The following is a 67,470-nucleotide window of genomic DNA, read 5'->3' on the forward strand; positions in this document are numbered from 1 at the left end:
GGCTGGCCGAGTGTGGGCGCTTTGGGTGCCGAGCGTCCCCAAAAGGGGGCTGGCCGAGGGCGGCGCCATGGGCGTCGCGGATTCCCAAGGCGGGGCTAGCCGAGGGGCGGCGCCTCGGGCGCCGGGGGTCCCCAAGGAGGGGTTTTCACTGGGCAACACCTCGGGCGCCGGGGATCCCAAAGAGGGGATCCGAGGGGCGACACCTCGGGCGCCGGGGGTCCCCAAGGGGGGTTGCCGAGGGCCGAGCCCTCAGGCCCTGGTTTTCCCCAAGGGGGAGTTTGCCGATGGCGAGACCTCGGTCGTCGGGGGTCCCCAAGGCGGGGCTGGCCGATGGGCGGCGCCTCGGGCGCCTCGGGTCGCCATGGGCGGGGATGGCCGAGGGGCGGCGCCTCGGGCGCCGGAAGTCGCCAAGGCGGGGCTGGCCGAAGGGCGGAGCCTCGGGCGCCGAGGGTCCCCAAGGCGGGGCTGGCCGAGGGGCGGAGCCTCGGGCGCCAGGGGTCCCCAAGGCGGGCCTGGCCGAGGGGGCGGAGCCTCGGGCGCCGAGGGTCCCCGAAGGTTGGCTGCCGTGGGGCGACGACTCGGGCGCCGGGGGACCCCAAGCGGGGCTGGCCGAGGGGCGGAGCCTCGAGCGCCGAGGGTCCCCAAGGCGGGCCTGGGCGAGGGGCGGAGCCTCGGGTGCCAAGGGTCCCCAAGGCGGGCCTGGCCGAGGGGCGGAGCCTCGGGAGCCGAGGGTCCCCAAGGCGGGGCTGGCCGAGGGGCGGAGCGCCTCGGGCGCCTGGGGTCCCCGAGGCGGGGCTGGCCGAGGGGCGGAGCCTCGATTGCCGGGGGTCCCCAAGGCGGGGCTGGCCGAGGGGCGGAGCCTCGGGCGCCGAAGGTCCCCAGGGCAGGCCTGGCCGAGGGGCGGAGCCTCGGGCGCCGGGGGTCCCCAAGGCGGGCCTGGCCGATGGGTGGCGGTCCCGGGCGCCGGGGTTCCCCAAGGCGGGGGCTGGCCTAGGGGCGGAGCCTCGAATGCCGGGGGTCCCCAAGGCGGGGCTGGCCGTTGGGCGGCGCCTCGGGCGCCGGGATTTTCCAAGACGGGGCTGCCGAGGGGCGGCGCCTCGGGCGCCTCGGGTCCCCAAGGCGGGGCTGGCCGAGGGGCGGAGCTTCGGGCGCCGGGGTTCCCCAAGGCGGGGCTGGCTTAGGGGCGGCGCCTCGGGCGCCGGTGGTCCCCAAAGGGGGTTGCCGAGGGGCGAGATTTTGGGCACCGGGGGTCCCCAAGAGGGGGTTGCCGAGGAGCGACGCCAAAGGCCCCGGGGGGCCCAAAAGGGGGGGTTGCCGAGCGGCGACGCCTCCGGCGCTGGGGGTCCCCAAGGCGGGCCTGGCCGTGGGGCAACGCCTCGGGCGCCGGGGATCCCCAAGGAGGGGTTTTCGCTGGGCAACACCTCGGGCGCCGGGGATCCCAAAGAGGGGATCCGAGGGGCGACACCTCGGGCGCCGGGGGTCCCCAAGGGGGGTTGCCGAGGGCCGAGCCCTCAGGCCCTGGTTTTCCCCAAGGGGGAGTTTGCCGATGGGCGAGACCTCGGTCGTCGGGGGTCCCCAAGGCGGGGCTGGCCGATGGGCGGCGCCTCGGGCGCCTCGGGTCGCCATGGGCGGGGATGGCCGAGGGGCGGCGCCTCGGGCGCCGGAAGTCGCCAAGGCGGGGCTGGCCGAAGGGCGGAGCCTCGGGCGCCGAGGGTCCCCAAGGCGAGGCTGGCCGAGAGGCGGAGCCTCGGGCGCCAGGGGTCCCCAAGGCGGGCCTGGCCGAGGGGCGGAGCCTCGGGCGCCGAGGGTCCCCGAAGGTTGGTTGCCGTGGGGCGACGACTCGGGCGTCAAAGGTCCCCAATATGCGCCAGCCATGGGGCAAAGCCTCGGGCGCCGGGGGTCCCCAAGGGGGGGTTCCGAGGGGCGGAGCCTCGGGCGCCGTAGGTCCCTAAGGGGGGGTTGCCGAGGGGAGGCGCCTCGGGCGCCAGGGGTCCCCGAAGGGGGGGTTGCCGAGGGACGACATTTCGGGCAGCGGGTTCCCCAAGAAGGATTCCCGAGGGACGACATTTTGGGCACTGGTGCACCCCAAGGGGGAGTTGCCGAGGGTCGACGCCTCGGGCGCCGGGGGTCCCCAAAAGGGGGTTGCCGAGGGGCGAAGACTCGGGCGCCGGGGGACCCCAAGGCGGGGCTGGCCGAGGGGCGGCGCCTCGAGCGCCGAGGGTCCCCAAGACGGGGCTGGCCGAGGGGCGGAGCCTCGGGCGCCGAGGGTCCCCAAGGCGGGGCTGGGCGAGGGGCGGAGCCTCGGGCGCCACGGGTCCCCAAGGCGGGCCTGGCCGAGGGGCGGAGCCTCGGGAGCCGAAGGTCCCCAAGGCGGGGCTGACCGAGGGGCGGAGCCTCGGGCGCCTGGGGTCCCCAAGGCGGGGCTGGCCGAGGGGCGGAGCCTCGAATGCCGGGGGTCCCCAAGGCGGGGCTGGCCGAGGGGCGGAGCCTCGGGCGCCGAAGGTCCCCAGGGCAGGCCTGGCCGAGGGGCGGAGCCTCGGGCGCCGGGGGTCCCCAAGGCGGGCCTGGCCGATGGGTGGCGTCCCGGGCGCCGGGGTTCCCCAAGGCGGGGCTGGCCGAGGGGCGGAGCCTCGAATGCCGGGGGACCCCAAGGCGGGGCTGGCCGTTGGGCGGCGCCTCGGGCGTCGGGAGTCCCAAAGACGGGGCTGCCGAGGGGCGGCGCCTCGGGTCCCCAAGGCGGGGCTGGCCGAGGGGCGGAGCCTCGGGCGCCGGGGGTCCCCAAGGCGGGGCTGGCTTAGGGGCGGCGCCTCGGGCGCCGGTGGTCCCCAAAGGGAGGTTGCCGAGGGGCGAGATTTTGGGCACCGGGGGTCCCCAAGAGGGGGTTGCCGAGGAGCGACGCCACAGGCCCCGGGGGGCCCAGAAGGGGGGGTTGCCGAGCGGCGACGCCTCCAGCGCTGGGGGTCCCTGAGGCGTTGTTGCCGTGGGGCGACGCCTCGGGCGCCGGCGGTCCCAAAAGGGGGGGCTGGCCGAGTGTGGGCGCTTTGGGTGCCGAGCGTCCCCAAAAAGGGGCTGGCCGAGGGGCGGCGCCATGGGCGTCGCGGATTCCCAAGGCGGGGCTAGCCGAGGGGCGGCGCCTCGGGCGCCGGGGGTCCCCAAGGAGGGGTTTTCGCTGGGCAACACCTCGGGCGCCGGGGATCCCAAAGAGGGGGTCCGAGGGGCGACACCTCGGGCGCCGGGGGTCCCCAAGGGGGGTTGCCGAGGGCCGAGCCCTCAGGCCCTGGTTTTCCCCAAGGGGGAGTTTGCCGATGGGCGAGACCTCGGTCGTCGGGGGTCCCCAAGGCGGGGCTGGCCGATGGGCGGCGCCTCGGGCGCCTCGGGTCGCCATGGGCGGGGATGGCCGAGGGGCGGCGCCTCGGGCGCCGGAAGTCGCCAAGGCGGGGCTGGCCGAAGGACGGAGCCTCGGGCGCCGAGAGTCCCCAAGGCGAGCCTGGCCGAGGGGCGGAGCCTCGGGCGCCGAGGGTCCCCAAGGCGGGGCTGGCCGAGGGGCGGCGCCTCGGGCGCCGGGGGTCCCCAAGGAGGGGTTTCCGCTGGGCAACACCTCGGGAGCCGGGGATCCCAAAGAGGGGGTCCGAGGGGCGACACCTCGGGCGCCGGGGGTCCCCAAGGGGGGTTCCCGACGGACGACATTTTGGGCACCGGGGGTCCCCAAGGGGGGTTCCCGAGGGACGACATTTTGGGCGCCGGGGGTCCCCAAGGGGGGTTCCCGAGGGCCGACATTTTGGGCATTGGGGGTCCCCAAGGGGGGTTCCCGAGGGACGACATTTTGGGCACCGGGGGTCCCCAAGGGGGGTTCCCGACGGACGACATTTTGGGCACCGGGGGTCCCCAAGGGGGGTTCCCGACGGACGACATTTTGGGCACCGGGGGTCCCCAAGGGGGGTTCCCGAGGGCCGACATTTTGGGCACCGGGGGTCCCCAAGGGGGGTTCCCGAGGGCCGACATTTTGGGCGCCGGGGGTCCCCAAGGGGGGTTCCCGACGGACGACATTTTGGGCACCGGGGGTCCCCAAGGGGGGTTCCCGAGGGTCGACATTTTGGGAACCGGGGGTCCCCAAGGGGGGTTCCCGAGGGCCGACATTTTGGGCGCCGGGGGTCCCCAAGGGGGGTTCCCGAGGGTCGACATTTTGGGCACCGGAGGTCCCCAAGGGGGATTCCGGAAGGACGAAATTTTGGGCACCGGGATTCTCCAAGGGGGGTTCCCGAGGGGCAACATTTTTGGCACCGGGGTCCTCAAGGGAGGTTTCCGAGAGACGAACTTTTGGGCACCGGGGGTCCCCAAGTCGGGCTCCCGAGGGCCGACATTTTGAGCACCGGGGGTCCCTAAGGGAGGTTCCCAAGGGACGACGCTTTGGGCACCCGGGTCCCCAAAGGGGGGTTCCCGAGGGCCCACATTTTTGGCACCGGGGCTCCCCAATAGGTGTTTTCGGGAGGGCGACATTTCGGGCACGCAGGTGGGGTCCCCGGGTGGGGCTCCCGAGGGGCGACATTTCGGGCACCGGGCGCCGGGAGGTCCCCGGTGGGGGCTCCCAAGGGGCCTGCATTTCAGGCAACGGGGGCGGGGGTTCCCGGCGGGCGCTCCCAGAGGGCGGCATCTTGGGCACCGTGAGGTGGGGTCCCCGGTGGGAACTCCGGGAGGCGACATGTCAGGCACCGGGGTGAGGGAGTCCCTGGGGTCCCCAAGGCGGAATTGCCGAGGGGCGACGCCTCGGCAACCGGGACTCCCCAGGGCGGGGCTGGCCGAGGGGCGGCGCCTCGGGCGCCGTGGGTCCACAAGGCGGGCCTGGCCGAGGGGCGGAGCCTCGGGCGCCATGGGTCCCCAAGTCAAAGCTGGCCGAGAGGCGGCGCCTCGGGCGCCGGCGGTACCCAAGGGGGGGTTGCCGAGGGGCGAGCCCTTGGGCGCCGAGGGTCCCCGAAGCGTGGTTGCCGTGGGGCGACGACTCGGGCGTCAAAGGTCCCAAATGTGCGCCAGCCATGGGGCAAAGCCTCGGGCGCCGGGGGTCCCCAAGGGGGGGTTCCGAGGGGCGGAGCCTCGGGCGCCGTAGGTCCCTAAGGGGGGGTTGCCGAGGGGAGGCGCCTCGGGCGCCAGGGGTCCCCGAAGGGGGGGTTGCCGAGGGACGACATTTCGGGCAGCGGGTTCCCCAAGAAGGATTCCCGAGGGACGATATTTTGGGCACTGGTGCACCCCAAGGGGGAGTTGCCGAGGGTCGACGCCTCGGGCGCCGGGGGTCCCCAAAAGGGGGTTGCCGAGGGGCGAAGACTCGGGCGCCGGGGGACCCCAAGGCGGGGCTGGCCGAGGGGCGGCGCCTCGAGCGCCGAGGGTCCCCGAAGGTTGGTTGCCGTGGGGCGACGACTCGGGCGTCAAAGGTCCCCAATGTGCGCCAGCCATGGGGCAAAGCCTCGGGTGCCGGGGGTCCCCAAGGGGGGGGTTCCGAGGGGCGGAGCCTCGGGCGCCGTAGGTCCCTAAGGGGGGGTTGCCGAGGGGAGGCGCCTCGGGCGCCAGGGGTCCCCGAAGGGGGGGTTGCCGAGGGACGACATTTCGGGCAGCGGGTTCCCCAAGAAGGATTCCCGAAGGACGACATTTTGGGCACTGGTGCACCCCAAGGGGGAGTTGCCGAGGGTCGACGCCTCGGGCGCCGGGGGTCCCCAAAAGGGGGTTGCCGAGGGGCGAAGACTCGGGCGCCGGGGGACCCCAAGGCGGGGCTGGCCGAGGGGCGGAGCCTCGAGCGCCGAGAGTCCCCAAGGCGGGCCTGGGCGAGGGGCGGAGCCTCGGGTGCCAAGGGTCCCCAAGGCGGGCCTGGCCGAGGGGCGGAGCCTCGGGAGCCGAGGGTCCCCAAGGCGGGGCTGGCCGAGGGGCGGAGCCTCGGGCGCCTGGGGTCCCCGAGGCGGGGCTGGCCGAGGGGCGGAGCCTCGAATGCCGGGGGTCCCCAAGGCGGGGCTGGCCGAGGGGCGGAGCCTCGGGCGCCGAAGGTCCCCAGGGCAGGCCTGGCCGAGGGGCGGAGCCTCGGGCGCCGGGGGTCCCCAAGGCGGGCCTGGCCGATGGGTGGCGTCCCGGGCGCCGGGGTTCCCCAAGGCGGGGCTGGCCGAGGGGCGGAGCCTCGAATGCCGGGGGTCCCCAAGGCGGGGCTGGCCGTTGGGCGGCGCCTCGGGCGCCGGGATTTTCCAAGACGGGGCTGCCGAGGGGCGGCGCCTCGGGCGCCTCGGGTCCCCAAGGCGGGGCTGGCCGAGGGGCGGAGCCTCGGGCGCCGGGGGTCCCCAAGGCGGGGCTGGCTTAGGGGCGGCGCCTCGGGCGCCGGTGGTCCCCAAAGGGAGGTTGCCGAGGGGCGAGATTTTGGGCACCGGGGGTCCCCAAGAGGGGGTTGCCGAGGAGCGACGCCACAGGCCCCGGGGGGCCCAAAAGGGGGGGTTGCCGAGCGGCGACGCCTCCGGCGCTGGGGGTCCCTGAGGCGTTGTTGCCGTGGGGCAACGCCTCGGGCGCCGGGGATCCCAAAAGGGGGGGCTGGCCGAGTGTGGGCGCTTTGGGTGCCGAGCGTCCCCAAAAGGGGGCTGGCCGAGGGGCGGCGCCATGGGCGTCGCGGATTCCCAAGGCGGGGCTAGCCGAGGGGCGGCGCCTCGGGCGCCGGGGGTCCCTAAGGAGGGGTTTTTGCTGGGCAACACCTCGGGCGCCGGGGATCCCAAAGAGGGGATCCGAGGGGCGACACCTCGGGCGCTGGGGGTCCCCAAGGGGGGTTGCCGAGGGCCGAGCCCTCAGGCCCTGGTTTTCCCCAAGGGGGAGTTTGCCGATGGGCGAGACCTCGGTCGTCGGGGGTCCCCAAGGCGGGGCTGGCCGATGGGCGGCGCCTCGGGCGCCTCGGGTCGCCATGGGCGGGGATGGCCGAGGGGCGGCGCCTCGGGCGCCGGAAGTCGCCAAGGCGGGGCTGGCCGAAGGGCGGAGCCTCGGGCGCCGAGGGTCCCCAAGGCGGGGCTGGCCGAGGGGCGGAGCCTCGGGCGCCAGGGGTCCCCAAGGCGGGCCTGGCCGAGGGGCGGAGCCTCGGGCGCCGAGGGTCCCCGAAGGTTGGTTGCCGTGGGGCGACGACTCGGGCGTCAAAGGTCCCCAATGTGCGCCAGCCATGGGGCAAAGCCTCGGGTGCCGGGGGTCCCCAAGGGGGAATTCCGAGGGGCGGAGCCTCGGGCGCCGTAGGTCCCTAAGGGGGGGTTGCCGAGGGGAGGCGCCTCGGGCGCCAGGGGTCCCCGAAGGGGGGGTTGCCGAGGGACGACATTTCGGGCAGCGGGTTTCCCAAGAAGGATTCCCGAGGGACGACATTTTGGGCACTGGTGCACCCCAAGGGGGAGTTGCCGAGGGTCGACGCCTCGGGCGCCGGGGGTCCCCAAAAGGGGGTTGCCGAGGGGCGAAGACTCGGGCGCCGGGGAACCCCAAGGCGGGGCTGGCCGAGGGGCGGAGCCTCGAGCGCCGAGGGTCCCCAAGGCGGGCCTGGGCGAGGGGCGGAGCCTCGGGTGCCAAGGGTCCCCAAGGCGGGCCTGGCCGAGGGGCGGAGCCTCGGGAGCCGAGGGTCCCCAAGGCGGGGCTGGCCGAGGGGCGGAGCCTCGGGCGCCTGGGGTCCCCGAGGCGGGGCTGGCCGAGGGGCGGAGCCTCGAATGCAGGGGGTCCCCAAGGCGGGGCTGGCCGAGGGGCGGAGCCTCGGGCGCCGAAGGTCCCCAGGGCAGGCCTGGCCGAGGGGCGGAGCCTCGGGCGCCGGGGGTCCCCAAGGCGGGCCTGGCCGATGGGTGGCGTCCCGGGCGCCGGGGTTCCCCAAGGCGGGGCTGGCCGAGGGGCGGAGCCTCGAATGCCGGGGGTCCCCAAGGCGGGGCTGGCCGTTGGGCGGCGCCTCGGGCGCCGGGATTTTCCAAGACGGGGCTGCCGAGGGGCGGCGCCTCGGGCGCCTCGGGTCCCCAAGGCGGGGCTGGCCGAGGGGCGGAGCCTCGGGCGCCGGGGGTCCCCAAGGCGGGCCTGGCTTAGGGGCGGCGCCTCGGGCGCCGGTGGTCCCCAAAGGGAGGTTGCCGAGGGGCGAGATTTTGGGCACCGGGGGTCCCCAAGAGGGGGTTGCCGAGGAGCGACGCCACAGGCCCCGGGGGGCCCAAAAGGGGGGGTTGCCGAGCGGTGACGCCTCCGGCACTGGGGGTCCCTGAGGCGTTGTTGCCGTGGGGCAACGCCTCGGGCGCCGGGGATCCCAAAAGGGGGGGCTGGCCGAGTGTGGGCGCTTTGGGTGCCGAGCGTCCCCAAAAGGGGGCTGGCCGAGGGGCGGCGCCATGGGCGTCGCGGATTCCCAAGGCGGGGCTAGCCGAGGGGCGGCGCCTCGGGCGCCGGGGGTCCCCAAGGAGGGGTTTTCGCTGGGCAACACCTCGGGCGCCGGGGATCCCAAAGAGGGGATCCGAGGGGCGACACCTCGGGCGCCGGGGGTCCCCAAGGGGGGTTGCCGAGGGCCGAGCCCTCAGGCCCTGGTTTTCCCCAAGGGGGAGTTTGCCGATGGGCGAGACCTCGGTCGTCGGGGGTCCCCAAGGCGGGGCTGGCCGATGGGCGGCGCCTCGGGTCGCCATGGGCGGGGATGGCCGAGGGGCGGCGCCTCGGGCGCCGGATATCCCCAAGGCGGGGCTGACCGAAGGGCGGAGCCTCGGGTCCCCAAGGCGGGGCTGGCCGAAGGGCGGAGCCTCGGGCGCCGAGGGTCCCCAAGGCGGGCCTGGCCGAGGGGCGGAGCCTCGGGCGCCGAAGTCCCTAAGACGGGCCTGGCCGAGGGGCGGAGCCTTGGGCGACTGGGGTCCCCAAGGCGGGCATGGCCGAGGGGCGGAGCCTCGGGCGTTGAGGGTCCCCAAGGCGGGCCTAGCCGAGGGGCGGAGCCTCGGGCGCCGGGGGTCCCCAAGGCGGGGCTGGCCGAGGGGCGGAGCCTCGGGCGCCTGGGGTCCCCGAAGCGGGGCTGGCCGATGGGCGGCGCTTTGGGCGCCGTGGGTCCACAAGGCGGGCCTGGCCGAGGGGCGGAGCCTCGGGCGCCATGGGTCCCCAAGTCGAAGCTGGCCGAGAAGCGGCGCCTCGGGCGCCGGCGGTACCCAAGGGGGGGTTGCCGAGGGGCGAGCTCTTGGGCGCCGAGGGTCCCCGAAGCGTGGTTGCCGTGGGGCGACGACTCGGGCGTCAAAGGTCCCAAATGTGCGCCAGCCATGGGGCAAAGCCTCGGGCGCCGGGGGTCCCCAAGGGGGGGTTCCGAGGGGCGGAGCCTCGGGCGCCGTAGGTCCCTAAGGGGGGTTGCCGAGGGGAGGCGCCTCGGGCGCCAGGGGTCCCCGAAGGGGGGGTTGCCGAGGGACGGCATTTCGGGCAGCGGGTTCCCCAAGAAGGATTCCCGAGGGACGACATTTTGGGCACTGATGCACCCCAAGGGGGAGTTGCCGAGGGTCGACGCCTCGGGCGCCGGGGGTCCCCAAAAGGGGGTTGCCGAGGGGCGACGCCTTGGGTCCCCAAGGGGGGGTTGCCGAGGGGCGACGCCTCGGGTGCCGAGGGTCCCCAAGGGGGGGTTTCTGAGGGGCGACGCCTCGGATCTCGATGGGGGGTTTGCCAAAGGGCGACATATCGGGCTCTGGAGGCCCCCAACGAAGGGTTGCCGAGGGGTGATATTAAGGTCGCCTAGGGTCCCCAAGGCGGGGCTAGCCAAGGGGCGGCGCCTCGGGTCTCCAAGGAGGGGGTACTGAGGGGCGACCCTTCGTGCCCCGAGGGTCCCCAAAGAGGGGGGGTGCCGAGAGGCGTCACCTCGGGAGCGAGGGTTCCCCAAGGGGGAGTTTCCGAGGGGCGACGTCTAGGGCGCCGGGGGTCCAAAAGGGGGGGTTGCCAAGGGAAGACGCCTCGGGCGCCGGGCTTCCCCAAATGGTGGTTGCCGAGGGCCGAGCCCTCGGGCGCCGGGGCTCCCCAAGGGGCGGTTGCTGAGGGGTGTCATTTCGGTCGTCGTTGGAACCCAAGAGGGCGTTGCCGAGGGCCGTCACCTCGGGCGCCGGAATTCACTGGGTTGAGGCTGCCGAGAGGCGACACCTCGGGCGCCGGGGCTCCCAAATGGGGGGTGGCCGAGGGGCGATGCCTTGGGCTCCAGGGTTCCCCAAGTGGGGGCTGTCGAGGGGCGACACCTTTGGCGCCGGGGGTCTCTAAGGGGGGGCTTGCCGAGGGGCGACACTTTGGGTGCCGTGGGTCCCCAAAGGGGGGGTTGCTGAGGATCGACACCTCAGTCTCCGAGGGTCCCCAAGGGGGGATTTTCGAGGGGCGACGCCTCTAACGCCGGGGCTCCCCAAGGAGGGATGCCGAGGGGCGACATTTCGGGCACCGGTGGTTCCCAAGGGGGGGGTGGCCGAAGAGCGACGCCTCGGGCGCCGGGGGTCCCGAAGTGGGGGTTGTCGAGGCGCGACACCTCAGGCGCCTCGGGTCTCCAAGGGGGGGTTTCCGAGGGGCGACACCTCGGGCGCCGGGGGTCCCTAAGGGGGGTTGCCGAGGGCCGAGCCCTCAGGCCCTGGTTTTCCCCAAGGGGGAGTTTGCCGATGGGCGAGACCTCGGTCGTCGGGGGTCCCCAAGGCGGGGCTGGCCGATGGGCGGCGCCTCGGGCGCCTCGGGTCGCCATGGGCGGGGATGGCCGAGGGGCGGCGCCTCGGGCGCCGGAAGTCGCCAAGGCGGGGCTGGCCGAAGGGCGGAGCCTCGGGCGCCGAGGGTCCCCAAGGCGAGGCTGGCCGAGAGGCGGAGCCTCGGGCGCCAGGGGTCCCCAAGGCGGGCCTGGCCGAGGGGCGGAGCCTCGGGCGCCGAGGGTCCCCGAAGGTTGGTTGCCGTGGGGCGACGACTCGGGCGTCAAAGGTCCCCAATATGCGCCAGCCATGGGGCAAAGCCTCGGGCGCCGGGGGTCCCCAAGGGGGGGTTCCGAGGGGCGGAGCCTCGGGCGCCGTAGGTCCCTAAGGGGGGGTTGCCGAGGGGAGGCGCCTCGGGCGCCAGGGGTCCCCGAAGGGGGGGTTGCCGAGGGACGACATTTCGGGCAGCGGGTTCCCCAAGAAGGATTCCCGAGGGACGACATTTTGGGCACTGGTGCACCCCAAGGGGGAGTTGCCGAGGGTCGACGCCTCGGGCGCCGGGGGTCCCCAAAAGGGGGTTGCCGAGGGGCGAAGACTCGGGCGCCGGGGGACCCCAAGGCGGGGCTGGCCGAGGGGCGGCGCCTCGAGCGCCGAGGGTCCCCAAGACGGGGCTGGCCGAGGGGCGGAGCCTCGGGCGCCGAGGGTCCCCAAGGCGGGGCTGGGCGAGGGGCGGAGCCTCGGGCGCCACGGGTCCCCAAGGCGGGCCTGGCCGAGGGGCGGAGCCTCGGGAGCCGAAGGTCCCCAAGGCGGGGCTGACCGAGGGGCGGAGCCTCGGGCGCCTGGGGTCCCCAAGGCGGGGCTGGCCGAGGGGCGGAGCCTCGAATGCCGGGGGTCCCCAAGGCGGGGCTGGCCGAGGGGCGGAGCCTCGGGCGCCGAAGGTCCCCAGGGCAGGCCTGGCCGAGGGGCGGAGCCTCGGGCGCCGGGGGTCCCCAAGGCGGGCCTGGCCGATGGGTGGCGTCCCGGGCGCCGGGGTTCCCCAAGGCGGGGCTGGCCGAGGGGCGGAGCCTCGAATGCCGGGGGACCCCAAGGCGGGGCTGGCCGTTGGGCGGCGCCTCGGGCGTCGGGAGTCCCAAAGACGGGGCTGCCGAGGGGCGGCGCCTCGGGTCCCCAAGGCGGGGCTGGCCGAGGGGCGGAGCCTCGGGCGCCGGGGGTCCCCAAGGCGGGGCTGGCTTAGGGGCGGCGCCTCGGGCGCCGGTGGTCCCCAAAGGGAGGTTGCCGAGGGGCGAGATTTTGGGCACCGGGGGTCCCCAAGAGGGGGTTGCCGAGGAGCGACGCCACAGGCCCCGGGGGGCCCAGAAGGGGGGGTTGCCGAGCGGCGACGCCTCCAGCGCTGGGGGTCCCTGAGGCGTTGTTGCCGTGGGGCGACGCCTCGGGCGCCGGCGGTCCCAAAAGGGGGGGCTGGCCGAGTGTGGGCGCTTTGGGTGCCGAGCGTCCCCAAAAAGGGGCTGGCCGAGGGGCGGCGCCATGGGCGTCGCGGATTCCCAAGGCGGGGCTAGCCGAGGGGCGGCGCCTCGGGCGCCGGGGGTCCCCAAGGAGGGGTTTTCGCTGGGCAACACCTCGGGCGCCGGGGATCCCAAAGAGGGGGTCCGAGGGGCGACACCTCGGGCGCCGGGGGTCCCCAAGGGGGGTTGCCGAGGGCCGAGCCCTCAGGCCCTGGTTTTCCCCAAGGGGGAGTTTGCCGATGGGCGAGACCTCGGTCGTCGGGGGTCCCCAAGGCGGGGCTGGCCGATGGGCGGCGCCTCGGGCGCCTCGGGTCGCCATGGGCGGGGATGGCCGAGGGGCGGCGCCTCGGGCGCCGGAAGTCGCCAAGGCGGGGCTGGCCGAAGGACGGAGCCTCGGGCGCCGAGAGTCCCCAAGGCGAGCCTGGCCGAGGGGCGGAGCCTCGGGCGCCGAGGGTCCCCAAGGCGGGGCTGGCCGAGGGGCGGCGCCTCGGGCGCCGGGGGTCCCCAAGGAGGGGTTTCCGCTGGGCAACACCTCGGGAGCCGGGGATCCCAAAGAGGGGGTCCGAGGGGCGACACCTCGGGCGCCGGGGGTCCCCAAGGGGGGTTCCCGACGGACGACATTTTGGGCACCGGGGGTCCCCAAGGGGGGTTCCCGAGGGACGACATTTTGGGCGCCGGGGGTCCCCAAGGGGGGTTCCCGAGGGCCGACATTTTGGGCATTGGGGGTCCCCAAGGGGGGTTCCCGAGGGACGACATTTTGGGCACCGGGGGTCCCCAAGGGGGGTTCCCGACGGACGACATTTTGGGCACCGGGGGTCCCCAAGGGGGGTTCCCGACGGACGACATTTTGGGCACCGGGGGTCCCCAAGGGGGGTTCCCGAGGGCCGACATTTTGGGCACCGGGGGTCCCCAAGGGGGGTTCCCGAGGGCCGACATTTTGGGCGCCGGGGGTCCCCAAGGGGGGTTCCCGACGGACGACATTTTGGGCACCGGGGGTCCCCAAGGGGGGTTCCCGAGGGTCGACATTTTGGGAACCGGGGGTCCCCAAGGGGGGTTCCCGAGGGCCGACATTTTGGGCGCCGGGGGTCCCCAAGGGGGGTTCCCGAGGGTCGACATTTTGGGCACCGGAGGTCCCCAAGGGGGATTCCGGAAGGACGAAATTTTGGGCACCGGGATTCTCCAAGGGGGGTTCCCGAGGGGCAACATTTTTGGCACCGGGGTCCTCAAGGGAGGTTTCCGAGAGACGAACTTTTGGGCACCGGGGGTCCCCAAGTCGGGCTCCCGAGGGCCGACATTTTGAGCACCGGGGGTCCCTAAGGGAGGTTCCCAAGGGACGACGCTTTGGGCACCCGGGTCCCCAAAGGGGGGTTCCCGAGGGCCCACATTTTTGGCACCGGGGCTCCCCAATAGGTGTTTTCGGGAGGGCGACATTTCGGGCACGCAGGTGGGGTCCCCGGCTGGGGCTCCCGAGGGGCGACATTTCGGGCACCGGGCGCCGGGAGGTCCCCGGTGGGGGCTCCCAAGGGGCCTGCATTTCAGGCAACGGGGGCGGGGGTTCCCGGCGGGCGCTCCCAGAGGGCGGCATCTTGGGCACCGTGAGGTGGGGTCCCCGGTGGGAATTCCGGGAGGCGACATGTCAGGCACCGGGGTGAGGGAGTCCCTGGGGTCCCCAAGGCGGAATTGCCGAGGGGCGACGCCTCGGCAACCGGGACTCCCCAGGGCGGGGCTGGCCGAGGGGCGGCGCCTCGGGCGCCGTGGGTCCACGAGGCGGGCCTGGCCGAGGGGCGGAGCCTCGGGCGCCATGGGTCCCCAAGTCAAAGCTGGCCGAGAGGCGGCGCCTCGGGCGCCGGCGGTACCCAAGGGGGGGTTGCCGAGGGGCGAGCCCTTGGGCGCCGAGGGTCCCCGAAGCGTGGTTGCCGTGGGGCGACGACTCGGGCGTCAAAGGTCCCAAATGTGCGCCAGCCATGGGGCAAAGCCTCGGGCGCCGGGGGTCCCCAAGGGGGGGTTCCGAGGGGCGGAGCCTCGGGCGCCGTAGGTCCCTAAGGGGGGGTTGCCGAGGGGAGGCGCCTCGGGCGCCAGGGGTCCCCGAAGGGGGGGTTGCCGAGGGACGACATTTCGGGCAGCGGGTTCCCCAAGAAGGATTCCCGAGGGACGATATTTTGGGCACTGGTGCACCCCAAGGGGGAGTTGCCGAGGGTCGACGCCTCGGGCGCCGGGGGTCCCCAAAAGGGGGTTGCCGAGGGGCGAAGACTCGGGCGCCGGGGGACCCCAAGGCGGGGCTGGCCGAGGGGCGGCGCCTCGAGCGCCGAGGGTCCCCGAAGGTTGGTTGCCGTGGGGCGACGACTCGGGCGTCAAAGGTCCCCAATGTGCGCCAGCCATGGGGCAAAGCCTCGGGTGCCGGGGGTCCCCAAGGGGGGGGTTCCGAGGGGCGGAGCCTCGGGCGCCGTAGGTCCCTAAGGGGGGGTTGCCGAGGGGAGGCGCCTCGGGCGCCAGGGGTCCCCGAAGGGGGGGTTGCCGAGGGACGACATTTCGGGCAGCGGGTTCCCCAAGAAGGATTCCCGAAGGACGACATTTTGGGCACTGGTGCACCCCAAGGGGGAGTTGCCGAGGGTCGACGCCTCGGGCGCCGGGGGTCCCCAAAAGGGGGTTGCCGAGGGGCGAAGACTCGGGCGCCGGGGGACCCCAAGGCGGGGCTGGCCGAGGGGCGGAGCCTCGAGCGCCGAGAGTCCCCAAGGCGGGCCTGGGCGAGGGGCGGAGCCTCGGGTGCCAAGGGTCCCCAAGGCGGGCCTGGCCGAGGGGCGGAGCCTCGGGAGCCGAGGGTCCCCAAGGCGGGGCTGGCCGAGGGGCGGAGCCTCGGGCGCCTGGGGTCCCCGAGGCGGGGCTGGCCGAGGGGCGGAGCCTCGAATGCCGGGGGTCCCCAAGGCGGGGCTGGCCGAGGGGCGGAGCCTCGGGCGCCGAAGGTCCCCAGGGCAGGCCTGGCCGAGGGGCGGAGCCTCGGGCGCCGGGGGTCCCCAAGGCGGGCCTGGCCGATGGGTGGCGTCCCGGGCGCCGGGGTTCCCCAAGGCGGGGCTGGCCGAGGGGCGGAGCCTCGAATGCCGGGGGTCCCCAAGGCGGGGCTGGCCGTTGGGCGGCGCCTCGGGCGCCGGGATTTTCCAAGACGGGGCTGCCGAGGGGCGGCGCCTCGGGCGCCTCGGGTCCCCAAGGCGGGGCTGGCCGAGGGGCGGAGCCTCGGGCGCCGGGGGTCCCCAAGGCGGGGCTGGCTTAGGGGCGGCGCCTCGGGCGCCGGTGGTCCCCAAAGGGAGGTTGCCGAGGGGCGAGATTTTGGGCACCGGGGGTCCCCAAGAGGGGGTTGCCGAGGAGCGACGCCACAGGCCCCGGGGGGCCCAAAAGGGGGGGTTGCCGAGCGGCGACGCCTCCGGCGCTGGGGGTCCCTGAGGCGTTGTTGCCGTGGGGCAACGCCTCGGGCGCCGGGGATCCCAAAAGGGGGGGCTGGCCGAGTGTGGGCGCTTTGGGTGCCGAGCGTCCCCTAAAGGGGGCTGGCCGAGGGGCGGCGCCATGGGCGTCGCGGATTCCCAAGGCGGGGCTAGCCGAGGGGCGGCGCCTCGGGCGCCGGGGGTCCCCAAGGAGGGGTTTTTGCTGGGCAACACCTCGGGCGCCGGGGATCCCAAAGAGGGGATCCGAGGGGCGACACCTCGGGCGCCGGGGGTCCCCAAGGGGGGTTGCCGAGGGCCGAGCCCTCAGGCCCTGGTTTTCCCCAAGGGGGAGTTTGCCGATGGGCGAGACCTCGGTCGTCGGGGGTCCCCAAGGCGGGGCTGGCCGATGGGCGGCGCCTCGGGCGCCTCGGGTCGCCATGGGCGGGGATGGCCGAGGGGCGGCGCCTCGGGCGCCGGAAGTCGCCAAGGCGGGGCTGGCCGAAGGGCGGAGCCTCGGGCGCCGAGGGTCCCCAAGGCGGGGCTGGCCGAGGGGCGGAGCCTCGGGCGCCAGGGGTCCCCAAGGCGGGCCTGGCCGAGGGGCGGAGCCTCGGGCGCCGAGGGTCCCCGAAGGTTGGTTGCCGTGGGGCGACGACTCGGGCGTCAAAGGTCCCCAATGTGCGCCAGCCATGGGGCAAAGCCTCGGGTGCCGGGGGTCCCCAAGGGGGAATTCCGAGGGGCGGAGCCTCGGGCGCCGTAGGTCCCTAAGGGGGGGTTGCCGAGGGGAGGCGCCTCGGGCGCCAGGGGTCCCCGAAGGGGGGGTTGCCGAGGGACGACATTTCGGGCAGCGGGTTCCCCAAGAAGGATTCCCGAGGGACGACATTTTGGGCACTGGTGCACCCCAAGGGGGAGTTGCCGAGGGTCGACGCCTCGGGCGCCGGGGGTCCCCAAAAGGGGGTTGCCGAGGGGCGAAGACTCGGGCGCCGGGGAACCCCAAGGCGGGGCTGGCCGAGGGGCGGAGCCTCGAGCGCCGAGGGTCCCCAAGGCGGGCCTGGGCGAGGGGCGGAGCCTCGGGTGCCAAGGGTCCCCAAGGCGGGCCTGGCCGAGGGGCGGAGCCTCGGGAGCCGAGGGTCCCCAAGGCGGGGCTGGCCGAGGGGCGGAGCCTCGGGCGCCTGGGGTCCCCGAGGCGGGGCTGGCCGAGGGATGGAGCCTCGAATGCCGGGGGTCCCCAAGGCGGGGCTGGCCGAGGGGCGGAGCCTCGGGCGCCGAAGGTCCCCAGGGCAGGCCTGGCCGAGGGGCGGAGCCTCGGGCGCCGGGGGTCCCCAAGGCGGGCCTGGCCGATGGGTGGCGTCCCGGGCGCCGGGGTTCCCCAAGGCGGGGCTGGCCGAGGGGCGGAGCCTCGAATGCCGGGGGTCCCCAAGGCGGGGCTGGCCGTTGGGCGGCGCCTCGGGCGCCGGGATTTTCCAAGACGGGGCTGCCGAGGGGCGGCGCCTCGGGCGCCTCGGGTCCCCAAGGCGGGGCTGGCCGAGGGGCGGAGCCTCGGGCGCCGGGGGTCCCCAAGGCGGGCCTGGCTTAGGGGCGGCGCCTCGGGCGCCGGTGGTCCCCAAAGGGAGGTTGCCGAGGGGCGAGATTTTGGGCACCGGGGGTCCCCAAGAGGGGGTTGCCGAGGAGCGACGCCACAGGCCCCGGGGGGCCCAAAAGGGGGGGTTGCCGAGCGGTGACGCCTCCGGCACTGGGGGTCCCTGAGGCGTTGTTGCCGTGGGGCAACGCCTCGGGCGCCGGGGATCCCAAAAGGGGGGGCTGGCCGAGTGTGGGCGCTTTGGGTGCCGAGCGTCCCCAAAAGGGGGCTGGCCGAGGGGCGGCGCCATGGGCGTCGCGGATTCCCAAGGCGGGGCTAGCCGAGGGGCGGCGCCTCGGGCGCCGGGGGTCCCCAAGGAGGGGTTTTCGCTGGGCAACACCTCGGGCGCCGGGGATCCCAAAGAGGGGATCCGAGGGGCGACACCTCGGGCGCCGGGGGTCCCCAAGGGGGGTTGCCGAGGGCCGAGCCCTCAGGCCCTGGTTTTCCCCAAGGGGGAGTTTGCCGATGGGCGAGACCTCGGTCGTCGGGGGTCCCCAAGGCGGGGCTGGCCGATGGGCGGCGCCTCGGGTCGCCATGGCCGGGGATGGCCGAGGGGCGGCGCCTCGGGCGCCGGAAGTCGCCAAGGCGGGGCTGGCCGAAGGGCGGAGCCTCGGGCGCCGAGGGTCCCCAAGGCGGGGCTGGCCGAGGGGCGGAGCCTCGGGCGCCAGGGGTCCCCAAGGCGGGCCTGGCCGAGGGGCGGAGCCTCGGGCGCCGAGGGTCCCCGAAGGTTGGTTGCCGTGGGGCGACGACTCGGGCGTCAAAGGTCCCAAATGTGCGCCAGCCATGGGGCAAAGCCTCGGGCGCCGGGGGTCCCCAAGGGGGGGTTCCGAGGGGCGGAGCCTCGGGCGCCGTAGGTCCCTAAGGGGGAGTTGCCGAGGGGAGGCGCCTCGGGCGCCAGGGGTCCCCGAAGGGGGGGTTGCCGAGGGACGACATTTCGGGCAGCGGGTTCCCCAAGAAGGATTCCCGAGGGACGACATTTTGGGCACTGGTGCACCCCAAGGGGGAGTTGCCGAGGGTCGACGCCTCGGGCGCCGGGGGTCCCCAAAAGGGGGTTGCCGAGAAGCGAAGACTCGGGCGCCGGGGGACCCCAAGGCGGGGCTGGCCGAGGGGCGGCGCCTCGAGCGCCGAGGGTCCCCAAGACGGGGCTGGCCGAGGGGCGGAGCCTCGGGCGCCGAGGGTCCCCAAGGCGGGGCTGGGCGAGGGGCGGAGCCTCGGGCGCCACGGGTCCCCAAGGCGGGCCTGGCCGAGGGGCGGAGCCTCGGGAGCCGAAGGTCCCCAAGGCGGGGCTGACCGAGGGGCGGAGCCTCGGGCGCCTGGGGTCCCCAAGGCGGGGCTGGCCGAGGGGCGGAGCCTCGAATGCCGGGGGTCCCCAAGGCGGGGCTGGCCGAGGGGCGGAGCCTCGGGCGCCGAAGGTCCCCAGGGCAGGCCTGGCCGAGGGGCGGAGCCTCGGGCGCCGGGGGTCCCCAAGGCGGGCCTGGCCGATGGGTGGCGTCCCGGGCGCCGGGGTTCCCCAAGGCGGGGCTGGCCGAGGGGCGGAGCCTCGAATGCCGGGGGACCCCAAGGCGGGGCTGGCCGTTGGGCGGCGCCTCGGGCGTCGGGAGTCCCAAAGACGGGGCTGCCGAGGGGCGGCGCCTCGGGTCCCCAAGGCGGGGCTGGCCGAGGGGCGGAGCCTCGGGCGCCGGGGGTCCCCAAGGCGGGGCTGGCTTAGGGGCGGCGCCTCGGGCGCCGGTGGTCCCCAAAGGGAGGTTGCCGAGGGGCGAGATTTTGGGCACCGGGGGTCCCCAAGAGGGGGTTGCCGAAGAGCGACGCCACAGGCCCCGGGGGGCCCAGAAGGGGGGGTTGCCGAGCGGCGACGCCTCCAGCGCTGGGGGTCCCTGAGGCGTTGTTGCCGTGGGGCGACGCCTCGGGCGCCGGCGGTCCCAAAAGGGGGGGCTGGCCGAGTGTGGGCGCTTTGGGTGCCGAGCGTCCCCAAAAAGGGGCTGGCCGAGGGGCGGCGCCATGGGCGTCGCGGATTCCCAAGGCGGGGCTAGCCGAGGGGCGGCGCCTCGGGCGCCGGGGGTCCCCAAGGAGGGGTTTTCGCTGGGCAACACCTCGGGCGCCGGGGATCCCAAAGAGGGGGTCCGAGGGGCGACACCTCGGGCGCCGGGGGTCCCCAAGGGGGGTTGCCGAGGGCCGAGCCCTCAGGCCCTGGTTTTCCCCAAGGGGGAGTTTGCCGATGGGCGAGACCTCGGTCGTCGGGGGTCCCCAAGGCGGGGCTGGCCGATGGGCGGCGCCTCGGGCGCCTCGGGTCGCCATGGGCGGGGATGGCCGAGGGGCGGCGCCTCGGGCGCCGGAAGTCGCCAAGGCGGGGCTGGCCAAAGGACGGAGCCTCGGGCGCCGAGAGTCCCCAAGGCGAGCCTGGCCGAGGGGCGGAGCCTCGGGCGCCGAGGGTCCCCAAGGCGGGGCTGGCCGAGGGGCGGCGCCTCGGGCGCCGGGGGTCCCCAAGGAGGGGTTTCCGCTGGGCAACACCTCGGGAGCCGGGGATCCCAAAGAGGGGGTCCGAGGGGCGACACCTCGGGCGCCGGGGGTCCCCAAGGGGGGTTCCCGACGGACGACATTTTGGGCACCGGGGGTCCCCAAGGGGGGTTCCCGAGGGACGACATTTTGGGCGCCGGGGGTCCCCAAGGGGGGTTCCCGAGGGCCGACATTTTGGGCATTGGGGGTCCCCAAGGGGGGTTCCCGAGGGACGACATTTTGGGCACCGGGGGTCCCCAAGGGGGGTTCCCGACGGACGACATTTTGGGCACCGGGGGTCCCCAAGGGGGGTTCCCGACGGACGACATTTTGGGCACCGGGGGTCCCCAAGGGGGGTTCCCGAGGGCCGACATTTTGGGCACCGGGGGTCCCCAAGGGGGGTTCCCGAGGGCCGACATTTTGGGCGCCGGGGGTCCCCAAGGGGGGTTCCCGACGGACGACATTTTGGGCACCGGGGGTCCCCAAGGGGGGTTCCCGAGGGTCGACATTTTGGGAACCGGGGGTCCCCAAGGGGGGTTCCCGAGGGCCGACATTTTGGGCGCCGGGGGTCCCCAAGGGGGGTTCCCGAGGGTCGACATTTTGGGCACCGGAGGTCCCCAAGGGGGATTCCGGAAGGACGAAATTTTGGGCACCGGGATTCTCCAAGGGGGGTTCCCGAGGGGCAACATTTTTGGCACCGGGGTCCTCAAGGGAGGTTTCCGAGAGACGAACTTTTGGGCACCGGGGGTCCCCAAGTCGGGCTCCCGAGGGCCGACATTTTGAGCACCGGGGGTCCCTAAGGGAGGTTCCCAAGGGACGACGCTTTGGGCACCCGGGTCCCCAAAGGGGGGTTCCCGAGGGCCCACATTTTTGGCACCGGGGCTCCCCAATAGGTGTTTTCGGGAGGGCGACATTTCGGGCACGCAGGTGGGGTCCCCGGCTGGGGCTCCCGAGGGGCGACATTTCGGGCACCGGGCGCCGGGAGGTCCCCGGTGGGGGCTCCCAAGGGGCCTGCATTTCAGGCAACGGGGGCGGGGGTTCCCGGCGGGCGCTCCCAGAGGGCGGCATCTTGGGCACCTTGAGGTGGGGTCCCCGGTGGGAACTCCAGGAGGCGACATGTCAGGCACCGGGGTGAGGGAGTCCCTGGGGTCCCCAAGGCGGAATTGCCGAGGGGCGACGCCTCGGCAACCGGGACTCCCCAGGGCGGGGCTGGCCGAGGGGCGGCGCCTCGGGCGCCGTGGGTCCACAAGGCGGGCCTGGCCGAGGGGCGGAGCCTCGGGCGCCATGGGTCCCCAAGTCAAAGCTGGCCGAGAGGCGGCGCCTCGGGCGCCGGCGGTACCCAAGGGGGGGTTGCCGAGGGGCGAGCCCTTGGGCGCCGAGGGTCCCTGAAGCGTGGTTGCCGTGGGGCGACGACTCGGGCGTCAAAGGTCCCAAATGTGCGCCAGCCATGGGGCAAAGCCTCGGGCGCCGGGGGTCCCCAAGGGGGGGTTCCGAGGGGCGGAGCCTCGGGCGCCGTAGGTCCCTAAGGGGGGGTTGCCGAGGGGAGGCGCCTCGGGCGCCAGGGGTCCCCGAAGGGGGGGTTGCCGAGGGACGACATTTCGGGCAGCGGGTTCCCCAAGAAGGATTCCCGAGGGACGATATTTTGGGCACTGGTGCACCCCAAGGGGGAGTTGCCGAGGGTCGACGCCTCGGGCGCCGGGGGTCCCCAAAAGGGGGTTGCCGAGGGGCGAAGACTCGGGCGCCGGGGGACCCCAAGGCGGGGCTGGCCGAGGGGCGGCGCCTCGAGCGCCGAGGGTCCCCGAAGGTTGGTTGCCGTGGGGCGACGACTCGGGCGTCAAAGGTCCCCAATGTGCGCCAGCCATGGGGCAAAGCCTCGGGTGCCGGGGGTCCCCAAGGGGGGGGGTTCCGAGGGGCGGAGCCTCGGGCGCCGTAGGTCCCTAAGGGGGGGTTGCCGAGGGGAGGCGCCTCGGGCGCCAGGGGTCCCCGAAGGGGGGGTTGCCGAGGGACGACATTTCGGGCAGCGGGTTCCCCAAGAAGGATTCCCGAAGGACGACATTTTGGGCACTGGTGCACCCCAAGGGGGAGTTGCCGAGGGTCGACGCCTCGGGCGCCGGGGGTCCCCAAAAGGGGGTTGCCGAGGGGCGAAGACTCGGGCGCCGGAGGACCCCAAGGCGGGGCTGGCCGAGGGGCGGAGCCTCGAGCGCCGAGGGTCCCCAAGGCGGGCCTGGGCGAGGGGCGGAGCCTCGGTTGCCAAGGGTCCCCAAGGCGGGCCTGGCCGAGGGGCGGAGCCTCGGGAGCCGAGGGTCCCCAAGGCGGGGCTGGCCGAGGGGCGGAGCCTCGGGCGCCTGGGGTCCCCGAGGCGGGGCTGGCCGAGGGGCGGAGCCTCGAATGCCGGGGGTCCCCAAGGCGGGGCTGGCCGAGGGGCGGAGCCTCGGGCGCCGAAGGTCCCCAGGGCAGGCCTGGCCGAGGGGCGGAGCCTCGGGCGCCGGGGGTCCCCAAGGCGGGCCTGGCCGATGGGTGGCGTCCCGGGCGCCGGGGTTCCCCAAGGCGGGGCTGGCCGAGGGGCGGAGCCTCGAATGCCGGGGGTCCCCAAGGCGGGGCTGGCCGTTGGGCGGCGCCTCGGGCGCCGGGATTTTCCAAGACGGGGCTGCCGAGGGGCGGCGCCTCGGGCGCCTCGGGTCCCCAAGGCGGGGCTGGCCGAGGGGCGGAGCCTCGGGCGCCGGGGGTCCCCAAGGCGGGGCTGGCTTAGGGGCGGCGCCTCGGGCGCCGGTGGTCCCCAAAGGGAGGTTGCCGAGGGGCGAGATTTTGGGCACCGGGGGTCCCCAAGAGGGGGTTGCCGAGGAGCGACGCCACAGGCCCCGGGGGGCCCAAAAGGGGGGGTTGCCGAGCGGCGACGCCTCCGGCGCTGGGGGTCCCTGAGGCGTTGTTGCCGTGGGGCAACGCCTCGGGCGCCGGGGATCCCAAAAGGGGGGGCTGGCCGAGTGTGGGCGCTTTGGGTGCCGAGCGTCCCCAAAAGGGGGCTGGCCGAGGGGCGGCGCCATGGGCGTCGCGGATTCCCAAGGCGGGGCTAGCCGAGGGGCGGCGCCTCGGGCGCCGGGGGTCCCTAAGGAGGGGTTTTTGCTGGGCAACACCTCGGGCGCCGGGGATCCCAAAGAGGGGATCCGAGGGGCGACACCTCGGGCGCTGGGGGTCCCCAAGGGGGGTTGCCGAGGGCCGAGCCCTCAGGCCCTGGTTTTCCCCAAGGGGGAGTTTGCCGATGGGCGAGACCTCGGTCGTCGGGGGTCCCCAAGGCGGGGCTGGCCGATGGGCGGCGCCTCGGGCGCCTCGGGTCGCCATGGGCGGGGATGGCCGAGGGGCGGCGCCTCGGGCGCCGGAAGTCGCCAAGGCGGGGCTGGCCGAAGGGCGGAGCCTCGGGCGCCGAGGGTCCCCAAGGCGGGGCTGGCCGAGGGGCGGAGCCTCGGGCGCCAGGGGTCCCCAAGGCGGGCCTGGCCGAGGGGCGGAGCCTCGGGCGCCGAGGGTCCCCGAAGGTTGGTTGCCGTGGGGCGACGACTCGGGCGTCAAAGGTCCCCAATGTGCGCCAGCCATGGGGCAAAGCCTCGGGTGCCGGGGGTCCCCAAGGGGGAATTCCGAGGGGCGGAGCCTCGGGCGCCGTAGGTCCCTAAGGGGGGGTTGCCGAGGGGAGGCGCCTCGGGCGCCAGGGGTCCCCGAAGGGGGGGTTGCCGAGGGACGACATTTCGGGCAGCGGGTTCCCCAAGAAGGATTCCCGAGGGACGACATTTTGGGCACTGGTGCACCCCAAGGGGGAGTTGCCGAGGGTCGACGCCTCGGGCGCCGGGGGTCCCCAAAAGGGGGTTGCCGAGGGGCGAAGACTCGGGCGCCGGGGAACCCCAAGGCGGGGCTGGCCGAGGGGCGGAGCCTCGAGCGCCGAGGGTCCCCAAGGCGGGCCTGGGCGAGGGGCGGAGCCTCGGGTGCCAAGGGTCCCCAAGGCGGGCCTGGCCGAGGGGCGGAGCCTCGGGAGCCGAGGGTCCCCAAGGCGGGGCTGGCCGAGGGGCGGAGCCTCGGGCGCCTGGGGTCCCCGAGGCGGGGCTGGCCGAGGGGCGGAGCCTCGAATGCAGGGGGTCCCCAAGGCGGGGCTGGCCGAGGGGCGGAGCCTCGGGCGCCGAAGGTCCCCAGGGCAGGCCTGGCCGAGGGGCGGAGCCTCGGGCGCCGGGGGTCCCCAAGGCGGGCCTGGCCGATGGGTGGCGTCCCGGGCGCCGGGGTTCCCCAAGGCGGGGCTGGCCGAGGGGCGGAGCCTCGAATGCCGGGGGTCCCCAAGGCGGGGCTGGCCGTTGGGCGGCGCCTCGGGCGCCGGGATTTTCCAAGACGGGGCTGCCGAGGGGCGGCGCCTCGGGCGCCTCGGGTCCCCAAGGCGGGGCTGGCCGAGGGGCGGAGCCTCGGGCGCCGGGGGTCCCCAAGGCGGGGCTGGCTTAGGGGCGGCGCCTCGGGCGCCGGTGGTCCCCAAAGGGAGGTTGCCGAGGGGCGAGATTTTGGGCACCGGGGGTCCCCAAGAGGGGGTTGCCGAGGAGCGACGCCACAGGCCCCGGGGGGCCCAAAAGGGGGGGTTGCCGAGCGGTGACGCCTCCGGCACTGGGGGTCCCTGAGGCGTTGTTGCCGTGGGGCAACGCCTCGGGCGCCGGGGATCCCAAAAGGGGGGGCTGGCCGAGTGTGGGCGCTTTGGGTGCCGAGCGTCCCCAAAAGGGGGCTGGCCGAGGGGCGGCGCCATGGGCGTCGCGGATTCCCAAGGCGGGGCTAGCCGAGGGGCGGCGCCTCGGGCGCCGGGGGTCCCCAAGGAGGGGTTTTCGCTGGGCAACACCTCGGGCGCCGGGGATCCCAAAGAGGGGATCCGAGGGGCGACACCTCGGGCGCCGGGGGTCCCCAAGGGGGGTTGCCGAGGGCCGAGCCCTCAGGCCCTGGTTTTCCCCAAGGGGGAGTTTGCCGATGGGCGAGACCTCGGTCGTCGGGGGTCCCCAAGGCGGGGCTGGCCGATGGGCGGCGCCTCGGGTCGCCATGGGCGGGGATGGCCGAGGGGCGGCGCCTCGGGCGCCGGATATCCCCAAGGCGGGGCTGACCGAAGGGCGGAGCCTCGGGTCCCCAAGGCGGGGCTGGCCGAAGGGCGGAGCCTCGGGCGCCGAGGGTCCCCAAGGCGGGCCTGGCCGAGGGGCGGAGCCTCGGGCGCCGAAGTCCCTAAGACGGGCCTGGCCGAGGGGCGGAGCCTTGGGCGACTGGGGTCCCCAAGGCGGGCATGGCCGAGGGGCGGAGCCTCGGGCGTTGAGGGTCCCCAAGGCGGGCCTAGCCGAGGGGCGGAGCCTCGGGCGCCGGGGGTCCCCAAGGCGGGGCTGGCCGAGGGGCGGAGCCTCGGGCGCCTGGGGTCCCCGAAGCGGGGCTGGCCGATGGGCGGCGCTTTGGGCGCCGTGGGTCCACAAGGCGGGCCTGGCCGAGGGGCGGAGCCTCGGGCGCCATGGGTCCCCAAGTCGAAGCTGGCCGAGAAGCGGCGCCTCGGGCGCCGGCGGTACCCAAGGGGGGGTTGCCGAGGGGCGAGCTCTTGGGCGCCGAGGGTCCCCGAAGCGTGGTTGCCGTGGGGCGACGACTCGGGCGTCAAAGGTCCCAAATGTGCGCCAGCCATGGGGCAAAGCCTCGGGCGCCGGGGGTCCCCAAGGGGGGGTTCCGAGGGGCGGAGCCTCGGGCGCCGTAGGTCCCTAAGGGGGGTTGCCGAGGGGAGGCGCCTCGGGCGCCAGGGGTCCCCGAAGGGGGGGTTGCCGAGGGACGGCATTTCGGGCAGCGGGTTCCCCAAGAAGGATTCCCGAGGGACGACATTTTGGGCACTGATGCACCCCAAGGGGGAGTTGCCGAGGGTCGACGCCTCGGGCGCCGGGGGTCCCCAAAAGGGGGTTGCCGAGGGGCGACGCCTTGGGTCCCCAAGGGGGGGTTGCCGAGGGGCGACGCCTCGGGTGCCGAGGGTCCCCAAGGGGGGGTTTCTGAGGGGCGACGCCTCGGATCTCGATGGGGGGTTTGCCAAAGGGCGACATATCGGGCTCTGGAGGCCCCCAACGAAGGGTTGCCGAGGGGTGATATTAAGGTCGCCTAGGGTCCCCAAGGCGGGGCTAGCCAAGGGGCGGCGCCTCGGGTCTCCAAGGAGGGGGTACTGAGGGGCGACCCTTCGTGCCCCGAGGGTCCCCAAAGAGGGGGGGTGCCGAGAGGCGTCACCTCGGGAGCGAGGGTTCCCCAAGGGGGAGTTTCCGAGGGGCGACGTCTAGGGCGCCGGGGGTCCAAAAGGGGGGGTTGCCAAGGGAAGACGCCTCGGGCGCCGGGCTTCCCCAAATGGTGGTTGCCGAGGGCCGAGCCCTCGGGCGCCGGGGCTCCCCAAGGGGCGGTTGCTGAGGGGTGTCATTTCGGTCGTCGTTGGAACCCAAGAGGGCGTTGCCGAGGGCCGTCACCTCGGGCGCCGGAATTCACTGGGTTGAGGCTGCCGAGAGGCGACACCTCGGGCGCCGGGGCTCCCAAATGGGGGGTGGCCGAGGGGCGATGCCTTGGGCTCCAGGGTTCCCCAAGTGGGGGCTGTCGAGGGGCGACACCTTTGGCGCCGGGGGTCTCTAAGGGGGGGCTTGCCGAGGGGCGACACTTTGGGTGCCGTGGGTCCCCAAAGGGGGGGTTGCTGAGGATCGACACCTCAGTCTCCGAGGGTCCCCAAGGGGGGATTTTCGAGGGGCGACGCCTCTAACGCCGGGGCTCCCCAAGGAGGGATGCCGAGGGGCGACATTTCGGGCACCGGTGGTTCCCAAGGGGGGGGTGGCCGAAGAGCGACGCCTCGGGCGCCGGGGGTCCCGAAGTGGGGGTTGTCGAGGCGCGACACCTCAGGCGCCTCGGGTCTCCAAGGGGGGGTTTCCGAGGGGCGACACCTCGGGCGCCGGGGGTCCCCAAGGGGGGTTGCCGAGGGCCGAGCCCTCAGGCCCTGGTTTTCCCCAAGGGGGAGTTTGCCGATGGGCGAGACCTCGGTCGTCGGGGGTCCCCAAGGCGGGGCTGGCCGATGGGCGGCACCTCGGGTCCCCATGGGCGGGGATGGCCGAGGGGCGGCGCCTCGGGCGCCGGAAGTCCCCAAGGCGGGGCTGACCGAAGGGCGGAGCCTCGGGTCTCCAAGGCGGGGCTGGCCGAAGGGCGGAGCCTCGGGTCCCCAAGGCGGGCCTGGCCGAGGGGCGGAGCCTCGGGCGCCGAAGTCCCTAAGACGGGCCTGGCCGAGGGGCGGAGCCTTGGGCGACTGGGGTCCCCAAGTGGGGGCTGTCGAGGGGCGACACCTTTGGCGCCGGGGGTCTCTAAGGGGGGGCTTGCCGAGGGGCGACACTTTGGGTGCCGTGGGTCCCCAAAGGGGGGGTTGCTGAGGATCGACACCTCAGTCTCCGAGGGTCCCCAAGGGGGGATTTTCGAGGGGCGACGCCTCGAGCGCCGGGGCTCCCCAAGGAGGGATGCCGAGGGGCGACATTTCGGGCGCCGGTGGTTCCCAAGGGGGGGGTGGCCGAAGGGCGACGCCTCGGGCGCCGGGGGGCCCGAAGTGGGGGTTGCCGAGGCGCGACACCTCAGGCGCCTCGGGTCTCCAAGGGGGGGTTTCCGAGGGGCGACACCTCGGGCGCCGGGGGTCCCCAAGGGGGGTTGCCGAGGGCCGAGCCCTCAGGCCCTGGTTTTCCCCAAGGGGGAGTTTGCCGATGGGCGAGACCTCGGTCGTCGGGGGTCCCCAAGGCGGGGCTGGCCGATGGGCGGCGCCTCGGGTCCCCATGGGCGGGGCTGGCCGAGGGGCGGCGCCTCGAGCGCCGGAAGTCCCCAAGGCGGGGCTGGCCGAGGGGCGGCGCCTCGGGTCCCCAAGGCGGGGCTGGCCGAAGGGCGGAGCCTCGGGCGCCGAGGGTCCCCAAGGCGGGCCTGGCCGAGGGGCGGAGCCTCGGGCGCCGAAGTCCCTAAGACGGGCATGGCCGAGGGGCGGAGCCTTGGGCGACTGGGGTCCCCAAGGCGGGCCTGGCCGAGGGGCGGAGCCTCGGGCGTTGAGGGTCCCCAAGGCGGGCCTAGCCGAGAGGCGGAGCCTCGGGCGCCGGGGGTCCCCAAGGCGGGGCTGGCCGAGGGGCGGAGCCTCGGGCGCCTGGGGTCCCCGAAGCGGGGCCGGCCGATGGGCGGCGCTTTGGGCGCTGTGGGTCCACAAGGCGGGCCTGGCCGAGGGGCGGAGCCTCGGGCGCCATGGGTCCCCAAGTCGAAGCTGGCCGAGAGGCGGCGCCTCGGGCGCCGGCGGTACCCAAGTGGGGGTTGCCGAGGGGCGAGCTCTTGGGCGCCGAGGGTCCCCGAAGCGTGGTTGCCGTGGGGCGACGACTCGGGCGTCAAAGGTCCCAAATGTGCGCCAGCCATGGGGCAAAGCCTCGGGCGCCGGGGGTCCCCAAGGGGGGGTTCCGAGGGGCGGAGCCTCGGGCGCCGTAGGTCCCTAAGGGGGGTTGCCGAGGGGAGGCGCCTCGGGCGCCAGGGGTCCCCGAAGGGGGGGTTGCCGAGGGACGGCATTTCGGGCAGCGGGTTCCCCAAGAAGGATTCCCGAGGGCCGACATTTTGGGCACTGATGCACCCCAAGGGGGAGTTGCCGAGGGTCGACGCCTCGGGCGCCGGGGGTCCCCAAAAGGGGGTTGCCGAGGGGCGACGCCTTGGGTCCCCAAGGGGGGGTTGCCGAGGGGCGACGCCTCGGGTGCCGAGGGTCCCCAAGGGGGGGTTTCTGAGGGGCGACGCCTCGGATCTCGATAGGGGGTTTGCCGAAGGGCGACATATCGGGCTCTGGAGGCCCCCAACGAAGGGTTGCCGAGGGGTGATATTAAGGTCGCCTAGGGTCCCCAAGGCGGGGCTAGCCAAGGGGCGGCGCCTCGGGTCTCCAAGGAGGGGGTACTGAGGGGCGACCCTTCGTGCCCCGAGGGTCCCCAAAGAGGGGGGGTGCCGAGAGGCGTCACCTCGGGAGCGAGGGTTCCCCAAGGGGGAGTTTCCGAGGGGCGACGTCTAGGGCGCCGGGGGTCCAAAAGGGGGGGTTGCCAAGGGAAGACGCCTCGGGCGCCGGGCTTCCCCAAATGGTGGTTGCCGAGGGCCGAGCCCTCGGGCGCCGGGGCTCCCCAAGGGGCGGTTGCCGAGGGGTGTCATTTCGGTCGTCGTTGGAACCCAAGAGGGCGTTGCCGAGGGCCGTCACCTCGGGCGCCGGAATTCACTGGGTTGAGGCTGCCGAGAGGCGACACCTCGGGCGCCGGGGCTCCCAAATGGGGGGTGGCCGAGGGGCGATGCCTTGGGCTCCAGGGTTCCCCAAGTGGGGGCTGTCGAGGGGCGACACCTTTGGCGCCGGGGGTCTCTAAGGGGGGGCTTGCCGAGGGGCGACACTTTGGGTGCCGTAGGTTCCCAAAGCAGGGGTTGCTGAGGATCGACACCTCAGTCTCCGAGGGTCCCCAAGGGGGGATTTTCGAAGGGCGACGCCTCGAGCGCCGGGGCTCACCAAGGAGGGATGCCGAGGGGCGACATTTCGGGCGCCGGTGGTTCCCAAGGGGGGGGTGGCCGAAGGGCGACGCCTCGGGCGCCGGGGGTCCCGAAGTGGGGGTTGCCGAGGCGCGACACCTCAGGCGCCTCGGGTCTCCAAGGGGGGGTTTCCGAGGGGCGACACCTCGGGCGCCGGGGGTCCCCAAGGGGGGTTGCCGAGGGCCGAGCCCTCAGGCCCTGGTTTTCCCCAAGGGGAAGTTTGCCGATGGGCGAGACCCCGGTCGTCGGGGGTCCCCAAGGCGGGGCTGGCCGATGGGCGGAGCCTCGGGTCCCCATGGGCGGGGATGGCCGAGGGGCGGCGCCTCGGGCGCCGGATATCCCCAAGGCGGGGCTGACCGAAGGGCGGAGCCTCGGGTCCCCAAGGCGGGGCTGGCCGAAGGGCGGAGCCTCGGGCGCCGAGGGTCCCCAAGGCGGGCCTGGCCGAGGGGCGGAGCCTCGGGCGCCGAAGTCCCTAAGACGGGCATGGCCGAGGGGCGGAGCCTTGGGCGACTGGGGTCCCCAAGGCGGGCCTGGCCGAGGGGCGGAGCCTCGGGCGCCGGGGGTCCCCAAGGCGGGCCTAGCCGAGGGGCGGAGCCTCAGGCGCCGGGGGTCCCCAAGGCGGGGCTGGCCGAGGGGCGGAGCCTCGGGCGCCTGGGGTCTCCGAAGCGGGGCTGGCCGATGGGCGGCGCTTTGGGCGCCGTGGGTCCACAAGGCGGGCCTGGCCGAGGGGCGGAGCCTCGGGCGCCATGGGTCCCCAAGTCGAAGCTGGCCGAGAGGCGGCGTCTCGGGCGCCGGCGGTACCCAAGGGGGGGTTGCCGAGGGGCGAGCTCTTGGGCGCCGAGGGTCCCCGAAGCGTGGTTGCCGTGGGGCGACGACTCGGGCGTCAAAGGTCCCAAATGTGCGCCAGCCATGGGGCAAAGCCTCGGGCGCCGGGGGTCCCCAAGGGGGGGTTCCGAGGGGCGGAGCCTCGGGCGCCGTAGGTCCCTAAGGGGGGTTGCCGAGGGGAGGCGCCTCGGGCGCCAGGGGTCCCCGAAGGGGGGGTTGCCGAGGGACGGCATTTCGGGCAGCGGGTTCCCCAAGAAGGATTCCCGAGGGCCGACATTTTGGGCACTGATGCACCCCAAGGGGGAGTTGCCGAGGGTCGACGCCTCGGGCGCCGGGGGTCCCCAAAAGGGGGTTGCCGAGGGGCGACGTTTCGGGCGCCGAGGGTCCCCAAGGGGGGGTTGCCGAGGGGCGACGCCTCGGGTGCCGAGGGTCCCCAAGGGGGGGTTGCCGAGGGGCGACGCCTCGGATCTCGATGGGGGGTTTGCCGAAGGGCGACATATCGGGCTCTGGAGGCCCCCAACGAAGGGTTGCCGAGGGGTGATATTAAGGTCGCCTAGGGTCCCCAAGGCGGGGCTAGCCAAGGGGCGGCGCCTCGGGTCTCCAAGGAGGGGGTACTGAGGGGCGACCCTTCGTGCCCCGAGGGTCCCCAAAGAGGGGGGGGTGCCGAGAGGCGTCACCTCGGGAGCGAGGGTTCCCCAAGGGGGAGTTTCCGAGGGGCGACGTCTAGGGCGCCGGGGGTCCAAAAGGGGGGGTTGCCAAGGGAAGACGCCTCGGGCGCCGGGCTTCCCCAAATGGTGGTTGCCGAGGGCCGAGCCCTCGGGCGCCGGGGCTCCCCAAGGGGCGGTTGCTGAGGGGTGTCATTTCGGTCGTCGTTGGAACCCAAGAGGGCGTTGCCGAGGGCCGTCACCTCGGGCGCCGGAATTCAATGGGTTGAGGTTGCCGAGAGGCGACACCTCGGGCGCCGGGGCTCCCAAATGGGGGGTGGCCGAAGGGCGACGCCTCGGGCGCCGGAGGTCCCGAAGTGGGGGTTGCCGAGGTGCGACACCTCAGGCGCCTCGGGTCTCCAAGGGGGGGTTTCCGAGGGGCGACACCTCGGGCGCCGGGGGTCCCCAAGGGGGGGCTGTCGAGGGGCGACATCTTTGGCGCCGGGGGTCTCTAAGGGGGGGCTTGCCGAGGGGCGACACTTTGGGTGCCGTGGGTCCCCAAAGGGGGGGTTGCTGAGGATCGACACCTCAGTCTTCGAGGGTCCCCAAGGGGGGATTTTCGAGGGGCGACGCCTCGAGCGCCGGGGCTCCCCAAGGAGGGATGCCGAGGGGCGACATTTCGGGCGCCGGTGGTTCCCAAGGGGGGGGTGGCCGAAGGGCGACGCCTCGGGCGCCGGGGGTCCCGAAGTGGGGGTTGCCGAGGCGCGACACCTCAGGCGCCTCGGGTCTCCAAGGGGGGGGTTTCCGAGGGGCGACACCTCGGGCGCCGGGGGTCCCCAAGGGGGGTTGCCGAGGGCCGAGCCTTCAGGCCCTGGTTTTCCCCAAGGGGGAGTTTGCCGATGGGCGAGACCTCGGGCGCCGGAAGTCCCCAAGGCGAGGCTGACCGAAGGGCGGAGCCTCGGGTCCCCAAGGCGGGGCTGGCCGAAGGGCGGAGCCTCGGGTCCCCATGGGCGGGCCTGGCCGAAAGGCGGAGCCTCGGGCGCCATGGGTCCCCAAGTCGAAGCTGGCCGAGAGGCGGCGTCTCGGGCGCCGGCGGTACCCAAGGGGGGGTTGCCGAGGGGCGAGCTCTTGGGCGCCGAGGGTCCCCGAAGCGTGGTTGCCGTGGGGCGACGACTCGGGCGTCAAAGGTCCCAAATGTGCGCCAGCCATGGGGCAAAGCCTCGGGTGCCGAGGGTCCCCAAGGTGGGGTTGCCGAGGGGCGACGCCTCGGGCGCCGGGGGTTCCCAAGGGGGAGCGGCGGAGTGGCGATGCCTCGGGCGCCGGGTGTCTCCAAAGGGTGGTTGCCGAGTGGCGACACCTCGGGCACTGGGGGTCCCCAAATGGGGGGTTGCCAAGGGGCGACGTTTCGGGCGCCGGAAGTCCCCGAAGGCGGGGGTTCCCGAGGGGCGAAACCTTGGGCGCCAGGGCTTCCCAAGGGGGTTCCCCGAGGGACGACATTTCGGGCACCGGGGGTCCCCAAGGGGGTTGTCTGAGGGACGACATTTCAGGCACCGGGGATCTCTGTGGGAGTCTCTGGGGTGTCTCTGGAGCATCTCTGGTGGTCTCTGGGGTCCTCTGGAGGTCTCTGTGGGATCTATGGGGGTCTCTGGTGGATCTATGAGGGGTTCCTGTGGGTCCCTGGAGTCCTCTGGGGGTCCCAAGCTGGGTCCCTGGGGGTCTCTGGAGGTCCCTGGGGGTCTCGGAGGGGTTTCTCGTGATCTCTGGAGGGGTGTCTGGAGGTCCCTGGGGGGCATCTCGTGATCTCTGGGCGGTCTATGGGGGTCCCTTGGGGGTCCCTGAGGGTCTCTGGGGTGTGTGGGGGTCCCTGGAGGGGTCTGGGGGTCTCTTGGAGTCTCTGGGGATCCCTCAGGGGTCTCTGCGGGTCCCTGAAGAGTCTCTGGGGGGCCCGGGAGTCTCTGGGGGTGTCTGGGGGTCTGTGGGGGTCCTTGGGCGGTCCCTGGTAATCTATGGAGGGTCTCTGGGGGTCCCTGGGGGGTCTCGGCGGGTGTCTGGGAGTCCCTGGAGGTCTCTGAGAATCTCTGGGGGCTCTCTGGTGGTCCCTGGGGGGTCTCTGGGGCTTTCTGGTGATCCCTGGGGGGTCCGTGGGGGTCTCTGGGGGTCTCTTGGAGTCTCTGGACGTCCCTGGGGGGTCTCTGAGGGTTTCTGGGAGTCTCTGGGAGTCTCTGGGGGTCCCTCAGGGGTCTCTGCGGGTCCCTGAGGGATCTCTGGGAGTTTCTGGGGACCCCTGGGAGTCTCTGGGGGTGTCTGGGGGTCTGCGGGGGTCCTTGGGCGGTCCCTGGTGATCTATGGGGAGTCTCTGGGGGTGCCTGGGGAGTCCCAGTGGGCTCTCTGGGGGTCCCTGGGGGGTCTCTGAGAGTCTCTGGTGATCTCTGGGGGGGCCCTGGTGGTCCGTGGGGGCGTCTGGGAGTCCCTGAAGGGTGTCTGGAGGTCTAGGAGAGTCCCTGGGGTGTCTGGGGTTGTCTGGGGGTCTCTGACAGTCTCTGGGGTGTCTCTGGGGGAAACTGGGGGTTCTCTGGGAGATCTCTGTAGCGTCCTGGGGGTCCCTGGGAGTGTCTGGGAATCTCTGGGGTCTCTGGGGGTCCCTGTGGAGTCCCTGGGGGGGTCCTCTGGGGGTCTCTGGGGTCCCCAAGGAGGTTGGCCGAGGGACGGCATTTAGGGCACCGGGGCCCCCTAAGGCGGGTGTCTGAGGGACGACATTTCGAGCACCGTGGGTCCCCAAGGGGGTTGTCCGAGGGACGAAATTTCGGGCACCGGGGCTCCCCAAAGGGTGGCTGCCGAGGGGCGAAACCTCAAGCACTGTGGGTCCCCAAATGGGGGGTTGCCAAGGAGCTACATTTCGGGCGCCGGAAGTCCCCGAAGGGGGGGGTTCCCGAGGGGCGACACCTCGGGCGCCGGGGCTCCTTAAGGGGGTTCCTCGAGGGACGACATTTCGGGCACCGGGGGTCCCCAAGGGGGTTGTCCGAGGGACGACATTTCGGGCACCGGGGATCTCTGTGGGGGTCTCTGGGGTGTCTCTGGAGCATCTCTGGTGGTCTCTGGGGTTCTCTGGAGGTCTCTGTGGGATCTATGGGAGTCTCTGGTGGATCTATGAAGGGTTCCTGTGGGTTTCTGGGGTCCTCTGGGGGTCCCAAGGTGGGTCCCTGGGGGTCTCTGGAGGTCTCTGTGGTCTCGGAGGGGTTTCTCGTGAACTCTGGAGGGGTGTCTGGAGGTCCCTGGGAGCATCTCGTGATCTCTGGGCGGTCTATGGGGGTCCCTGGAGGGTCTCTGGGGGTGTCTGAGGGTCCCTGGTGGGTCTCTGGGGGTGTCTGGGGGATTCTGCGGGGTCCCAGGAGATCCCCAGGGGAGTTCTTTGGGGGTCACAGGGTTTTTTCTGGGGATCTGTGGGAGTCCCTAGGGGGTCCTTGGGGGTCCCTGGGGGGTCTCTGAGAGTCTCTGGGGGGGGTCTCTGGGGGACCCTGGGGGTCTCTGGGGGTCCCTGGAGGGTTCTGGGGGTCTCTGGGGGCATCTGAGGGTTTCTGGCGGGTGTCTGGGAGTCTCTGGGGGTCCCTCAGGGGTCTCTGAGGGTCCCTGAGGGGTCTCTGGGAGTTTCTGGGGGCCCCTGGCAGTCTCTGGGGGTGTCTGGGGGTCTGTGGGGGTCCTTGGGTGGTCCCTGGTGATCTATGGAGGGCCTCTGGGGTTCCCTGGGGGGGTCTCGGCGGGTGTCTGGGAGTCCCTGGAGGTCTCTGAGAATCTCTGGGGGCTCTCTGGTGGTCCCTGGGGGGTCTCTGGGGTTTTCTGGTGGTCCCTGGGGGGTCCGTGGGGGTCTTTGGGGTCTCTTGGAGCCTCTGGGGTCTCTGGACGTCCCTGGGGGGTCTCTGAGGGTTTCTGGGAGTCTCTGGGGTGTCTGGGAGTCTCTGGGGGTCCCTCAGGGGTCTCTGCGGGTCCCTGAGGCATCTCTGGGAGTTTCTGGGGACCCCTGGGAGTCTCTGGGGGTGTCTGGGGGTCTGCGGGGGTCCTTGGGCGGTCCCTGGTGATCTATGGGGAGTCTCTGGGGGTGCCTGGGGAGTCCCAGTGGGCTCTCTGAGGGTCCCTGGGGGGTCTCTGAGAGTCTCTGGTGGTCTCTGAAGGGGCCCTGGGGGGGCCCAGTGGGTCCGTGGGGGCGTCTGGGAGTCCCTGAGGGGTGTCTGGAGGTCTAGGGGGGTCCCTGGAGTGTCTGGGGGTGTCTGGGGGTCTCTGACAGTTTCTGGGAGGTCTCTGGGGGAAACGGGGTTCTCTGGGAGATCTCTGTAGCATCCTGGGGGTCCCTGGGAGTGTCTGGGAATCTCTGGGGTCTCTGGGGGGGTCCTCTGGGGGTCTCTAGGGTCCCCAAGGAGGTTGGCCGAGGGACGGCATTCGGGCACCGGGGGTCCCTAAGGCGGGTGTCCGAGGGATGACATTTCGAGCGCCGCGGGTCCCCAAGGGGGTTGTCCGAGGGACGACATTTCGGGCACCGGGGCTCCCCAAGGGGTGGCTGCCGAGGGGCGACACCTCGGGCACCGGGGGTCCCCAAATGGGGGGTTGCCAAGGGGCGACATTTCGGGCGCCGGAAGTCTTCGAAGGGGGGGGTTGCCGAGGGCCGACACCTCGGGCGCCGGGGCTCCCCAAGGGGGTTCCCCGAGGGACGACATTCCGGGCACCGGGGATCTCTGTGGGGGTCTCTGGGGTGTCTCTGGAGCATCTCTGGTGGTCTCTGGGGTTTTCTGGAGGTCTCTGTGGGATCTATGGGGGTCTCTGGTGGATCTATGAGGGGTTCCTGTGGGTCCCTGGGGTCCTCTGGGGGTCCCAAGGTGGGTCCCTGGGGGTCTCTCTGGAGGCCCCTGGGGGTCTCGGAGGGGTTTCTCGTGATCTCTGGAGGGGTCTCTGGAGGTCCCTGGGGGGCATCTCGTGATCTCTGGGCGGTCTATGGGGGTCCCTGAGGGTCTCTGGGAGTCTCTGGGGTTTCTGGGTGTTCCCAGGAGATCCCCAGGAGAGTTCTTTGGGGGTTACAAGGGGGGGTCTCTAGGGATCTGTGGGGGTCTCTAGGGGGTCCTTGGGGGTCCCCTGTGGGGTCTATGGGGGATCTCTGAGAGTCTCTGGGGGTCTCTGGAGGGTCTCTGGGGGTCCCTGGGGGTCTCTGGGGGTGTCTGGGGGTTTCTAGGGATCTCTGGGGATCTCTGGGGGCATCTGAGGGTCCCTGGCGTGTGTCTGGGGGTCTCGGGGGATCCCTGGGGGGTCTCGGCGTGTGTCTGGGAGTCCCTGGAGGTCTCTGAGTGTCTCTGGGGAGTCTCTGGGGGTCCCTGCGGGTGTCTGGGGGTCCCTGGAGGGTCTCTGGGGGTCCCTGCGGGTCTCTGCGGGTGTCTGGGGTTCCCTGGAGGGGTCTGGGGGTCTCTGGGGGCATCTGAGGGTTCCTGGCGGGTGTCTAGAAGTCTCTGGAGGTCCCTCAGGAGTCTCTGAGGGTCCCTGAGGGGTCTCTGGGAGTTTCTGGGGACCCCTGGGAGTCTCTGGGGGTGTCTGGGGGTCTGTGGGGGTCCTTGAGCAGTCCCTGGTGATCTATGGAGGGTCTCTGGGGGGTCCCTGGGGGGTTTCGGCGGGTGTCGGGGAGTCCCTGGAGGTCTCTGAGAATCTCTGGGGGGTCTCTGGTGGATCTTTGAGGGGTTCCTGTGGGTCTCTGGGGGCATCTGAAGGTTCCTGGTGGGTGTCTAAAAGTCGCTGGGGGTCCCTCAGGGGTCTCTGCAGGTCCCTGAGGGGTCTCTGGGAGTTTCTGGGGGGGCCCGGGAGTCTCTAGGGATGTCTGGGGGTCTGTGGGGGTCCTTGGGCGGTCCCTGGTGATCTATGGAGGGTCTCTGGGGGTCCCTGGGGGGTCTCGGCGGGTGTTTGGGAGTCCCTAGAGGTCTCTGAGAATCTCTGGGGGCTCTCTGGTGGTCCCTGGGTGGTCTCTGGGGAGTCTCTGGGGCTTTCGGGTGGTCTCTGGGGGGTCCGTGGGGGTCTCTTGGAGCCTCTGGAAGTCCCTGGGGGGTCTCTGAGGGTTTCTGGGAGTCTCTGGGGGTCCCTCAGGGGTCTCTGCGGGTCCCTGAGGCATCTCTGGGAGTTTCTGGGGGCCCCTGGGAGTCTCTGGGGGTGTCTGGGGGTCTGCGGGGGTCCTTGGGCGGTCCCTGGTGATCTATGGGGAGTCTCTGGGGGTGCCTGGGGAGTCCCAGTGGGCTCTCTGGGGGTCCCCTGAGAGTCTCTGGGGGTCTCTGGGGGGGGCCCTGTGGGTCCGTGGGGGCGTCTGGGAGTCCCTGGGGGGTGTCTGGAGGTCTAGGGGGGTCCCTGGAGTGTCTGGGGGTCTCTGACAGTCTCTGGGGGGTCTCTGGGGGAAAGTGGGGGTTCTCTGGGAGATCGCTGTAGCGTCCTGGGGGTCCCTGGGTGTCCCTGGGAATCTCTGGGGTCTCTGGGGGTCCCTGTGGAGTCCCTGGGGGGGTCCTCTGGGGGTCTCTGAGGTCCCCAAGGAGGTTGGCCGAGCGACGGCATTTCGGGCACCGGGGGTCCCTAAGGCGGGTGTCCGAGGGACGACATTTCGAGCACCGCGGGTCCCCAAGGGGTTGTCTGAGGGACGACATTTCGGGCACCGGGGCTCCCCAAGGGGTGGCTGCCGAGGGGCGACACCTCGGGCACCGGGGCTCCCCAAATGGGGGGTTGCCAAGGGGCGACATTTCGGGCGCCGGAAGTCCCCGAAGGGGGGGGTTGCCGAGGGGCGACACCTCGGGCGCCGGAGCTCCTCAAGGGGGTTCCCCGAGGGACGACATTTCGGGCGCCGGGGGTCCCCAAGGGGGTTCCCCAAAGGACAACATTTCGGGCATTGGGGATCTCTGTGGGGGTCTCTGGGGTGTCTCCGGAGCATCTCTGGTGGTCTCTGGGGTTCTCTGGAGGTCTCTGTGGGATCTATGGGGGTCTCTGCTGGATCTATGAGGGGTTCCTGTGGGTCCCTGGGGTCCTCTGGGGGTCCCAAGGTGGGTCCCTGGGGGTCTCTGGAGGTTCCTGGGGCTTTGGAGGGGTTTTTCGTGATCTCTGGAGGGGTCTCTGGAGATCCCTGGGGGACATCTCATGATCTCTGGGCGGTCTATGGGGGTCCCTGAGGGTCTCTGGGGGTGTCTGAGGGTCCCTGGGGGGTCTCTTGGAGTCTCTGGGGGTGTCTGGGGACTTCTGTGGTGTCCGAGGGGATCCCCAGGGGAGTTCTTTGGGGGTCCCTGGGGGGTCTCTGCTGGATCTTTGAGGGGTTCCTGTGGGTCCTGGGGATCTCTGAGAGTCTCTGGGGGTCTCTGGGGGACCCTGGGGGTCCCTGGGGGGGTCTCTGGGAGACTCTGGGGGTGTCTGGGGGCTTCTGGGGGGTCCCAGGAGATCCCCAGGGGAGTTCTTTGGGGGTCACAGGGGGGTCTCTGGGGATCTGTGGGGGTCCCTAGGGGGTCCTTGGGGGTCCCTGTGGGGTCTCTGGTGGATCCTGGGGGTCCCTGTTGGGGTCTCTGGGTGTCCCTGGAGGGGTCTGGGGGTCTCTGGGGGTTTCTGGGGGCATCTGAGGGTTCCTGGCGGGTGTCTGGGAGTCTCTGCGGGTCCCTGAGGGATCTCTGGGAGTTTCGGGGGGCCCCTGGGAGTCTCTGGGGGTGTCTGGGGGTCTGCGGGGGTCTTTGGGCGGTCCCTGGTGATCTATGGGGAGTCTCTGGGCTACACAGGGACCCAGGAAGGTCCCTATACCAGTTTTGCCCTCCTCATTTGTGGCAGTAGTGCCACCAGGAGCCCCTCAGTGATTACAGCTCTATACCCACAAGCTTTATTTCACTGCCACATCTTCTCTCAGCTCTAGCTCTTCTTCTCGCAGTCAGGCAAAGCAGCTCCAGGTTCCCAGGGCAACATGTTCCTTTTTGCTCCGGCTGTGGCACCTTTTCTATCCCCCCTCTCCCCCTCCCCAGTCCTAGACCTGGCTTTATTGCTCCAGTCCCACAAGTCCTAATACCCACCACCCAGTGCCTAAAATCCCTACCCCACACCAACCCTGGACCACATGCAGATGTTTTCTCACATCCACAGACACAATCCCAGCGCCCCAGTGAATTGTACCTCAGCCCTCCCCTCCCAAAGTCATCTCCATAGTCCCTGTACCAGTTTTGCCTTCCTCATCTGTGGCACTAGTGCCATCAGGAGCCCCTCAGTGATTACAGCTCTATACCCACAAGCTTTATTTCACTGCCACATCTTCTCTCAGCTCCAGCTCTTCTTCTCAGTCAGGCAAAGCGGCTCCAGGTTCCCAGGGCAACATCTTCCTTTTTGCTCCGGCTGTGGCACCTTTTCTATTCCACCCCCCTCCTCCCAATCCCAGACCAGCACTTATTACTCTAGTCCCACAAGCCCTAATACCCACCACCCAGTGCCTAAAATCCCTACCCCACACCAACCCTGGACCACATGCAGATGCTTTGCAACAGACACACTCCCAGCGCCCCAGTGAATTGTACCTCAGCCCTCCTGTCCCAAACTCATCTCCATAGTCCCTATACCAGTTTTGCTCTCCTCATCTGTGGCACTAGTGCCACCAGGAGCCCCTCAGTGATTACAACTCTATACCCACAAGCTTTATTTCACTGCCACATCTTCTCTCAGCTCCAGCTCTTCTTCTCAGTCAGGCAAAGCAGCTCCAGGTTCCCATGGCAAGATCTTCCTTTTTGCTCCGGCTGTGGCACCTTTTCTATTCCACCCCCCTCCTCCCAATCCCAGACCAGCACTTATTACTCTAGTCCCACAAGCCCTAATACCCACCACCCAGTGCCTAAAATCCCTACCCCACACCAACCCTGGACCACATGCAGATGCTTTGCAACAGACACACTCCCAGCGCCCCAGTGAATTGTACCTCAGCCCTCCTGTCCCAAACTCATCTCCATAGTCCCTATACCAGTTTTGCTCTCCTCATCTGTGGCACTAGTGCCACCAGGAGCCCCTCAGTGATTACAGCTCTATACCCACAAGCTTTATTTCACTGCCACATCTTCTCTCAGCTCCAGCTCTTCTTCTCAGTCAGGCAAAGCAGCTCCAGGTTCCCATGGCAAGATCTTCCTTTTTGCTCCGGCTGTGGCACCTTTTCTATTCCACCCCCCTCCTCCCAATCCCAGACCAGCACTTATTACTCTAGTCCCACAAGCCCTAATACCCACCACCCAGTGCCTAAAATCCCTACCCCACACCAACCCTGGACCACATGCAGATGCTTTGCCACATCCACAGACACACTCCCAGCACCCCAGTGAATTGTACCTCAGCCCTCCTGTCCAAAACTCATCTCCATAGTCCCTATACCAGTTTTGCTCTCCTCATCTGTGGCACTAGCGCCACGAGGAGCCCCTTAGTGATTACAGCTCTATACCCACAAGCTTTATTTCACTGCCACGTCTTCTCTCTCAGCTCCAGCTCTTCTTCTTCTCGCAGTCAGCAAAGCGGCTCCAGGTTCCCATGGCAAGATCTTCCTTTTTGCTCCGGCTCTGGTTTCTCCTACCATCTTTACAGCTCCATCAACTCTGCTGCCTCAGCTCCACTTCCTCAAGTTCTCACTGCCTCCGGATAAAAGCTGATTCTGACTCCCTCTGCAGCCCGGGACTGTTGACAAAAGCACAAGTCAGAGTTTATCATCACTTAACTATCTCTAGGAGCTGTCACACAGCTCCACACAACACCAGATAAATAACTAAAGAAAAAAATCAAATAACATTTAAAGGTAAATTATAATAAAATGAAATGCCTTTACTGACATCATTTGTAATATTACTCTAAACACGAAATCCCCAGAATGACAGCATCCCATCTACCCTTCTCCTTTGGGGGAGCATCCCCGGGCATTGGCAGCTTCGACAAAGCAAGCCGCGCTGCTTCCCTGGGACACCACCTGCACTAGGCTCCTCTTCAGCACTCCCTGCATTGGCAGCCACACGGCCTCAGCCCGGCGTACCTTGCATTGGCAGGAGCTAGGAGCCCACCCCATCGCACTCTGAATTAGCAGCCACAGTGAACTCCGACCCAGCGCTCCCTGGAGGGCAGCCCGGCACCCGCGGGAGACAGGCCCCGCCTCCGGCCCGTCACCCTCGCGGCCCTCGCCGAGCCGCGCCGCGGCCCCGGCCCGCCGCCCTCGCGGCCCGCGCCGAGCCGCGCCGCGCCGCGGCCCCGCCCCACCGCCCTCGCGGCCCGCGCCGAGCCGCGCCGCGCCGCGGCACCGCCCCGCCGCCCTCGCGGCCCGCGCCGAGCCGCGCCGCGCCGCGGCCCCGCCCCGCCGCCCTCGCCGCCCGCGCCGAGCCGCGCCGCGCCGCGGCCCCGGCCCGCCGCACTCGCGGCCCGCGCCGAGCCGCGCCGCGCCGCGGCCCCGGCCCGCCGCCCTCGCGGCCCGCCGCCCTCGCCGAGCCGCGCCGCGGCCCCGGCCCGCCGCCCTCGCGGCCCGCCGCCCTCGCCGAGCCGCGCCGCGGCCCCGGCCCGCCGCCCTCGCGGCCCGCGCCGAGCCGCGCCGCGGCCCCGCCCCGCCGCCCTCGCCGCCCGCGCCGAGCCGCGCCGCGCCGCGGCCCCGCCCCGCCGCCCTCGCCGCCCGCGCCGAGCCGCGCCGCGCCGCGGCCCCGGCCCGCCGCCCTCGCGGCCCGCGCCGAGCCGCGCCGCGCCGCGGCCCCGGCCCGCCGCCCTCGCGGCCCGCCGCCCTCGCCGAGCCGCGCCGCGGCCCCGGCCCGCCGCCCTCGCGGCCCGCGCCGAGCCGCGCCGCGGCCCCGGCCCGCCGCCCTCGCGGCCCGTGCCGAGCCGCGCCGCGGCTCCGCCCGCCCGGCCACCCCACGCCCGGCACCCGCAGGAGATGCGCTCCGCTCCACTGCCACCGCCCCCCCGCCCCCCGCCCCCCCCCCAAGCTCTTGCGGCGGACCCACTCCGGCTCCCCTCCCCCGGACCGCGGCGCTCCCTCACCGACGCTCAGCGTGGATCCACCGCCGTCTGCCGCCTCCGCGCCGAACTGCGGCAAATACGTGCCCTCGCACGGTTTTTATAACCGCGGAGGCCACGCCCACGCCTGCGTGCCCCAGCCCAGCCAATCCCGGCCCGCCCGTCCCTGCCCTGACTCTCTTTCCCCAAGCGCGCTGGTTCTTCCAACCCCGCGGCTGCCGCCGCCGCCTTTCCGGGGGCGATCGCCTCTGCTCCCCGCCCTTCCCGCGTTCTCCCGGGACAATTCCCACCGGGAGATAACCTGGTGAGCTTCCACTCGCCCTTCGCTGGCCCCAACAGCCTCTGCCGAGCCTGCGGCAGCGAAGCCGCGGCTGCAGGAGCTGCGCCTGAGGAGAGTAGCAGGGCGGGGCCAGGCTGAGGGGCCGGGCCGCGATGCACTGGGCAGAGCTTGCCGAGATCGTACCGGATTGAAAAGGCGGGCTATCATTGGACGGAGCGGAGAAAGGCGGTCCGTGATTGGTGGGCCCGGCGCGGCCACGAGCAGCGATTGGCGGACCTTGAAGCTTCAGGCTTCCTTCCTTGGTTTCTCTTGGACTCCTGTTGTGTGTCACTGGGTCCCTGGGGATGTGGGGGTTTCTGTAGGACGCTGGAAGATCCTGGCGGTCCCCGGGATGCGCTGGGGGTCCCCAGGTCTCCGAGGCTGGCATTCCTGATGTGTAATTTATGTACATATGTAAAGTTTCTTGAACTTTAAAGCCTTGATCTTTGTTTAAATGGAAATTGTGTACTTATAGGCAGCATCTTAAAAATAAAAATCATTCACTTCTGTTATGGGTTCAGGATTTGGGTTGGAGGATTTTGCTGCTGGGTTCTTTTCTGAGGTTTTTTGGTTGGTTTTCTGGTGGCGTGCCTTAGGTTACTGTGGCTAAAAATGTGAAGAAGAATAAAGGTGAAAAACTCTTGAAGCATTTATATTATAGTAAATAGTCAAAGGTTGCACTCTCCACTAAATACCATGTAAGAATATTGTTTTCAAAAAGCATAGAAATTAAAGGTAAATAAAAAAGAAAACACTGGAGAAAATCTGTTGATTTATTCATCTATACAATAGTCACTTGATCTTGGGTCCGAGGCATGGGGCAGCTATAGCAGCCTTGGGTTAAGAGCTATTTTCACATGTGCCCTACTTTTTTTAGGTTAGTTGTGGGCATTTGCATAATGAATGCCATTTATGTTTCTGGAGTGGTCTAAGTAGGATTGTGGAGTCCGCCAATAGGATCTTTGTTTGTGGAGCCAGCCAATAGGAGCTTTGTGGAGCCCGCCAATAGGATGTTTGTGGAGCCCGCCAATAGGATGCCGTTCTTCCGGCGGGGAGGCGGGGCTAGCCCCGGGCGGGAGCTGCGTAACAATGACAGGCGCGCCCGCCAATGGGATGCCGTTCTGCCGGCGGGGAGGCGGAGATAGCTGAGGGCTGGACCCGACGAGACTGACAGGCGGGGCCCCCAATAGAATACCGTTCCTCCAGCGGAGAGGTGGGGCTAGCTGCGGGCGGGAGTCGGCGAAGACTGACAGGCGTTCCCGCCAATGGGATGTCATGTCGCCGGCGGGGAGGCGGGGCTACCCGCGGGGGGGAGCCGCCTGAAGACTGACAGGCACGCCCTCCAATGGGTTGCCGCGACCCTGGTGGGGAGGGGGAGCTAGCCACGGGCGAGACGACGCTAATGGGGGGCCGTACTCCCGACTTGCAGGCCGTTCCAGCGTCGTTGCTATTAATCGGCAAGCGCTGTGGCTTCCGCGGCAGCCAATGTGGCCCCGCCGGGCGCTGCCGGCACCTCCGCGCCCTCCCTCCCGTCTCCGCGCTCGCCGGTCCCGCTCGACCCGCGACGGGGCCTGCACCGCCTCCCGCCTCCCCTCCTTGCCCGCTCCCGGCACGACCCCCGCCCCTCCGCCCCTCCGCCCCCCCGCCACAGGCGGGCTGAGCGGCCCCGCAGCCTCCGCGGCGCGGCCCTGGCCCGATGCCCCGGGTAGCGAGGGGGGCTGGAGGCGGCGGGCCCTGCAAAGGACACCCCCAGGGCAGCTTCACATTCCAAGTTGCTCTGGTCTCCCCCAGCTCTCCATTTCTTCTCTGCAGAGCACAGCTGGACTCTGCCGGCCCCGGAGACCTGGGGACACCCAGCACCTCCCGGGGACCGCCACGGTTCTCCCAGGGACTTAAAACGACACCCTAAGACTTCCAGGTACCTCCAGGGTCCAACAGGAACCCACAAGAACCCCCAACACCCCTAGGAGGCCCCCAGAGTCTCCCACCATGCCCCGGAACCCCGGAACGCCGCAAAACAGCTCCAGGGATCTACAGGGAATTCTTTTTTTCATGGATTTGGATTGCACAGCCTCCTGTATTTTTTGTTTTACAAAGCCTGCAAAATAAAACGAGGCGCCTCAAAACCTTCTGGGTTCCACCGAGGCTTCCCACACTCATCTATTTTTCGTGTCGTTTTCCTCATTTTTTTTTTAATTTATTTGATTCTTTTGACTCCATTATCATTACCATTACAGGCCGTGCAGGGCGGCGCCGTCTGCCGCGCCCGCTGGCCACGCCCCCGCCCCGCTGGCCGAGCGGTCAAGGCGCCCGCCTGGGGCGCAGATGCCTCTGTCCAAACTCCGGTTCGAATCCCGGCCTCGGCCGCTCCCTCGGCCTCGCCGGCGCCGCCTGGCGGACACGGCCGAGAATTGCATTGCAGTCCAGCACTCTCCCAGTCGGGGATCGTCTCTTTCTCTAGAGCAGCGCTTTCCCCTCCGCACCACCCAGCAGCGACCTCTGCGCCTGGCAGAGGCCTGAGGCATCCCACTCTAGGCTCTGGGCTTCCTTTCCTTTCTTCCACTGCAACCGTCGTGCCAAGCAAGGGTTAAAATCACACGCTGTAAGGGGAAACGCAATTACTGAAACAGAAATAAATGCCAACTACACACCACCTCACTGCCTAAAGGTCCCTCCCATCCCAACCCAGCCCACTCTGGGATTCCAGCACGATTCCACACTCTCTCCCTGCATTTATTTTGCACCATTTCCTCTCAAATTCAAATTCTCAAATTTAGGTGCTTTTTAAAGCAGTAATTTAAAAGTCATTGCAGGAATAAAAAGGGACTATAAAACATCCAAAAATCATTCCTACAGCCGTCAAATCATTATTAATTGGAAGACACTTCCCTCCTCTCTATCCTTATTTGCTGGAAAACCTTACAATACCAATTGCCTCTTTTTAGGGTGGTTTTCTTCCACAGCTCCTTTCTCCCAGGTCAAACCTCCTGAGATATTCAGGCCTTATTTGGAGGTAAATTTTTTCCAGGGGGATTTTCCCACTTTTGAGCAGACCAGAGAAGATTTTCCAAGGTCCCCAAGACATTTCTGCACGTCACCTGTTACTGATTACAGAGCACAGGATAAGGCAAGAACAAATTTGGCAGCACTTACCACCTGGAATTTTCTTTCTCAACAAATTGCTGCTGTTCCTCCTGGCTCTGGAGGTTCCTGCACGAGCCCTTCTTCCAGCCCTATCACAGACACACACGAGCAACACGGGCATTACTTTCACAATTCCTGACCCAAACCCTTGCCTTTCCTGCCCAAAGCTGAGGGAAAGCTGACAGAGTATTAACAAATCAGCTTTGCTGACAGCAGTCAGCGCTCCACTCCTTCGGACGTTGCAAAACTTTGTAGGGAACAGACCCAAATTCTAAACTGCAGTCTAACTCTCTAACAGATTTTGTTAGAGAGAGAGTGAGCCGTGACTCATAGAACAGGAAAAAAAGACTGCACAAGGAATAACAGAAGGTTTCTCACAAAGAACTCAAGTTCCTCTTTCCCTCATGCCGGGACTGCACCATCCAACTCTGGCATTTAAAAGACAATAGGAGTTGTTATTAATACTTTAACTTCTGCAACGTGGTTATTTCCCAGAGAACTGGGCCAGCACTGAGCTGCTTCCATGTGCCTGCAGCACTTTGGGGAGTAGCAAGATGATGTCCCACTTGTGCTTGGAAAAATTCAAGAGAAGGAAAAGTCAGTTCCCTTTTCCCTCGCTGACCCATAACCAAACCAGTCATGTAGGACAACACAGACTATTCACAGAAGGCATAATTCAACAGGGATAAAAATGGGAACCAAGGCCCCCAGAATGGGAAAGTAAAATCATGCTGCTTTTCTAACAGGAGCACAAAAAACTCATTCAAGCCTGAGAGGAAATTACAAACCACAAGAAAAAAAAAACCAAAAGAAACACTCTGCCATGATACAACTCTCTGATCATTCCAAAGGAAATTCTCCACAGATCATAAGCAATTACCAATCATTTCGCCTCTGTAATTAAATAAGGACTTGGGTTTCTGTTCAGGTGCTGGACGTGTCCATTGAAGGTTCAGGAGTCTCGTGGGGTTGTTTAGGGCTGATCCTGGCAGGCCCGGACCAAATCCAACCGTCCTTATCACTGCTCCGTGCTGAATCTGGGGGGAATATTGATACAGTTTAGAAATACTCCCCTTCCCTGCTACTCAGTCCTTCTTTACACATTCATGGAGCAAATTTACTCCATCCTTTCTTCCCAACAACAGCTCTCCAGCCCCAGTCCCAGCTCTCACAGGCACAAACTAAACCCACCTGAGGCAACGGTTCTATCAGCACCTGGAATTCCGAGCTCCCCGGGCCCTGCGCTGCTCATCCAAACACTCACAGCTCCGCCCACAGGCTCTATGTTCCCAGAGGGAAAAACGACTGGACGGGACACACCTCGGACATCACAGTTCCTCTCATTCCTGGTGCCCTGCAAAGTCACAGGAAGTACAGTCCCTCTCAGACCCTTCACCCCTGAACACGAGGACACCTGCACTTTACACTGGATCCCAGGGACCTGCACAAGTGTGTTCAAGTGAGCACAAGTCGATGGCTCCCTCTGACACATCCAGCCCTCCCTTCCCTCTGAGAAGTCCCAAAGACTCCCACTCCACCCCTGCGTCTGTGCCCTGTGCAGCACCCGCACCGAGCTCAGCTCTCCCCTGGCCCTAGGACATTTCTGCACATCACCTGTTACTGATTACAGAGCACAGGATAAGGCAAGAACAAATTTGGCAGCACTTAACACCTGGAGTTTTCTTTCTCCACAAATTGCTGCTGTTCCTCCTGGCTCTGGAGGTTCCTGCACGAGCCCTTGTCCCAGCCCTGCCACACACACACAAGAAGCAACAGGCACACAGGCGCTGCTTTCACAATTCCTGACCCAAACCCTTGCCTTTCCTGCCCAAAGCTGAGGGAAATCTGACAGAGTATTAACAAATCAGCTTTGCTGACAGCAGTCAGCGCTCCACTCCTTCGGACGTTGCAAAACTTTGTAGGGAACAGACCCAAATTCTAAAGCGCAGTCTCACTCTCTAACAGATTTTGTTAGAGAGAGAGTGAGCCGTGACTCATAGAACAGGAAAAAAAGACTGCACAAGGAATAACAGAAGGTTTCTCAGAAGAACTCAAGTTCCTCTTTCCCTCATCATGCCGGGACTGCAGGACCCAGCATTTAAAAGACCCTAGCATTTAAAAGACAATACAATTGTTACTGATTCTTAAACCTCTGCAACGTGGTTATTTCCCAGAGAACTGAACCAGCACTAAACTACTCCCACATCCCTGCAGTGCTTTGGGGAGTAGCAAGATGATGTCCCACTTGTGCTTGGAAAAATTCAAGAGAAGGAAAAGTCAGTTCCCTTCTCTCTCTCTGATCCATAAACAAAGCAGTTCGGTAGAACAACGCAGGCTATTCACAGGAGGCCTGATTTAACAGGGATAACAATGGAAACAAACAAAGCCCCCCAAAACAGGAAGGTAAAATCATGCTGCTTTTCTAACAGGAGCACAAAAAACTCATTCAAGCCTGAAAGGAAATTACAAACCACAAGAAAAAGAACCAAAAGAAACGCTCTGCCTTGATACAACTCTCTGATCGTTCCAAAGGAAATTCTCCACAGATCATAAGCAATTACCAGTCATTTCGCCTCTGTAAATAAATAAGGACTTGGGTTTCTGTTCAGGTGCTGGATGTGTCCATTGAGGGTTCAGGGGTACCGTGGGGTAGTTTAGGGCTGATCCTGCTGAGAGAATGCAGTCTGATAGCCTGGAGTATCCTCTCTGCCAGTGAAGTGCTCCTTGTCAGGGGTTGTGTCATGCCATCCTCAGGCAGCTCAAACAAGCCAAGGAGGGAGGGCCTGCAGCAAAGGAATCCTGGGGGGAGAGGGGAGAGGAACAGTGAACAGGTGAGGACAGCCTGTGCTTCACAAGAACGCTCAGATTACCTGGAACCCCTTTGCAGAGACTTGCTTAACTCCTGGCACTGTCCCTGTCCCAGGGAAGCTGCACTAGTGTCCTGGGTTGAGCTGGCAAAACGCCAACTGTCCAGGACAGAGTGAAGAGGGTTCCTTCTCCCCCCAACCAGCCAAGGGAAAAAAAGAAGAGAGAGAGAAAAGAAAAAACCTCAAAAGCAGGTTTATGCTGGAACTAACTACATGTATTTACACAGAAAAGAGAAAATTAAGAGGAAACTACAATATAACACACACTTACACAAGTTATGTATAACAAGAAATAATTTCCCACTTCCCAGTAAACACAAATTCTACCATTTCAACTACAAATCATTCTAGAGAAGTCAATTCTTCAGAGACAGACTTAAGCAGAGAGAAAAGCTAAGAACAAACATTTTACTTCCCTAAGATAACATGATGGTAAGCTGGTAGTCCGGGCTTGGGCCTCCCCATCCCTCCTGGGACAGCAGAGTGTCTTGCTGGGACCACAGCTGTGAAGCAACTGCCTAAGCCACTCCCACACACCAGCTCTTACCCCTTTTGAGATGATGCAATATGGTATGGAATACAATATTATTGGCCAGAAGAAGTCAGCTGTTAGCTAGCTCAGTCCAGCTCAAGTCAGCTGACAATTCCCAGGCCTAGCTGAACTTTTAAAAACTAAATTTAGGCCCATCTGGCCAAACCCATAACAACTAGGACTGTGGGTCTGGGTCCTCTCCAGGCACAATGCAGCTACTGATAATAACAGCATCAGCAATGCACTCATTTTTTTATCAGCTCAAATTGCCATGATAGAAACCCAAGAAAAGCAATCCTTTTCCAGATTGTAACTCCAGAGGGCTCAGGGACACTCAGCATGCACAGACAGAGCAGCACAGACACAGCAGAGGGCTCAGGGACACTCAGGAGGCACAGAACCTGCAGCACAGACACAGCTGAGGGCTCAGGGACACTCAGCATCCACAGAACCTGCAGCACAGACACAGCAGAGGGCTCAAGGACACTCAGCATGCACAGAACCTGCAGCACAGACACAGCAGAGGGCTCAAGGACACTCAGCATGCACAGAACCTGCAGCACAGACACAGCAGAGGGCTCAGGGACACTCAGCAGGCACAGACAGAGCAGCACAGACACAGCTGAGGGCTCAGGGACACTCAGCAGGCACAGAACCTCCAGCACAGACACAGCAGAGGGCTCAGGGACACTCAGCATGCACAGAACCTGCAGCACAGACACAGCAGAGGGCTCAGGGACACTCAGCATGCACAGAACCTGCAGCACAGACACAGCAGAGGGCTCAGGGACACTCAGCATGCACAGAACCTGCAGCACAGACACAGCAGAGGGCTCAGGGACACTCAGCATGCACAGAACCTGCAGCACAGACACAGCAGAGGGCTCAGGGACACTCAGCATGCACAGACAGAGCAGCACAGACACAGCAGAGGGCTCAGGGACACTCAGCCACTGCCATGGCTCTTCATGCACAGGGCACAAGCTCAGACACTCTGAGAGCAGCAGTTATGGAGGGTGAAACAGCTCATCTCTCAGACAATCTTTACTTACCCAAATCTTGAACAAAACAAACACTATCTGGGGTAAGAGTTAGCTGTGCACTCAAAATGTCTAATTTTATATGAGCTGCCTGAATCTCCCACGTCCATGCAACTGAACAGGAGACAACCATTAGTTATAGGCCATCAAGGGGATAAATCTTCATCTTTAAAATAGCATATATTTGAGCTGATTGCTAAACTAAGTGCTGTGAAAAATAAGGCCTTTCTGAGGTTACCAGGAAAACCTTACAAAAGCCAAGTTCCAATGAACAAGAAGACACAGCAAGATCTTGCCTTCTGCCTACAACACACTTCATTTTGCTGATTAACAAACCTTAGCAAGAGACCATTCTCACAGAGGCATTTCTTCTCTGCTGAATGCAGCCCAGGGATGCAGAGCCCAAGCCACCTACCCTGCCTGGGCACGCTGTGAACCAGCTGGATCCTGGGATTGTTCACCATTTGCCCCACAGGATCATGTTCTTCCTTCCCAGCAAAGGCCAGCTGGGAGAATGCAGTCTGATAGCCTGGAGTATCCTCTGTGTCAATGAAGTGCTCCTTGTCAGGGGTCGTGTCATGCCATCCTCAGGCAGCTCAAACAAGCCAAGGAGGGAGGGCCTGCAGCAAAGGAATCCTGGGGGGAGAGGGGAGGGGAACAGTGAACAGGTGAGGACAGCCTGTGCTTCACAAGAACGCTCAGATTACCTGGAACCCCTTTGCAGGGACTTGCTTAACTCCTGGCACCGTCCCTGTCCCAGGGAAGCTGCACTAGGACTGTGGGTCTGGGTCCTTTCCAGGCACAATGCAGCTGCTCATATTAACAGCATCAGCAATGCCCTCATTTTTTAGCAGCTCAAATTGCTGTGATACAAACCCAAGAATAGCAATTCTTTTCCAGATTACAGCTTTTCTCTAAGTACATTCAAAAAGAGTTCTAGTCCTGGATCCGGTTACTGTCATTCAATTTGGGCTACCTGAGCCCCCAGACTGCTGGACTGCCTTTCAATCTCCAGAGCTTTCCCCCAGATTCCACTTTCAGGCTAAGACACTACAGCCTGTCAGGTTGTGAGTATTCTCAGGCCTCCTGACTAGGACAGTTACAAGTCAAAAGTGGGCCCAGCTTTCCAGAAGGAATGCAAGCTGACAGTAGCCTAATTCCCTTCAGTGGAGCTCTACTCAGCCAAATCCAGGCTCAAACACAGCTCAAACCAGCTCTGCCATTTGCTTTGAAAACACACTTCCCTTTGTGCAGTGAAGGATGAAAAGGTATGAAAAGCCTCAAGCTGAGTCTCACCACAACAGTGGGCCTGAAGAAATGCCAAAGGAGTTTATTGGAGGGGCCTATTCTGGTGAAAGCTCCTACTTTTCAGACCTCCAACAGCATCACCAGCAGACCCTGAAGAAGTGTGGCACCTACCACAGCTTGGGGTACTCAGTGTCCATCACGGGAGGACATTCTGTTAATGTCTTGGTGATGCCAACAGCACGGATCTGCTTTTCAACTTGTCCCAGACTCTTTCTGGATTTCAGGAATCATCATTTTCTGCAAAACCATTCCAAACCTGTTAGTGTGACATTTAGAGAAAATGTCTTAGAATGATTTATCACCCTATGGTGACCAAAGAAAAGGAGAAACCACATAAAGCACCAGGAAACAGAGAACACAAGACAATTTGTTTCTTAACAATTGCTGCCCTCTTACATAGATGTTTACACATATAAACTTGTTACAAAGGATAAAAACCAGAGACAGCAATGATTCCCTTTTATGACCCGCTCAGGAGATCAGTAACTTGAACTATCAGTGAGGAACTGTGGGCAGAAAATCAGAAATGAACCCCAAAAGGAGAGGCACCCGGGCAGTCAGATTAGCGCCAAACCTCCTTTGCCATTTCAGCCAGAGAGACAACTCTTTCCTGCTTCAAAGGCAAAAACTGCACAGCAGCCTGAAATACAACCCAAGCCAACAGAACACACTCCCTTTGGCTGTATGCTGCCAAGTATTTCCTGCAGAGCTCATGCCCCATTTCCTGTGCCATACTGGTTAATGAAGACGAGAAAGCAACGAGAAAAAGGATGAAGTAAAACTCCAGATGAAAACAAGAGAATTGCTTTAGAGTCAGCAGCAAAATGCATTCTAAGAAGGAGACAGAAAGGGCAGCCTTCATAAATGTTCCCTTTTACTGAAGGGCATTAAGTTGCTGCTCCAAAGTTTGCCTAAAAACTGCTCATCTTCTCGGGCACCACAACACTGAAACGTGGAACGCTGGAAGCACCACTTCCATTTGGTTGGTGGAACACCATTGGAAGAACCCTGTAATTCTTGCTCCTCTACAGGAGGCATCAAGCAGATTTTAAAGGATTAATAACAGACCTTGTGTGATCTGTGTAGAGATAACATCACGAATTTCATCAGCATGGCCATCTGCCTGGGGATGATTTCAACAATGTGTCACAGCTTTGACAGAGGAACGTAAACCCTTCCTCATAACTTTATTCCCATGAAGGCCAAAATGACACAAAAGCATGGAATGTTTCCCAGCATGAACACAAACTGCAGAGAGCAGTGGTCAGAATGGCTGTGCTGTGTGACAGGGCAAGTGTGTTGCTATTAGCTGGAGATTAAATGGAGACACTTTCAGACAAGTAACGACATCACACACACCAGGAAAGGAGGAGAACTACACAAGTCCTTTAGTTCCATTCCCTCAGTTTTCATGGAGTGTCACCTGCTGTGGCCACTGCCCTTTATGTCCCCCTTGACTACAGAGCATTTGGAGCAAGTCCCTGGAGCCACCAGAGTCCCACCCATGTACAGGATGCCTGATCTGTGCAACTGCACACTCTGAACCACTCGTGTCACACTGGAGCTTTTCAGAGCAAGGAACTTACTTTTGATAAGTTTTGTTGGTTTGGAACTTGGAAGTCTTTGGAATAGCAGAATGAAGACCTGTTTCCTGTACCAGTCAACTGATTCACTGGAAATTTAAAAGAACAGTTATTCAGTTCACAGTGGGCTTTGACTGGTGCTGTCACTTTACAGAAAACACAGATAAAGTTGTTCCCATCTCTTTAACTGATAAATGTGACATTTTTGCTCCTGAAGTGTTAACCTTTGGCATGACTGCACACTGCAGAACCAAAGCCCACAGAAGTCAGTTTTGAATGCAATTTGAGCTCATACTCACGGGGGCATATGCTCCATGATGCTGTTTAGCAGGTCAAAGCCTTGGGGATCACTGGCTTTCAAGGCAATCAGCTTCAGGAATCCCCCCAACACTCCAGGCTGCAAGGAAAGCAAACATGAAGCTCTAGGCAACTGTTCTTCCTAAGTGGCCCAGCAGAAAGTTGGCTCTGACCATCGAAGACACGCAACAGTGCAAAAGCATCCCTAACCTAAACCAGGATTCTGATCCTGCAGTGCAGGACAAGGAAGACACGTTGTGGCTCCTTCTCACTCACTCACTCCCTCACTCCACTCACTACACTCACTCCCTCACTCACTCACTCCCTCACTCCACTCACTCCACTCACTCATTCACTCCCTCACTCACTCACCCACTCCACTCACTCCCTCACTCCCTCACTCACTCCACTCCCTCACTCCCTCCCTCACTCCACTCACTCACTCCACTCACTCACTCTCCTCAAGCCTGTTCTGAACACAAGCCCTGAGAGTTCTGCTGGTCCGCATGTTCCACAGGAAGCAAACAAGGTAAGAAAATTCTGGGAAACTGCCACTTGCCAAAACCAAGTGCAGGAATTTTCCATCTCGGCTGACAAAAGCACAGGAGCCCAGGATTCACCTCACCCCCAGGACGGGAAAGCACCCACCGAGCTGCATGCAGAGTATTTGTCCGTGTATGGAGCGCCACTGAGGCCCAGCCCAGCCCAGCCCCTGCCCCGCGGCCCCGGCACTCACGATCTTGGCGGCGGCGCTGCGGGCGATGGTGCCGGCGCCGCGCTCCAGGAACGCCTCTGCAGCAGCCGCACCGGCGGAGGGATGTTCCCCGCGCGCTCCCGCGGCACCGGCTGCGGCAGGTGCGGGAAAACAGCGCCATGAACGCACACGGGATGTGGCATCGAGCAGGAGAGGCAGCACTGGCGACAGCGCTTCGTACTCCGCGCCTGCGCAGTAGCGACGGCGCTGGGTACTCCGCGCGTGCGCAGTAGCGACGAAGCGCGCTGTACTCCGCGCGTGCGCAGTAGCGACAAAGTTCCGTACTCCGCGCATGCGCAGTAGCGACACCGCTCGGTACTCCGCGCGTGCGCAGTAGCGACTGCGGCCTGTACTCCGCGCGTGCGCAGTAGCGACTGCGACCTGTACTCCGCGCGTGCGCAGTAGCGACGAAGTTCCGTACTCCGCGCGTGCGCAGTAGCGACGGCGCTCTGTACTCCGCGCGTGCGCAGTAGCGACTGCGGCCTGTACTCCGCGCCTGCGCAGTAGCGACTGCGGCCTGTACTCCGCGCCTGCGCAGTAGGGACAAAGTTCCGTACTCCGCGCGTGCGCAGTAGCGACGGCGCTCTGTACTCCGCGCGTGCGCAGTAGCGACGGCGCTCTGTACTCCGCGCGTGCGCAGTAGCGACTGCGACCTGTACTCCGCGCGTGCGCAGTTGCGACGAAGTTCCGTACTCCGCGCGTGCGCAGTAGCGACGGCGCTCTGTACTCCGCGCGTGCGGAGTAGCGACCGCGCTCCCTCTGCCGAAGCGCCGGTTCGATTCCCGCGCTCGGCCGCCCCCTCTCCCTCGCCGACGCCGCCTGGCGGACACGGCCGGGAACTGCAGCGCACTCCAGCACCCTGCGTGGTGTCCCGCGTGTCGCCGCGGAGGGGGCAGCAGCCCTGGAGGGCTCTGCTGGTCCCGCCATGGTCTGAGGGGCGGCACCAGCCGGACTGGGTCAGCCAAGGTGGGTCTGTCACGGCCGCGCCGCTTCTCTCGCACGTACGTTCCCCCTCCTGGCACGGGACCCTGCCCCACCCCCCGTCACGTATTTCCCGCCTCTCCAGCAGGGGCTTTTCCCGCCCCTCCCCTCAGCTGCGCTGCCCCGCCCACCGTGAGGGGCTCAAGGAACGGAGAGGCGAGGCGCCATTTTACGCCGATGCGGGGGGCACGGGGCGCAGAGCGGTCGTGTCGGAGAGCAGTGAGGTGTCTGTGGCGTTACTGAGGGGAGAGGTCAGGTATGGCACAGCCTCAAAGCGATGTAAAGCCAAGGGAACCGTGGGGGCAGAGCTGGGACATGTTTTGAGGGGAAAAGGCGAGGTAAAGTGTTAAGAGTCGTCCCCGGTGAGTGCGTGAGGGAGCCGCGGATTCCCGCCCCCACTCCTCCCGCCGCTCGGGGCAGGGGCGGGGGGCAGAGGCGGGTCCCGCCCGCCGCTCCGGGAGGCACAGGCGGGTCCCCGCCGCTCCGGGAGGGAGAAGGGGTGTCCCCCATGCTCCTGGGGGGCTGTGAGGGCTACACGGACAGCGACAGGTGCCGTGAGGGCGGTGGGGGGGGCTCGGCCGTGCCGTAGCTGTGCCCTTTCCCCGCCGCTCCCCTCAGCCCTGAGGCAGGGCAGGCGAAAGGTGCTTTGAAAAGCTCCGATAAAAGCTTGTAGAGTCGCCCTGGGGCTCATTTTGGGTTGTTAGAGACTAGGGAGTGTTGGCCTACAGCATCAGAGCGCAGCAGGGTGTTTCGTGACAATTCTGAGGGAAAAGCAAAAAAAGAGGGTGCCTATGGGGGACAAAATAAACATTTTTCAGAGCAATCTGGCATAACTATTAGGGACAGAATAAACATCTTGGAGGGATATAAGCGTGGGGCCATCCTATTTAAAGACAAAATCAGAAGTACTTCAGGGAAGACATTGGTAGCATTTTCATAGCAGGCATCTGCAAGTTGGCAAGACAATTTAGGTAGGAGAAAGAATGGACATTTAAGCAGGCTGTGCTAAACTAGCATTCTGGATGTGTGCAGTTCTTTTAGTTGTAGAAACTAAACTTGCTGATGGGGTGAAGGAGACAGATTTTTCTGAAAAAAAAATTCACCATCCTAGGGAATGACTCCATAAATTAGGAATACTGTTTTACGTTCTTTCCAATCACGGAGTCAAAGTTTAACAAAGGATCTTGGACGTAATTTTCCTGTAAGAAGAGAAAAAGAATGGTAATAAGTACTTCATGCCGAGTCCAGCCACAGATTTTTCAAGCAGCAAACGGGTTAGAAGGCTGAAAAGGGAGGAAAACAAAAGAAAAGAGGATGAATCACATTAAAATTTTGGTGTGGGTTCAGGAGACAATATATAATGAAACAAGTACTGCTCCAAGACTTAAGTCCTTGTACAGGAGTAGAGGTTAATAGAGAGACCTCAGGGCTAACCCTCTTCTCTTTATCTTGCAGAAGCTGTCGAGAAACAGATGGAGATGGACATCGAGGAAAGAGTGCAGAGGAGGATCAGCAGCATCGAGGTCAAGAGGGAGCACAAGACAGGCCTTCTGGGCAAACAACTGTCCCTGCCGTCATCGGGACAGACACACATGTTGAAGTGCAGCAGGAACCTTCAGGGTGCCCCGCTGGCTTTCATTGGGCGACCCCCCCGTAAACAGGGCTGGGTCTTTCCTTTGGTGTTTTTGGCCTTTTGCCACGGTTCTCCTTTGGCTGCCCAGGGAGAGCGGGAAACACTGTAAGGAGAGTGAGAGAGCCCTTCTCCACATCCCAGGGGCAAATGGAGGTATCCTGACTGCAGGCCACCGTGTCAGCGGAGCAGGGCTTCTTTGTTTCCCTTGGTGCCTTAGTGCCTGGTGGCGGCTGCTGGCCACGGTGACCCCCCTGTAGCCTGGGCATGTCACAGCCTGTGTTCGTTGTCCAGCCTTGAAGCCGCCCTGCGTAGTCAGGGGCTTGAGGTGTCTGGGCAGGCCAGGGCAAGTCTGAGGCCGTGTTCTCCCGCTGCTGGGCGTCAGGAATGGCTCGCCGCAGGTTGCTGCTCAGAGCTTGCTCCCTCTCCTGGGACGTTGCCCCTTTGTGTCTCTGTCTTGTCTTTGTCGGTGTGAGTGAGAGAGCGAGCGTGTCCCTTGCTCCCCCTAGAAAAGCAGGTAGCGTAGCTTAGGCTTCCCAGGAGGGAAAGAGGGGCTCTGTGTAGGAAGCTGTGGGGTGCCATCCGTACTGCACAGCAGCAGGTGGCCGCCTTAGACATGGCCTGGCTTGTGCAGAGGCCACGAGGGCCTGGCAATGTGGAGGGGCTTAACAGCTGCCAACGAGCAGAGGACATGACATGGCCCAGCTACAAAGCGTCACAGTGGACGACAGGTGCCAGCAGCCACAAAAGGTGGCAAGGCAATAAAGAAAGCCGTGCCCTGTTTTCAGGGTGGGCTGGGGTTGAGAGATGTCCATTTTCCCATCGGGGGTGAAGAACGGGATTCTCACCCTCCTTCCTGGGTTGCCCTCTCTCTTCAAGCAGCCAACGAGGCACCGTTAGGGGGGAGGGTGTCTGGGTTCCCCCGAGGCGGAGAGAAGGAGCCTCCGTGGGCCTGTGGGCCCAGGGCCGCCCGTAAGTCTGGGCCAGTGCCCTGGAGTCCCGGGCACTTTGCAGACTAGCAGCGTCTCGAGCCCTCTGTAGTCAGAGGTGCAGCCTCGTTGGCCAGTGCTTTGTATGCCCAGCTTCCTTTGCCCAGAGGGCCTGGCTCCCAGCAGCAGACGGGGCATCGCCGTGACCACTCAAGGTGAGGTTTGGAGAGGTTTGTGGCAATGGGGAGCTCTGTGGGTGGGTTTGGAGTGACTTGGAGGTCTCCCTCTGGGGATGTAGGGTCCCGGTTTACTTCCTACGGAGGAGCTGGTGTTTCTCACACCTGCCTGTGTCCTCCTTCCTTTGCAGAAACCATGGGAGAAGAGAGCGGCGGCATCGTGCGGACGGCAGTGCTGACGTGGGAAAACGCGGAGGTGACACCAGTGGAAGTTGGAGCGTTGTGTGGAGCCGTGGGGGGGTGTGGTGGGAGTGGGCAGGTGATGGTGGCTTGGGGAGCTCGCTCTGGGTGCCCGTTTCACTGACTTGAAGGAGTTGGAGCTTCTCGGACTCAACTGTGTTATTCTCTTTGCTTGACGGAAGCCATCCGAGAAGAAAGCAGAGCCAGGAGCGTGGGACGGCGAGGCAAAAGAGTTCAGAAGAGGATCAGCAGCGTCGAGGTCAAGAAGGAGCACAAGAAAGGCCTTCTGGGCAAATGAACCTCTTTGCCATCACGGGGTCAGGCATACACGTAGGAGTGCGGAGGGCATCTTCAGGGTGCCCCCGCTGGCTTTGCGCTGGGTGACCCCCCCTGTAAACAGGGCTGGGTCTTTCCTTTGGTAGTGTTGGCCTTTTGCCACGGTTCTCCTTTGGCTGCCCAGAAAGAGGGGGACAACCCTGTAAGGAAGAGGGAGAGTCCCCTTGGCCACACCCAATAGGAGAATGCAGGTCTCCCGACCCCAGCCCACCCTGTAAACGGGGCAGGGCTTTTTTTTTTGCCTTGGCTCCTTTGTGCCTGCTGACGGCTGCTGGCCACTGTGACCCCCTGTAGCTGGGCCGCGTCACAGCCGCTGTTCTTTGGCCAGCCGTGAAGCCCTTGAGCGTAGTCAGGCCCTTGAGGCCTCTGTGCAGGCCAGGGCGAGTCTGAGACCGTTGTCTCCTGCTTGTGGGCGGTAGGGATGGCTCGCCGCAGGTTGCTGCTCAGAGCTTGCTCCCTCTCCTGGGACGCTGCCCCTTTGTGTCTCTGTCTTGTCTTTGTCGGTGTGAGTGAGAGAGCGAGCGTGTCCCTTGGTCCCCCTAAAAAAGCAGGTAGCGTAGCTTAGGCTTCCCAGGAGGGAAAGAGGAGCTGTGTGCAACAACCGGGGCGTGCCCTCAAAACCCACAAACGGAGACACGGCCCAGCCTCGGCCCTTCTTTCCGAGGAGGCAGCAAAGCCTCTCGGTGACCCGCCTGTAGCCAGGGCCTGGGTCTGTGCCAGTGCTGCTGGTGACGTGCCAGCATGTGCCCGCCCTCTCCTCAGGGCTGGGGCCCTGTCCTCGCGACCTTAGGCCGTGGAGGGCATTGTTGGGGGTGCCGAGCCTAGAAGGGGCAGCCTTGTAAGCGGGGCTTTGTACGACCCCAGTGCTCGGCGGGCGGTTGGAGGGAGCCCCTGTAATCAGGTGGGTATTCCTGGCCCTGGCCGTTCCGAGGTCCAGGGCCGAGAGGTGTGCAGCTCCCTGTCCGTGGAGGAAGGCCCCCAGGCCTTAAGCCGTTAGCTGTTTTTCCTGGTACTGGAATCTTATCGCTATTAGTGCAGGGGGAAGCCGAGTCCTGTGGCTCCCTGGGTGTGCACCCGCCCGTAATCTGGGTCCGGGTCTGGGAGCCTCGGTGCTCCCTCAGCTGGCAGGCTGTGCGGGGCGACCGCCCCGTTAGCGGGGAGCGGGTCTGGGTGCCCTCGAGGCGGAGAGAAGGAGCCTCCGCAGGCCTGTGGGCCCAGGGCCGCCCGTAAGTCTGGGCCAGTGCCCTGGAGTCCCGGGCACTTTGCAGACTAGCAGCGTCTCGAGCCCTCTGTAGTCAGAGGTGCAGCCTCGTTGGCCAGTGCTTTGTATGCCCAGCTTCCTTTGCCCAGAGGGCCTGGCTCCCAGCAGCAGACGGGGCATCGCCGTGACCACTCAAGGTGAGGTTTGGAGAGGTTTGTGTCAGTGGGGGGCTCTGTGGGTGGGTTTGGAGTGACTTGGAGGTCTCCCTCTGGGGATGTAGGGTCCCGGTTTACTTCCTACAGAGGAGCTGGTGTTTCTCACACCTGCCTGTGTCCTCCTTCCTTTGCAGAAACCATGGGAGAAGAGAGCGGCGGCATCGTGCGGACGGCAGTGCTGACGTGGGAAAACGCGGAGGTGGCACCAGTGGAAGTTGGAGCGTTGTGTGGAGCCGTGGGGGGGTGTGGTGGGAGTGGGCAGGTGATGGTGGCTTGGGGAGCTCGCTCTGGGTGCCCGTTTCACTGACTTGAAGGAGTTGGAGCTTCTCGGACTCAACTGTGTTATTCTCTTTGCTTGACGGAAGCCATCCGAGAAGAAAGCAGAGCCAGGAGCGTGGGACGGCGAGGCAAAAGAGTTCAGAAGAGGATCAGCAGCGTCGAGGTCAAGAGGGAGCACAAGAAAGGCCTTCTGGGCAAATGAACCTCTTTGCCATCACGGGGTCAGGCATACACGTAGGAGTGCGGAGGGCATCTTCAGGGTGCCCCCGCTGGCTTTGCGCTGGGTGACCCCCCCTGTAAACAGGGCTGGGTCTTTCCTTTGGTAGTGTTGGCCTTTTGCCACGGTTCTCCTTTGGCTGCCCAGAAAGAGGGGGACAACCCTGTAAGGAAGAGGGAGAGTCCCCTTGGCCACACCCGATAGGAGAATGCAGGTCTCCCGACCCCAGCCCACCCTGTAAACGGGGCAGGGCTTTTTTTTTTGCCTTGGCTCCTTTGTGCCTGCTGACGGCTGCTGGCCACTGTGACCCCCTGTAGCTGGGCCGCGTCACAGCCGCTGTTCTTTGGCCAGCCGTGAAGCCCTTGAGCGTAGTCAGGCCCTTGAGGCCTCTGTGCAGGCCAGGGCGAGTCTGAGACCGTTGTCTCCTGCTTGTGGGCGGTAGGGATGGCTCGCCGCAGGTTGCTGCTCAGAGCTTGCTCCCTCTCCTGGGACGCTGCCCCTTTGTGTCTCTGTCTTGTCTTTGTCGGTGTGAGTGAGAGAGCGAGCGTGTCCCTTGGTCCCCCTAGAAAAGCAGGTAGCGTAGCTTAGGCTTCCCAGGAGGGAAAGAGGGGCTGTGTGCAACAACCGGGGCGTGCCCTCAAAACCCACAAACGGAGACACGGCCCAGCCTCGGCCCTTCTTTCCGAGGAGGCAGCAAAGCCTCTCGGTGACCCGCCTGTAGCCAGGGCCTGGGTCTGTGCCAGTGCTGCTGGTGACGTGCCAGCATGTGCCCGCCCTGCCTTCAGGGCTGGGGCCCTGTCCTCGCGACCTTAGGCCGTGGAGGGCATTGTTGGGGGTGCCGAGCCTAGAAGGGGCAGCCTTGTAAGCGGGGCTTTGTACGACCCCAGTGCTCGGCGGGCGGTTGGAGGGAGCCCCTGTAATCAGGTGGGTATTCCTGGCCCTGGCCGTTCCGAGGTCCAGGGCCGGGAGGTGTGCAGCTCCCTGTCCGTGGAGGAAGGCCCCCAGGCCTTAGGCCGTTAGCTGTTTTTCCTGGTACTGGAATCTTATCGCTATTAGTGCAGGGGGAAGCCGAGTCCTGTGGCTCCCTGGGTGTGCACCCGCCCGTAATCGGGGTCCGGGTCTGGGAGCCTCGGTGCTCCCTCAGCTGGCAGGCTGTGCGGGGCGACCGCCCCGTTAGCGGGGAGCGGGTCTGGGTGCCCTCGAGGCAGAGAGAAGGAGCCTCCGCAGGCCTTTGGGCCCAGGGCCGCCCGTAAGTCGGGGCCAGTGCCCTGGAGTCCCGGGCACTTTGCAGACTAGCAGCGTCTCGAGCCCTCTGTAGTCAGAGGTGCAGCCTCGTTGGCCAGTGCTTTGTATGCCCAGCTTCCTTTGCCCAGAGGGCCTGGCTCCCAGCAGCAGACGGGGCGTCGCCGTGACCACTCAAGGTGAGGTTTGGAGAGGTTTGTGTCAGTGGGGGGCTCTGTGGGTGGGTTTGGAGTGACTTGGAGGTCTCCCTCTGGGGATGTAGGGTCCCGGTTTACTTCCTACGGAGGAGCTGGTGTTTCTCACACCTGCCTGTGTCCTCCTTCCTTTGCAGAAACCATGGGAGAAGAGAGCGGCGGCATCGTGCGGACGGCAGTGCTGACGTGGGAAAACGCGGAGGTGGCACCAGTGGAAGTTGGAGCGTTGTGTGGAGCCGTGGGGGGGTGTGGTGGGAGTGGGCAGGTGATGGTGGCTTGGGGAGCTCGCTCTGGGTGCCCGTTTCACTGACTTGAAGGAGTTGGAGCTTCTCGGACTCAACTGTGTTATTCTCTTTGCTTGACGGAAGCCATCCGAGAAGAAAGCAGAGCCAGGAGCGTGGGACGGCGAGGCAAAAGAGTTCAGAAGAGGATCAGCAGCGTCGAGGTCAAGAGGGAGCACAAGAAAGGCCTTCTGGGCAAATGAACCTCTTTGCCATCACGGGGTCAGGCATACACATAGGAGTGCGGAGGGCATCTTCAGGGTGCCCCCGCTGGCTTTGCGCTGGGTGACCCCCCCTGTAAACAGGGCTGGGTCTTTCCTTTGGTAGTGTTGGCCTTTTGCCACGGTTCTCCTTTGGCTGCCCAGAAAGAGGGGGACAACCCTGTAAGGAAGAGGGAGAGTCCCCTTGGCCACACCCGATAGGAGAATGCAGGTCTCCCGACCCCAGCCCACCCTGTAAACAGGGCAGGGCTTTTTTTTTTGCCTTGGCTCCTTTGTGCCTGCTGACGGCTGCTGGCCACTGTGACCCCCTGTAGCTGGGCCGCGTCACAGCCGCTGTTCTTTGGCCAGCCGTGAAGCCCTTGAGCGTAGTCAGGCCCTTGAGGCCTCTGTGCAGGCCAGGGCGAGTCTGAGGCCGTTGTCTCCTGCTTGTGGGCGGTAGGGATGGCTCGCCGCAGGTTGCTGCTCAGAGCTTGCTCCCTCTCCTGGGACGCTGCCCCTTTGTGTCTCTGTCTTGTCTTTGTCGGTGTGAGTGAGAGAGCGAGAATGTCCCTTGGTCCCCCTAGAAAAGCAGGTAGCGTAGCTTAGGCTTCCCAGGAGGGAAAGAGGAGCTGTGTGCAACAACCGGGGCGTGCCCTCAAAACCCACAAACGGAGACACGGCCCAGCCTCGGCCCTTCTTTCCGAGGAGGCAGCAAAGCCTCTCGGTGACCCGCCTGTAGCCAGGGCCTGGGTCTGTGCCAGTGCTGCTGGTGACGTGCCAGCATGTGCCCGCCCTGTCTTCAGGGCTGGGGCCCTGTCCTCGCGACCTTAGGCCGTGGAGGGCATTGTTGGGGGTGCCGAGCCTAGAAGGGGCAGCCTTGTAAGCGGGGCTTTGTACGACCCCAGTGCTCGGCGGGCGGTTGGAGGGAGCCCCTGTAATCAGGTGGGTATTCCTGGCCCTGGCCGTTCCGAGGTCCAGGGCCGGGAGGTGTGCAGCTCCCTGTCCGTGGAGGAAGGCCCCCAGGCCTTAGGCCGTTAGCTGTTTTTCCTGGTACTGGAATCTTATCGCTATTAGTGCAGGGGAAAGCCGAGTCCTGTGGCTCCCTGGGTGTGCACCCGCCCGTAATCGGGGTCCGGGTCTGGGAGCCTCGGTGCTCCCTCAGCTGGCAGGCTGTGCGGGGCGACCGCCCCGTTAGCAGGGAGCGGGTCTGGGTGCCCTCGAGGCGGAGAGAAGGAGCCTCCGCAGGCCTTTGGGCCCAGGGCCGCCCGTAAGTCTGGGCCAGTGCCCTGGAGTCCCGGGCACTTTGCAGACTAGCAGCGTCTCGAGCCCTCTGTAGTCAGAGGTGCAGCCTCGTTGGCCAGTGCTTTGTATGCCCAGCTTCCTTTGCCCAGAGGGCCTGGCTCCCAGCAGCAGACGGGGCATCGCCGTGACCACTCAAGGTGAGGTTTGGAGAGGTTTGTGTCAGTGGGGGGCTCTGTGGGTGGGTTTGGAGTGACTTGGAGGTCTCCCTCTGGGGATGTAGGGTCCCGGTTTACTTCCTACGGAGGAGCTGGTGTTTCTCACACCTGCCTGTGTCCTCCTTCCTTTGCAGAAACCATGGGAGAAGAGAGCGGCGGCATTGTGCGGACGGCAGTGCTGACGTGGGAAAACGCGGAGGTGGCACCAGTGGAAGTTGGAGCGTTGTGTGGAGCCGTGGGGGGGTGTGGTGGGAGTGGGCAGGTGATGGTGGCTTGGGGAGCTCGCTCTGGGTGCCCGTTTCACTGACTTGAAGGAGTTGGAGCTTCTCGGACTCAACTGTGTTATTCTCTTTGCTTGACGGAAGCCATCCGAGAAGAAAGCAGAGCCAGGAGCGTGGGACGGCGAGGCAAAAGAGTTCAGAAGAGGATCAGCAGCGTCGAGGTCAAGAGGGAGCACAAGAAAGGCCTTCTGGGCAAATGAACCTCTTTGCCATCACGGGGTCAGGCATACACATAGGAGTGCGGAGGGCATCTTCAGGGTGCCCCCGCTGGCTTTGCGCTGGGTGACCCCCCCTGTAAACAGGGCTGGGTCTTTCCTTTGGTAGTGTTGGCCTTTTGCCACGGTTCTCCTTTGGCTGCCCAGAAAGAGGGGGACAACCCTGTAAGGAAGAGGGAGAGTCCCCTTGGCCACACCCGATAGGAGACTGCAGGTCTCCCGACCCCAGCCCACCCTGTAAACAGGGCAGGGCTTTTTTTTTTGCCTTGGCACCTTTGTGCCTGCTGACGGCTGCTGGCCACTGTGACCCCCTGTAGCTGGGCCGCGTCACAGCCGCTGTTCTTTGGCCAGCCGTGAAGCCCTTGAGCGTAGTCAGGCCCTTGAGGCCTCTGTGCAGGCCAGGGCGAGTCTGAGGCCGTTGTCTCCTGCTTGTGGGCGGTAGGGATGGCTCGCCGCAGGTTGCTGCTCAGAGCTTGCTCCCTCTCCTGGGACGCTGCCCCTTTGTGTCTCTGTCTTGTCTTTGTCGGTGTGAGTGAGAGAGCGAGCGTGTCCCTTGGTCCCCCTAGAAAAGCAGGTAGCGTAGCTTAGGCTTCCCAGGAGGGAAAGAGGAGCTGTGTGCAACAACCGGGGCGTGCCCTCAAAACCCACAAACGGAGACACGGCCCAGCCTCGGCCCTTCTTTCCGAGGAGGCAGCAAAGCCTCTCGGTGACCCGCCTGTAGCCAGGGCCTGGGTCTGTGCCAGTGCTGCTGGTGACGTGCCAGCATGTGCCCGCCCTGTCTTCAGGGCTGGGGCCCTGTCCTCGCGACCTTAGGCCGTGGAGGGCATTGTTGGGGGTGCCGAGCCTAGAAGGGGCAGCCTTGTAAGCGGGGCTTTGTACGACCCCAGTGCTCGGCGGGCGGTTGGAGGGAGCCCCTGTAATCAGGTGGGTATTCCTGGCCCTGGCCGTTCCGAGGTCCAGGGCCGGGAGGTGTGCAGCTCCCTGTCCGTGGAGGAAGGCCCCCAGGCCTTAGGCCGTTAGCTGTTTTTCCTGGTACTGGAATCTTATTGCTATTAGTGCAGGGGGAAGCCGAGTCCTGTGGCTCCCTGGGTGTGCACCCGCCCGTAATCGGGGTCCGGGTCTGGGAGCCTCGGTGCTCCCTCAGCTGGCAGGCTGTGCGGGGCGACCGCCCCGTTAGCGGGGAGCGGGTCTGGGTGCCCTCGAGGCGGAGAGAAGGAGCCTCCGCAGGCCTTTGGGCCCAGGGCCGCCCGTAAGTCTGGGCCAGTGCCCTGGAGTCCCGGGCACTTTGCAGACTAGCAGCGTCTCGAGCCCTCTGTAGTCAGAGGTGCAGCCTCGTTGGCCAGTGCTTTGTATGCCCAGCTTCCTTTGCCCAGAGGGCCTGGCTCCCAGCAGCAGACGGGGCATCGCCGTGACCACTCAAGGTGAGGTTTGGAGAGGTTTGTGGCAATGGGGAGCTCTGTGGGTGGGTTTGGAGTGACTTGGAGGTCTCCCTCTGGAGATGTAGGGTCCCGGTTTACTTCCTACGGAGGAGCTGGTGTTTCTCACACCTGCCTGTGTCCTCCTTCCTTTGCAGAAACCATGGGAGAAGAGAGCGGAGGCATCGTGCGGACGGCAGTGCTGACGTGGGAAAACGCGGAGGTGACACCAGTGGAAGTTGGAGCGTTGTGTGGAGCCGTGGGGGGGTGTGGTGGGAGTGGGCAGGTGATGGTGGCTTGGGGAGCTCGCTCTGGGTGCCCGTTTCACTGACTTGAAGGAGTTGGAGCTTCTCGGACTCAACTGTGTTATTCTCTTTGCTTGACGGAAGCCATCCGAGAAGAAAGCAGAGCCAGGAGCGTGGGACGGCGAGGCAAAAGAGTTCAGAAGAGGATCAGCAGCGTCGAGGTCAAGAGGGAGCACAAGAAATGCTCTTCTGGCAAACTCTCCCGGCCATCACCGGGACAGGCATACACATAGGAGTGCGGTGGGCACCTTCAGGGTGGCTTTGTGCTGGGCAACTCTCCATGTAAACGGGGTTTGGTGTTATTGGCCTTTTGCCACGGTTCTCCTTTGGCTGCCCATAGAGAGGGGGCGACCTTGGAAGGAGGGTGAGAGTCCGCTTGGCCTCACCTGATAGGCGAATGCAGGTCTCCGGACTGCAGCCCACCGTGTAAACAACAGGGCTTTTTTTTCTTTGCCTTGGCACCTTGAGCCTGGTGGCGGCTGCTGGCCACGGTGACCCCCCTGTAGCCTGGGCATGTCACAGCCTGTGTTCGTTGTCCAGCCTTGAAGCCGCCCTGCGTAGTCAGGGGCTTGAGGTGTCTGGGCAGGCCAGGGCAAGTCTGAGGCCGTGTTCTCCCGCTGCTGGGCGTCAGGAATGGCTCGCCGCAGGTTGCTGCTCAGAGCTTGCTCCCTCTCCTGGGACGTTGCCCCTTTGTGTCTCTGTCTTGTCTTTGTCGGTGTGAGTGAGAGAGCGATCGTGTCCCTTTGTCCCCCTAGAAAAGCAGGTAGCGTAGCTTAGGCTTCCCAGGAGGGAAAGAGGGGCTCTGTGTAGCAAGCTGTGGGGTGCCATCCGTACTGCACAGCAGCAGAAGGCAATGCTCTCAGACTTGGCCTGGCTTGTGGAGGGGCTTCGAGGCTGGCCAGAGAGCAGAGGCTAGCCTCAGCCCTTCTTTCCGAGGAGGCAGCAAAGCCTCTCGGTGGCCCACCTGTAGCCTTGGTCCCTTGGTTTCTCTTGGACTCCTGTTCTGTGTCACTGGGTCCCTGAGGATGTTGGGGCTTCTTGGGGGTTTCTCTAGGACACTGTAAGTTCCTGGCGGTCCCCAGGTCTCTGGGGCTGGCAGAGTGCAGCTGTGCTCTGCAGAGAAGAAGTGGAGCACTGAGAGACTCAAGCAAATAAGAAAACCATTCCTGATGTGTAAATTATGTACATATGTAGAGTGTCTTAAGTTTAGAGCCTTTATGTTTGTTTAAATAGAAATTGTGTTCTTATAAAGAGCATCTGAAAAATAAAAATCATTGACTTCATTTAAAACAAAAATGTTATGCAAAGATTGTCATCTTTCCAGAGGCTAGTTTTTCCTTTAAGTTTCCACAAATCCTGTTCTGAAAAATACTTTGTGCCCATGCTCAGTAGTCCTCTACTGCTGTCAATTGCTCCATGGTTACCTGGAATGTGTATAACTTCTTCTGTGTAATACATTGTATGCAATTATTTATAACATCACGTTGCTTTGACACTGGGTATAAAGATGTACTGTTGCAATTGGCTTTCATCAAGGTTACTTATTTTGACAATAAAATGATCATCTCGCTCCAAAGGACTGGTAAAACATTCAACTGTGTGAAAATTTTGTGAGCTCAAGAGTACGCACATTGGAATGGAACCTGACCTTTAAGAAGCAGCTGGGCTGCACTCCAAGTGGAGCAGGTAAAAAGTGGTTTGCGTTCAGAATATCAACTCAGAAGACTGTTTTTCAAAAGGGAACTCCAAACTCAATGCTGAATGACAACGTGTGCTGATGGTGCACGTGTTCATGGCAGCACTTCCTAATTTCCAAATACCTGCGATTTTCTAGTAATGGTTTCCCCCTGAACTCTGGATCTTCTTTTCTTTTGTTAGTTGATTAAATCCACTCTGTGTAGGGATTTGGTTTAGAGGGTTTTCTGCTGGGTTCTTTTTTGAGGTTTTTTTGGTTGGTTTTCTGCTGTCATGCCTTACATTAGCGTGGCTACAGATGTCAAGAACAATGAGGGCGAAAAGAATCTTGAAGCATTTATATTGTAGTAAATAGTCAAAGGCTGCACTCTCCACTAAATACCGTGTAAGAATATTGTTTTCAAAAAAGCATAGAATTTCAAGGTCAATAAAGAAGAAAACTGTAGAAAATCTGTTGATTCGTTCATCTTTACACTAGTGACTCGATCTTGGGG

General features: G+C 66.1%; 3 long non-coding RNA genes across 3 annotated transcripts; all 3 read right to left on the minus strand.

Moving 5' to 3' along the window:
- Positions 1-40,097: 40,097 nt before the first annotated feature.
- Positions 40,098-41,797, minus strand: LOC139673989 (uncharacterized). Its single transcript, XR_011698246.1, has 2 exons — positions 41,668-41,797; positions 40,098-40,332 (listed from the first exon to the last, which is right to left on the minus strand). It is a non-coding gene; the product is annotated as an uncharacterized lncRNA (long non-coding RNA).
- Positions 41,798-44,143: 2,346 nt separating this feature from the next.
- LOC139674031 (uncharacterized) lies at positions 44,144-46,687 on the minus strand. Its single transcript, XR_011698253.1, has 4 exons — positions 46,298-46,687; positions 45,987-46,143; positions 45,116-45,195; positions 44,144-44,562 (listed from the first exon to the last, which is right to left on the minus strand). It is a non-coding gene; the product is annotated as an uncharacterized lncRNA (long non-coding RNA).
- Positions 46,688-49,531: 2,844 nt separating this feature from the next.
- Positions 49,532-52,908, minus strand: LOC139674038 (uncharacterized). The gene is made up of 4 exons (XR_011698254.1): positions 52,736-52,908; positions 52,440-52,525; positions 50,965-51,109; positions 49,532-50,181 (listed from the first exon to the last, which is right to left on the minus strand). It is a non-coding gene; the product is annotated as an uncharacterized lncRNA (long non-coding RNA).
- Positions 52,909-67,470: the final 14,562 nt, after the last annotated feature.

Source organism: Pithys albifrons, chromosome 7 (genome assembly GCF_047495875.1).
Source record: "Pithys albifrons albifrons isolate INPA30051 chromosome 7, PitAlb_v1, whole genome shotgun sequence".
NCBI lineage: Eukaryota > Metazoa > Chordata > Aves > Passeriformes > Thamnophilidae > Pithys > Pithys albifrons.